The 72,089-nt window shown below is 35.7% G+C and overlaps 5 protein-coding genes across 5 annotated transcripts in view; 2 read left to right on the plus strand and 3 right to left on the minus strand.

Moving 5' to 3' along the window:
• Window positions 1-8,266: 8,266 nt before the first annotated feature.
• Window positions 8,267-19,951, minus strand: LOC144449734 (atrial natriuretic peptide receptor 1-like). Its single transcript, XM_078140311.1, has 15 exons — window positions 19,905-19,951; window positions 19,317-19,410; window positions 18,891-19,082; window positions 17,654-17,758; window positions 17,482-17,553; window positions 16,613-16,775; window positions 15,952-16,101; window positions 15,568-15,754; window positions 14,711-14,851; window positions 13,921-14,044; window positions 12,701-12,769; window positions 11,242-11,515; window positions 9,299-9,390; window positions 8,821-8,894; window positions 8,267-8,321 (listed from the first exon to the last, which is right to left on the minus strand). The coding sequence occupies exons 1-15, from the start codon at window positions 19,949-19,951 to the stop codon at window positions 8,267-8,269; spliced, it is 1,839 nt and encodes a 612-aa protein (XP_077996437.1).
• Window positions 19,952-22,025: 2,074 nt separating this feature from the next.
• On the minus strand, window positions 22,026-41,173 carry LOC144449735 (receptor-type guanylate cyclase gcy-28-like). The gene is made up of 8 exons (XM_078140312.1): window positions 40,956-41,173; window positions 28,935-29,070; window positions 27,528-27,696; window positions 25,472-25,662; window positions 25,110-25,217; window positions 23,799-23,934; window positions 22,571-22,698; window positions 22,026-22,145 (listed from the first exon to the last, which is right to left on the minus strand). Exons 1-8 carry the CDS (start codon window positions 41,171-41,173, stop codon window positions 22,026-22,028), a joined length of 1,206 nt encoding a protein of 401 aa, XP_077996438.1.
• Window positions 41,174-49,394: 8,221 nt separating this feature from the next.
• Window positions 49,395-52,816, plus strand: LOC144449470 (macrophage migration inhibitory factor-like). The gene is made up of 3 exons (XM_078140008.1): window positions 49,395-49,592; window positions 50,560-50,732; window positions 52,348-52,816. The coding sequence occupies exons 1-3, from the start codon at window positions 49,485-49,487 to the stop codon at window positions 52,415-52,417; spliced, it is 351 nt and encodes a 116-aa protein (XP_077996134.1). The 5' UTR covers window positions 49,395-49,484; the 3' UTR covers window positions 52,418-52,816.
• Window positions 52,817-56,608: 3,792 nt separating this feature from the next.
• Window positions 56,609-60,224, plus strand: LOC144449405 (macrophage migration inhibitory factor-like). The gene is made up of 3 exons (XM_078139934.1): window positions 56,609-56,827; window positions 57,763-57,935; window positions 58,805-60,224. Exons 1-3 carry the CDS (start codon window positions 56,720-56,722, stop codon window positions 58,875-58,877), a joined length of 354 nt encoding a protein of 117 aa, XP_077996060.1. The 5' UTR covers window positions 56,609-56,719; the 3' UTR covers window positions 58,878-60,224.
• Window positions 60,225-62,425: 2,201 nt separating this feature from the next.
• Window positions 62,426-72,089, minus strand: part of LOC144448874 (fructose-bisphosphate aldolase C-like) — a 16,188-nt gene continuing 6,524 nt past the window's right edge. Inside the window, exons 2-7 of the mRNA XM_078139210.1 lie at window positions 68,575-68,705; window positions 67,557-67,768; window positions 66,550-66,765; window positions 65,890-66,148; window positions 64,885-65,084; window positions 62,426-64,297 (exon numbers count right to left, since the gene is read on the minus strand). Coding sequence (XP_077995336.1) covers window positions 64,205-64,297; window positions 64,885-65,084; window positions 65,890-66,148; window positions 66,550-66,765; window positions 67,557-67,768; window positions 68,575-68,686 — 1,092 coding nt within the window. The 5' untranslated portion in view covers window positions 68,687-68,705 and the 3' untranslated portion in view covers window positions 62,426-64,204. The remainder of the gene's footprint in view (window positions 64,298-64,884; window positions 65,085-65,889; window positions 66,149-66,549; window positions 66,766-67,556; window positions 67,769-68,574; window positions 68,706-72,089) is intronic.

Genomic DNA, 72,089 nt, shown 5'->3' on the forward strand with positions numbered 1-72,089 from the left:
ATATATATATATATATATATATATATATATATATATATATATATATATATATATATATATATATATATATATATATACCAACAGTTTTAAAAAACGCACTATTTGCCGTTAGAGCAGCTTTAAAATGTATACATTTCATATGTACTAGCATTTGCTGAAACTCTGACAGCTAACACAATGTTGTCTGAAGTTGGAATGATAGATTAATTGGCATTAAAGTATGTTTGCCTAACATGATATATGTTCAAATAGAGTACAGTGTAAATGATAACTGAGTAGTCAATATGTTCTTCGAAAGCACTGAAGATCAAAATCAATGTTTGCATCTCGGTTTCTCAGCTGATCGATAGATCTTGTCGACTACCTACTTGTAGGATGTAAGATTTCAACTCTCCAATTTCTTTACACAAGTACGTACATTTATCTGAGTGTATGCATGTATGTCTGTCTGTATATATGTACGTATGTATGTATGTATGTATGTATGTATGTATGTATGTATGTATGTATGTCTGTGTGTGTGTGTGTGTATGTATGTATGTATGTATGTATGTATGTATGTATGTATGTCCTCACGTTCACCTAACCTGCCAGCCGTCGTTCGTTTCTAACATCCACCAGAAGAGAATCATTGTTTTGATATCTCTCGGGCAACACCGTCTGGATATGCTTTGATCTGATGTAAGCACGTTCTGCTACCTACCCTTAAGCATTTCTTGCAATGCATGATGGTAATGTTTTGGCTCAGATAGAAACTTTGATGTCCATATGAAAGGAAGAACGCCACCCCGTGTCAAAACATTGAAAGTGTTCTATAGCTATTGAAAAGCTGATAGTTGTATGACATATGCTAAAACATGGGCTTGGCAGTTGAGCTGACCTTTTAGGCTTCAGGCTGGTCCATTGGGCTGGGCGCTTGAATTCAATACCAGATTTAAACTGAATGCCTCCCGTAAGGGCAAAATCCTAGATTTTTGGGCATACACACATTGTTGGAATGCAAAATTCTAAACTATAGCTATTATATATGATGTACCACTTAATTGGAAAATTAATGATATGAAACTAAAAGAAATGTGAAGCTTGCATAGTTAGCATATTACCTAATTATTTTTTTAAAGCATCGATTATGCAAATTTAACTATATAGATTATAAGTTACAACATCAAACTTTAAATGGCACATGCACTTCTTTACCAGTCAGTTTAAATCTGGTATTGACTATTTCAATTTCATTTTTCAAGATCCCAGTCAAAGAACACAGCCCAATGGTCAAGCCAGGCTTTACTATATGCCCAATAATAAGAAGTACATTTTCATATCTAATACACCTGGGTTTGCATCACTACTAGCAGCAGCCATCAAGCTCCAACTTTTACCATTCCATGGTGGTTATATAGCACAATGACTGCCTTATTACAAGAACAGAACACATGAGAAGAATCCACTGTATCAAATACTTAATACGGACAACTAAAAACCAAACAAGAACACACATTTACACAAACACACAGAATATATACATATATACAGCTTTATAATTTAGACTACCTTAATGCTGGCGATGTTTGCCAATACTTTATACTTCTCTTCGTCTCTTCCCTACTGTTTCAACCACGGTTTCAATTCCAGTTATACTCCTCTCCCTCTCAAAACAATGGTTTCAACCATGGTTTCAATTCAAGTTACTCTCCTCTAGCTCTCGAAACAATGGTTTCAAGAATGGTCTCATTTCGGTTAACAGGACACTTTCCAGTCAACAGAAATGAAAGTATCTGCAAACTTGTTAACTATCAATGAAACTGTCCCCAATCTTTTTAATCATGATGAAACTGTCCTCAATCTTGTGTATTATCATAAAGACTCCAGTGAACTTGTATTCACAATGCTGCCATTCTTGAGACCCTCTTTTTAGTTGTGTACCTATTCTTCATTACTATGTGCTGTTCTTGAAGTCAGTACTAGCTCTCCTTAGACCAAACCTTTGACCACCATGCTACGAAGCAATTTGTGAAAATTTGGATGTCGGTTTCATTTTGTTCATTAACATGATAGGGAGTAACTGTACAGGGATTGCATGATAATAATGACATGCTGTGGTCCTAAAGAACTTGTTGACACCATACTACAGATCTTTGTCAGTTTAATGGATTTAGAGAGAGAGGAACACCACTCCAGGAAATAGAGACATCTTCACAAAACATGGGTTTTGGAGAGACATTTCATGCTTTTACATCACCTAGTAATTATTTGTGATTTCAGAGAAACTGATCTTGTGCATTTATAGACTATCTTTGTTATGGGCTATTGCATCATGGGAGATATAGTAGAAATACATTTTCAATGGTTGAACATTAAATATTCATGAATTCATACTAAAATGCTATTCCCCTTTACGAGGACACTTTCGGGGAAAACGTCTGTTATTTTGTTCAAGGCAAGCGTAGCATAACTATCAGTTAAGGTGACAATGTTCTCAATTCCAGTTTAACTGGATAGTGTTAATACAGAATTTTGGGGGTAAACGTCAGTTATCATAACAATAGCAGATGTTTGCCCCAAAGTGTCCTGCTACAGGGCCATACTATAACTACCATTTATCAACATCAATATTGTAATAAGGTTTGTCTATCAATGATATATGCTTAGGCAAAAAAAATGTGTGTTTCCGGATTCCGGTAACATGGCCTCAGAAAATAGAGTAGATAGGTCGGGATTTTGTTATTTTATCTTTTTAACTGTTTTAATTTTTGAAAAAAATATTGCTTCAACCCCACAATAGCTGGGGAAAGAAAACAGATGTGCATGAAGGTCGAGAAGACAAAGAATTTCTTTTATTTCTTTGTTTTAGATGTTTACAAAAAGTTTAGAGTTGGAGGCTTTAACTAGGGTCGGTCAGGTTATCGGAAACAAACATTTTTTTTTATTTGGCCTTGTGATGCTTAACATTGAAGGGTAACACATGGCCCAGTTGCTATGCCCACATGGTACATCTTTTAGTAATTATAAACTCAGGGAATACCTCTGAAATTTAACATTCAAACTATTAGTGTTTGTTTGGAATATCCAACACGAACTTGACCCCATATCATTTGTGGTAACTTGTGTCTTCAACGATGCCTTCTTCTCATTCATCACCAAGTTATACGGCATAAAGTTGTAATATATAGCTTAGAATGGCACTCTCGTTTTAAACTTTACTTTTTTGGTAAAGTTTGGGTAAATTTTCTTCTACATGAAATGGTATGATTCAAGTTGGTTATGTGGCTCATAAAAAGACAAATACGTTAACCGTGTTATTGGACAGGCACCCATAACAAAGCAATACAAACCTACTATAATTTGTAGCAATTTGCCACGTGACAAGATCATAACAAAATAGCAAAGTACGTCATTGATGGTATGACTAGCAACATACAAATGAACACTGCCTGGTGCTGTATCATAAAACGGCACAAAAAAACACTAAAATCAAAGAAAAGAAAAGAAATTTGAACAGAACAAACCGGGTGACGTTCGCCTGTTATAAAGGCCCAAATGATGAATAATTGGAGCACCATATACTTACCTCTAAATTTCCCGCCTCTATGTCATTATCGATTTGCACAGGTGAAGTGGTTTCATTTATGACGAGTCCCTACAAATCTGTAAAAATGTCGGCCGATACATCAACCTAGTAATTGGAAACAGACTGCTTTCAACCCTCTTCATCGCCATAACGGAAATAGAAAGTTCAGGCTACAAGGAGCTAGTGAAAAGACACCATCAGCTGTGGTCTGTGGTCACCTATACTCTCGCCGTTGAGGGCATAACCCCTTTCTCGCTCGCGGGTTATGCCCTCAAAGGCGAGAGTATGGGTAACCGAGACTACATCACCTGGTGCGGCAGCGAGGGTCCAAACTGCAATGGCCATAGTTCGACATTGACAACAAATACAACCGCATAAATGAAGCCAGCAGGTGACAAAAGTGGTGTTTCAAAACCAACCTTTGGTAATGTTATATGGCCCGGACAGGACATGTCTCCCTCACATAACCTTACATATTTATGGATAATTTTATAAACGATCAAACATTTCAAGGTAGTGGAACATCACGATGCTGACGACTACCAGTCTGGCCATGGAGTATTCTAATAAATCGACAACAAATTAACAAACACTCCTGAATGAATATCACAGCAAGCTAACAATAATTCAGTCCCATTTCAAACAACTGAGGTTAAATCTAGACCTAACAAAAAAAATTGTGAGGTTTCGATTACGCTCACTTTTAGAATAGGTGAGGCAGGTAGATTAAAAAAAATTTATAGTTGTTTTTTTCATATGTGAGTGTCTATTTCAGGTAGTTATGTTTTCCGTTGTTTTACATATGGTCTCTGTGTTGTTGGTTTCATCTCATCAGATGCACATCCATAACAGATTAGAAGAACAGTTTTATATTGTCTTTTTAAGCTGATGTTAGTTTACGCCTCCACTAATAAGCTTATTTCTTGCGAAACTTCACAATTTTCGCGATTTCATTATTTGTTTTCTTGAATACGTAAAACAAAGTTTGGGATCGGCGTGAAAAACTATGTAACCAGAACCAAACATTTTTTCTTTTAGGCCTTACTATTCAGCAATCAACCAATCATTACATCTCTTACTCACTTTCAGATGTATCCCCTCAGTCAGGTGCTCTACATCAGAACAATATACATACATTGCCCCATCTCCCATATATGGTTGGCTTAACTGGTCCCATACATCAATTCTATGCAAGTTACGCAATTGTTTATATGCATAGGGTATTCCCAATTATGTAGCACTTGGCACAGCATGTTGGAAGTGCAGAAACATGTATGGTTTGATAATAACCGTTACAGTTTTATGGCCTCTTTACATGTATATGAAATGCCAGGGGAACTAGCAATTCATCTGTGGATTTGATCTATTGTGTAAAGTGGCCATAAATCCGTTCTTATTAAATGACGGAATGTAATACTTGTCTCTTTGTATTTCTAACATGCTGTGCCAAGTGTTATTAATCCATTTCACTTTTTTTTTACTTTCCCTAGGCCTGTTTGTAATGTATTCCGCTCGTAAAAGCTTGCCTCTCGCTCTTTATACTTGTGTTCCATGATCCAATTGCAAGTTCCTACAAAATTGAATATCTCTTAATGAAGATCTCTTATGGCTGAATACAAAGACAACATAATGTATGGTTACCATCAATACGGTTGGCCCATCGGATTATGTTCATTCATTCATTCATTCATTCATTCATTCATTGCCAATTTAAAGTAAGTGACAAGTACATAATGACAGGAAATAAATAAACAAATTGGCAATTTGGCAAAAAAAGCTTTTCGCTAATCAAGTTTGGCGCCACCTCAGAGTTCATACTTTACGGATATTTCAGATACCTGCCTCGCAATATCCTGAGGTTCATTTTATCTCAACAGAAATCAAGGCATGATCCACAGTCGGCCCCTTTGCATCGTCATTTCAAGGCAAATTCGTTTCATCACCACTTCAAACAGTACCAAAGAAAATAATTTTCACATCTATTCAATGCAAAGCCATGGATTTAGGTTTTCTCAAACTACTGTTCAATCAATGATGGAATACCATCTGACAGCTATGATGGTTACCATAGTGACATCCATCTGTTGGTAACTTTACTAGTTCAGCGTATCATTACTTTAGTAATGATAACATTTTCAAAACCCTTTTTTACGTATGAACATTTCTAGCCCCACAAGACAGTGTTGACGGAAGGAACAATTTTGCTTGTTTCAAAGTTCTAAGTAACAACTAAAGGGTTGCATGTTGTATTCTGATCATTGGGTGACATGATATTAGAAGTGGTAAAGATTACCATTCACTGTTCACTTTGAAATATTCACTCTTGTAATCACTCGTAGTTCACTCTATCTGGCTCACCGAGATAGGAAGTGTAAGTTTCAATGCAGTCTGTAGACTTACTGTCAATGTACTCTCTGGAGGTAAACGACATTCGAAAAGTCAAGCTAACGACCATTACGTAGACAATCATACTTAGTCTACTTCTTTTGAAATATCACGTTATTTCTTGTAAAATGGGGCATGTATAATAAAAAAAACCAAAGCTTTTCAAAACGTCTTGTGAATACCAAGGTAATCCTATCTAGTCGAAATGGGGTAATATTAACTGTTCTACTATCCTCACGTTTCAAGAAGTTGGCGATACTCAAAATACCACATTTAATGAATCAATGGCATGCTAACATTACACACTTTATTGTTTCTATTTTGAATTTTCTAACATTCTATCCCTCACATTTGATTCAGACAAATTGAATAAATAAGAAATATGTGGAATATTTTGTATGACATATAAACCCTTGGAAAGGAATTCTAGTCGACCTGAGATCAGCCGTATGCTTCAATACCTATATAATAGATCTATAAAACTTTCTGTACGATAATAAAAAATCTAATCACATTACGTTACATGGATTTAGTCTTTTTGTAAATCTCCCCAGGTTTGGGAGCAAAAGAGGAAATGTGACTATAAGTTGTATTCTAGACATATCCAACCATACTATAGAAAGTCGTGATTTTGTGCTCAATATGTCATTACATGTAATGGAATGTTTTCCCTATGGAACAATTTTTTAAGTATTTGCGAGTACATTTACCGCTTGATGGAATGAACCATGGAATGTATTATGAATTTTAAAGTTAGAAATTCCAAAAGTACAACTTCCCTAGAATTGAAAGTGATGGCGATTCATTTGACACCATACATATTATATGTGCACGTCTATATTGCATGAAGAAGTTGGCAAGTTCACGGAGATTTTCTTGTTAAACAAACATTTATTCCATAAAATTTGTCAATTTGAAAGTAATAATTTACAAACACTATAGTTTCTGATGTGAATGTTCTTAACAACGGTATTGATGTGAGATCACTGGAATGTACAATTGAATACACAAAATTCTGTTCAGTTATTTTTTTAGTTGTAGCGAGTTCCAAATTTTCGCTGACGTCTCGTCATCTTCGTCAGGGATGTCCTACAATGGACGGATGCAAAATATTGTAAATGTATGTAATTTAGCTTTAATAATATTTTAGCTCATTTAGCTGAAACAATTTCTGGGTGAAAATGGAACCATTTTAACTGGTATACTCGGGGTAACTACATGTTACTAAAAAGACTGATTTATATAGTTTGAATCAATTCTGTGGCTGTATAGTACACTGAAGCCAAATATTGGTTATCCGCCAAAATAACATGGCGCCAAATTGTGAATAATTGTCTTCCCGCTACAATTGCTGAGATCCGAAATAAATACTTTCACAGTAGGCCGTCATAACACTTCTGCAGAAAGTGTATAATCCGACGTCTTTCACCACAGTGTGTTCATTTTCGTATGTCATTTTGAGTCTGTACGCGCCTTCTTTTTTTTTTTGCAAATGCTTCAAATAAAAAACATTCTCTAATGAACAGAGTGGTTTATTAGAATGTTTTGATGGCTACTAGAGGTTGATAATTAGGAAGAAAATCCGAGTAGATAATCCAAAATGTCTAAATCCTACTTATTCATCATCTCAACACAATACAAACTGTGATTTTGGTGCTGGATTGCATCTTAACTCTGACAAAACAAGGATTGCAAACATTAAATTAACGCTGAGAAGGAATATGACGTAAAGGGATAATAGAGCGAACAAAGAGAGAGATTCGAGTAGATTTAGAACTGCGCATGTAAAAATCAATTCAAATCGTTAATTATATTTCCTCCTGTGCCTTTCACTTGCAAAGTCCTTTTTCACAAAGAAAAACATGTAATAAGAAATGAAGGCTTTTCCCCAATGAATTATGCAATATAATTTGCATCAATCATAACACAATGGACAACAGTTGCAATGATCTTTTCTTGCAAGCTTATCACAAAAGCCGAATATGGTAAGCCGATTAAAAGTCATTTGTACTATATAATCAAAAGGAACTCGTAAAATAAAACTCATACAAAAATAGTTTTTTATGATAGCATATTACATAGTTAGATGATAAACAGTGATCGGAGAGTTTCTGTGGACCTTAATCTTTATAATAAGATTGATGTAAAATGAAATATCATCAATGACGTTAGTTTTGGGTAACAATTTCTCTTGTTATCACGCCTCCATTGCGAGATGGTTTCTACCTGGACTCACAGACATAATTATAAAGAGACCCTGTGTTCCCCATGTCGATTGTGATTGCGTGTTATAGATTTCATTACACTCAGTTACTAGCTGACAACGTATTCTTCAGACTCACAAAATGCGCTGTCTCTGTGTTCATCCCTAAAAAAACAAAAGAAACAGGCCAAGATTATCAAAATTTCAATCGTTTAATGTCAATGTTAATACTTACCTTATTTGTAATTGCGTGCATTAAAGTCGTATATTGCTTAAAATGAAATATCATTTTCTGTGTGGTTATAACTAAGATACAATGCTTTGTAAGATACATTATTGATGTAAAATATTTGTCTTATGTATGTATGTATGTATGTATGTATGTATGTATGTATGTATGTGTGTGTGTATGTATGTATGTATGTATGTATGTATGTGTGTATGTGTGTATGTATGTATGTATGTGTGTATGTATGTATGTATGTATGTATGTATGTATGTCTGAATGTCTGTCTGTATGTATGTATGTATGTATGTATGTATGTATGTATGTATGTATGTATGTATGTATGTATGTATGTATGTATGTATGCGTGGGTGTGTGCACGCGTGAGTGAGTGTGTGTGTGTGTGTGTGTGTTTGTGTTAAAGATTTGTCTTCTTACCGTGCATATTTCGGGAGGGGTTTCGAAAAATCATCCTTTCCTTCTAACCAAAACGTACACAGAAGTCCCTTTCCCTGAAACAAGATGTATATCATCACAGAAATACTGATACAATGAACGCCAAATGAACGAAAGTTTACAAGAAACAATTTATAGCCACTCTTCACGTAGAATAACTACAATCAACTGCAAATGATACATGTTTCATATATCGACAAAGATAGAAAAATATGTCTTTGTGGACAACATTTGACTGACGCACAACATGTCCAAAGAAGTATCCCATGTCCATTCGGAGGGATAAACATGCATTGGCTGTGCAGATCAATACAAAAGAGAGTGTGATCATTTCTAGTTGAGGATATGTGGTGATCGGAAGGCGACCTTCCCGTAGGCATGTGAGTAATACTTAAAGACTATGTTTTGCCTATATTTGGGTACGAAGATAGTGACAGCAAGGTACACACGACCTACATACCTTCACGCTTATGCATCCACGTTTGCATGTTTTATAACCTCCTATATCATCTAAAGCAGTTCGGGTCATATCACTGATATGTATACGGAGCGCTGTGAATAATGAAATTTAATTAGCCTATCTAACATTACATTTATACATTTGACTATATACTTGATGGAGTTGACTTAACTTTTTTGAATATATAAAGGAGCTTTACGTAATTAAAAGGGGGAGCCTGGGGAAATCAAGATTTGCTCTCCCCCCACCCCATTATTGAAAGCTTCCTAATCGAGAATTTGGTCTTGTCGTAATACAACGGGTAACAGATAACTAAACTGTTTGTCACTGTTGTTTATACCATCCATATCAAGTGTAAAAGTATAGTGTTACATTTGCTTTAATCATTAGCCCAGTATGTGGTGTCTCTTACTGTAATGTAATCAATGTGTAAACAACGTTACTGGTACAAAGCACAAGTTACTCGTAAATTGCCTAGAGAGTAAACATAATGTCGTAAGATGTCTTGGTTTCCCTTAGAACAATAGATAATTACAGTTGTGTCACTTGACGTTAGGGACACCACAACCTGGGCTGATGATTTAAATATATGTAACAGTATACTTTTACACTTGATATGGATGCTATGAACGATTGTGACAAGCAGTACAATCGCTTTACTTGACTGTTACCGGTTGTAAAACATTCAAGCCATTGTTGTTCACCACTAAACCTTAAAAATAATACTAGAGACAAACTTAATATTGTTGTCTCCGACGCTGCAATGAAGTACGAATGGCATGGTTTCCCTATTAGAATCAGAAATTGTCTTTTACAATAGAGTCGAGGAATCGTGACTTCAAATGGAAGTAGCTACAGAACAGTACATGGAGATCCTACGTATCCCGTTAATTTTCCATGATCAATTTTACCACATATCATGTTTTTAATATAGGCGTACGTGATGTAAGCATAGTAATGGGAAATGACTATTCATTAGGTTCATTACGTTTTCTGTTAGTTGGTGAAAGTCCTTTGAGAATACACTGAAATAACCTGAAGGTAAAGACCTCTCTATCCAACACCGCAACATAATGGCGAAGGTATACCGTGTAACTGTTTCGATTTATATCGCTATGCTCTGCTATAAATGAGTACAAAGACGGCTAGAAACAGCTAATATATTTTAATGTTTCTGTATATTCTGTATATGTAATATTTCAAATCGTAACACTTGTACATAGGTTGATGGTTGTGGATATTCGATTAGTCGAACTCTCCGAGATGTATATCCTTCGGTGTATGAGACAAGTATATGGAAAATAAAGACAGCCATTGTATGGTTATCTTTGTTTTGCTTCTTTACTTGATCGTCAACATGTGTATCATTCATCTATACCATCGAAAAGTTCATAGCGGACATCAGTGTACATTTGAGAGTGGATCAGTGATGTTTCTTTCAGCTGCCCTTTGACACAACGAGGTTGACAGATCATATGAGCTCAGTTCTGCTATAACTATGAATACTTTTCATGTCCATTGTGTTGTGCGACACACATTGTGTATCACTATCTTTTTTCTTATTTTTTGATATCAAATTAAGGTTTGTTAGGACCTAGGTGTCCACAGTTAAACGTGACGAACTGAAAAGTTACCAATGCAGTGATATGATCACAGTGTCGTATGCGTGTCGTTGTTAGGGTATCGATAATGGGATCCATTGAAGAGATCAGGAATAACAAGAACCAACGTTGCAATAAAATCTCACGAACTCATGCCTTGTGGTGGTTAGAAATAGTATGCAGAATTTCATCGCCAATATTTTTTGGATATATGATACTTCATTTTATGCTATAGTTGGCTAACAACTAACAGGCATCAAAAACAGTACTTGATGTTTACTAAATATATACGAGTAATAAACCTTATTCGATAGTTTGTGTCTTCAGAAAATTTGCATTTACCTTGTCCATTAGATTCCATCCTTGAGGCCATATTGACAGTATCACCAAAGAGACAATATCGTGGCATAGTAAGTCCAACTATCCCAGCAACGCAGCCACCAGAGTGAATACCAATACGAAGTTGTAACTGTCTTTCTGGCAAGTGTCGTATTTTAAATGTGGTGACTTCACTGAGTAAATGTAACGCCATGTTGGCTATTTCACCTGCGTGGCGTTTACCATTTCGTTGAGGCAGACCAGAAACCACCATGTACGCGTCTCCTATCGTTTCAACCTTTTGATCACAAAGTGATAATATCTTATGATAGTAACTAAGTTTTGATTTAGCATTCCAAACAATCTACATAAGAATATTTGTGACACAGTTTCGTTTACTGTTTTCAATAGTGCACGGCTGTAGACAACTGCACATTTGCACATAACCCATTTTACAAATATATACACGTGTACATCAAAGGCAAACACATTTTGTTCCAATATTTTACTACCATGTGGCATAATCCATGTAAAATATGAATACCGGTAAAGGCAACTAAAATCCTGTCAACCACTACCCATTCCCACTACCCAAGTTAACAAAAACGGGCAAAATACAAATAGAAACTTTGACAGGCGGTAGCAGTCAGTTATTTAAAGCGTTCTCAGTTATTACCTTAGAAGAAATAAACCTAAATCGGCTACTGAACGTGAATCATCCAAGGTTGTTCTTATTTACTAGTAGTCTAGTTTGTTGTAATGTAGCATCCAGAATGAGACTCACACACAAAGGAGTAATCTCTGTATTTCTGTACATCTCTGCTGTGCGCAGACAAACATAGACATATTTGCTAATAGTATGATGAAAGATCATCTGTGCAAAAGTTCAGTCTAAGTTAATGGGCTTATTGCTAATGTGTTAGCGTTTACAGTAGACACGATCTCATTACAACTAGATTCAGACTATTTTTTTCAAAAAGGAGTGAATTCCAGGGTCGATCCATGTCTTTCCTAAAAGAATTAATAACAAGATTCTACGTTATGTTCTGTGCAATATCATAAGTAGTTAGAATAGATTAGGAATCCGATTAGCCAATTTGTAAGAAGTCGATTAAATTCGTTCAAGTCTCTAGGCCTTTTTTCATTCTTAACGTGAAAGATTTTTTTTTTTTAAAAGTGTAAAAAAAAACAACTAAAAACGTTCGAAGAATATAACCCTTAAACCACAATCTCCCAAAGGACTGATGTCAGTCTAAAAGCTTATGTACTATTTGCATGAATCCTACCAGCACGTCCTTACCATTTCAATCACACCTGTATTATTTTAGAAAGATGATATGAGAGTTATGTGGTCTAATTTATGTATGAACGAATATTAAATGGATCGAGCATCTTCAGTTTCTATAAATTGCCTACCTAAAGAATGTTCTAAAGCTAAATAAGAGCATTTCTTCAGATTGTGGTATATAATAGTTTTTTTTACCTTATATACATCGAAGTTCATTATTGTACCATCGAACATGCTATACAGATCATTTAGAAAGTCAACGACCTGAAATCAAAACAACGTAAAGAAGATTGAGATTACGATGAAGATTACGATTAGGAAAGACTACTCCCCGAGGGCCACTGTGTTTGATAATCAAAGTACCGCGATTAACTCAAAATTTCCCAAATGAAAGCTTGTTCCCGATCCTTTGAAATAATTATAGTAAATTTGGTTGTTGAATGCCTTGTTGCCAAGAAAATCAGCAATATGTTTTTTTCCCCGTAATATTACTAAGGCTAGACTTGTTGCGATGGAAACGTTTCTTTTTGAAAATGTTTTGTTAGGTACAAAAACTTACTCATAATATCGCACTCCGTTAACAGTACTGCATCAATTGTTGTGTGAACGTATTTGTATCTGTATACAAGCTAAATCAATTTGATTTTTGGGTCCGCACCCTAAAATCAGCTCCCTTAACAGCAATCACGATTTCAACCTGTTTCTGTACTGCTTATGGATAATATCGGCCACTGATTAACATGTACCATTGATATTTTAACAATTTTCAGTGAATATATTGTGTCTGATCGAAAAATTATACTCTAGTACAGTTTTAGCATGGTGACAGATTCAAAACCTAGTCTTCCTTAGAGATTTAAACTTGCCACTGCACTATCTTCAGATAATATTAACATACAGTGTCTTTTATAAGTAATTGACTAATTTTTAGTGAATATATCTTTTGTTAATTTTAATTTTGATTTTAATTTTTATTTAAAATGTCCAAGTAGCAGTTAATGCAGGTTTAGCACAAATTTTGACGAATAATGTCGCGAACATTCTCGAATAAATATCAATGCATAGTGTTCCCTCATTTCTCTTCTTGATTTTAACTGGGATTGGGTTTGCGGTGTCACACAGTAGCAGAACAAATATAAAACGTCAAAGTCTGAACAAGATCTCAGAGACTGAGACTACGAGTAATTAGTATACCACCCAATCCATACACATAAATCTATCCTCAGGATTATACAGCAAATCCCGAAAAGCAAGGCTTGCATACATAATTATCTTATTTTATCTTATCTTAAGATAAGACACACGAAGACAGGGATTTTCAATTACAGTAAGATGATCATACATGTAACTATGACTCAAGATAAGATAGGATAAGATAACTAAAAACAGAGATTAGATCACCGAAGGCATTGTACCTGCAAAGGTCCACTCTCTGAACAGAGTTGAGTAAAGCCTACTATATCTGAGAAGAATATTGTAACATGATCGTATGTTTCCGGATCAACTCGCTGTCCACTTTTTAGTCTGTCTGCAACGCTCCTAAAACAAACATATAGCATATATTAATATTATTTTAATTCACTGGGTACCTTGTATTTCACGATGCAACGACTAGAACATTATAGAGTTGTGGAGTATTCAAGTGATCAACGGTGACTGAAACTTGCTAGGTTCAGTTACAGTACTGATCACCTGCACATACTTCACAGAGGTTTACATTTCATAAATAGGTTTGGTATTCATGAAATGTTAACAACATAAACTACTGTGAACCTGAATGCATATCTTGAAATTCTTCATATCAGCAAATTAATTGTACCTGTGTTATGGTATAGAATAAAGAAGTGGGTAGGAGGACCAGGATATGCCGACTTGAAGGGATGGGAGGGATGGTATCTGGGTTGATTAGTAAAGTTAAGAGAACGAATGACCAGATGCCATTAATTTAATTGAATGTCTTTATTCCACAATGTTTCGAGCACTAGGCATAGAATAAACGCAACCAACGCATAACTTAGCTATCGACATGACACATGGAACAAATTAGCCGCACCAAGCTACCAAGCACATATCACACAAACATAGATGAGTCAAAACCAAGAAAATAACAATAACTGAACAAACTCTTAATGAGATTTCATTTCAATTATTTTATATATTGTGGTAAAAAAAGTGAAAACTTTGCTAGTCTTCACAGCAACTTACTTCGGCAACATGCTGTATAAAAGTCTATCAGTTTTCTTCTTTTCCTCCAGTAACTGTTTCGTTCTTTCTCCTACAATTTCTTCTAAGTTGTTTGCATACTTCTCCATCATTTTTAACATGTTATCCATTATGTTTATACTCCTGAAATCAATGTGTAAATTGAGACATTAGCGTTAGCTATTCTTGAAACAATTGGTGAAGTATTAGCTATCCTGTCCACTAAATACAACACTTAAACTATCAATATGCTCAAACAACCAATGACATGACTCAGTATCAAAATAAAGAGAAATAAATTAAAGTAACAGGTATTTCTATTTATGATATTTAGACCACCCTCTGTACCAAGAGCTCCAAATCAAAGTTGATATGATGGTTTATATTATCATTGTTTTAAATGTGTTTTCATTTTCCTTATATCTGAGAAGCAATAGTTCTTGTAAACATGACGTACGCTATCCACATTTGATCATTTCTATTCTCTCGATAAGGTCACTGTTTCTAAACTGTTTTACAAAAATAAAGATAACAAAAGCGATAAAGATAAAATAATAACCAAATAGCGCAACTTATTTAGCATATCTGAGACATATAGAGATTCATATGACCAATGAACGAACGGATGGATGAAAGATTTATATGTCAACATTATGCTTTAACAAGACCATCAAATTTTCAGTATGTTGCTGTGAGCAGTTCATGTAGAATTAATCCATAATACATGTTTCATGAAAAAGGATATCTTGACGTGTATTTTTTTAAAAAGGTACGCGTATCCCAATTGCAAGTATTATTTTTCATACATACTGTAATTTTTTATCACGGTGGCCCATAAAACTTTAGATACACTGACTTACTTTTTATTGGTTATTATAACTAATCTCCTCCTAATGTCTGGAAAGGTTGGCCGCGTGCTTGGATCTTCATCCCAACACCGTTCCATTAAACTGGATACCCTAGCCTGCTCGGTGTGCCCTGACCATTCACTCTGTATTGTTGGTCGGAATGGTTTAGAACCACCCTTTCGAACCAAGTCAGTTATTTCTGCAATTATAAGACAAAGCAACAAAATTACTACTAGCTTCTCAGTTTCGGTTTCCTTTCATCAATTTACTCTAAGACATCCCAAAGTACAAAACATGTATACAAATTATGGTGTTTTTTTGGTACGTGTGGACACATCTTTCTCAGAGTTCTTCCGATTGGACAAAGGGTGAAAAACAAACGTAATCTTTTATTACCTTTCGGCGACATTTGATCTGTATTGAATGCACCGTTTCTTGTGAGTATTTCTTTGATAATGATAGCAAAACTGTAAACGTCTCCTTTCTGAGTTCCAATCAAAGGTGACTCTGAGGATCGCAATAACTCTGGCGCCGTCCATAACATACCTTCAGTTAAAAGAACATTGTGTTTTCGCTATCTTTTATTTTAAAGGAAACGACTGATGGTTGATTAACAAAAAGTATAAGAATATTGACAACCAGAATAAAACTAAAGTAGGTGATAAATCCAAATGAAAAAAACATGATTTGGTATGAACTTGATCTTTTATAACGTTCATGAAAAATAAATTAGACCTCTCCATTGGCAAGAATCTATCTTCCACAGCATGGTTAACACATTAAAGTACAGTAAGCCTAAAGATCGATAGATCAAATTCAATTCCTACCCACAGAGTCAGTCGGAATTGTGTGCAGTTTTGACACGTCTATCACGATGGATGTATGGAATAAACTAGACGCATGTTTCAAATCCAACGATGTGGTTTTAAATGTACTTACATTAAAGTCAGAGACAACCAGAAGTTTTGAAAGTCAAGCTCACTTAATAACTACATACATTGAACTCCATGACATGATAAGAGATACATTGACATGACGTCGGAAATTTTACACTTACGTGAAAAATGTGCATATTCTCCTCTGTCCTTCTGATCGTTTTGTTTGAAACGATTCAATCCATAATCGGTAATTTTTAATACCCATCGACTGTCAATTACACAGTTTGAAGATTTGAGCAGACCATGACACGTTAATGCCGATCTATGCAGATATTCCATGCCCTGTACATGACGAGATTAACATATCACAGTTAACTTTGCACTTAAATATACCACTGGATCTTTAGTATTGAAATTATGTGTACAACAAATGCAATAGCCATATGTGGATGTTCTTTTTTCGCTTTTTCTTTTTTAAACTTATTTTTATTGTAGGTTCATGAAAGGAAATGAATACATTTACAAAAAAAGCTCTCTGTTCATAAAGAACCAAATGTCACAGGTTGTCATTCCACCTACTGAAATACCTCATAGAGAAATATAATGGTTGGAATGGCTATGGATATTCTTGACAATACATACATACATACATACATACATACATACATACATACATACATACATACATACATACATACATGCATACATACATACATACATACGTGCATACATACATGCATACGCACACGCGCGCGCGCGCGCAAACACATACATACATACATACATACATACATACATACATACATACATACATACATACATACATACATACACACACACACATACACACCCACTCACTCAGTTACTCACTCACTCACTCACTCACTCACTCACTCACTCACTCACTCACTCACTCACTCACTCACTCAGACATAACACACACACACACACACACACACACACACACACACACCCTCACTCATTCACTCACTCACTCACTCACTCACTCACTCACTCACACTCAAATCGCAAACAGCAGGCTACCCACCTTAATAATATCGAAAAGCAGTGACGTCTTAAACAACCAATCAAGTTTGATATCATCATTTTCCAAAATGTCCTGAAAATCAAATACAACAATGTAAATTACACGATGAATATTTGCATAAAAATTTCATAGACACAGACGACAGAAAACATATTCAGCAAAGGACGTTTACCTGTAGACTACCCTTGGAACAGTATTGTGACAAAATGCAAATATTTGGTGGATCTGGACAAAATCCGATGAATGGATTAATGTTTGAGTGACTCATCTCACGCATCTGAGAAACAGAAAGAAAGGATAATTTTTTTAATAAATCTATTGATGTATAAGAAAAAATCCATTTTTTAAATGTTTGTGCTTGCGTTATTTTAATTATTTAGGAATGTAATGAATATTACTTCTTATATACCTTATACATTTTATATAACTATAGGCGTTATTAAGCTATGTGCATTAGTCACTACAGGTGGAAGTCAACCCCATCCCCATTGATAAGATGTTGACTATTGATTCATACCATCTATCGTATTAGATTATTTTTTCAAGGAAACGAAATGTTTGCAAAACAAGAGACACGCTGTGATTATGCTTAACGCGTAACTCTTTGAATTTGAGACAAACGAACCGTAGTATTATTTGAACGACGGCATGTTTTCAAACAGTACTGAACACCTTGAAATTAGGAGGGTATGACGTCACTTTCCCCCACATTATTTGCGGTAAAATGGCAGAGTTCACTTCAACTCAACATTACCTATCTCGCCCAACTCCAAAGCTAACAACTTTAATACGTTCTATTGTATTTGACAAACACCACATACATATTGAATAAAGTCTCCTATAGTTCCAAATGAATGCTAGAAAGGCATAAAAATACGTTTGGATGGACTTCTTCTGTAACGTTAAAAATGTCTCCAATATTTTTTGACAATTTGAAGGTGTATTCATTTCCAAGACAACTTCAAACTTTTCCATGATTTAGTATCGAAAATTATTACAACTGTATGATTAATAATTGTTTTGTTGTACCTTTGATACACACAGAGAGAGTCAATTTCATGGTTTCATTTTCTGAAGATTGATCTAGGGGTTTACGACAAGGCTCGACTCCCATGTTATCCAATCTCTCTGGCTCGTTAACCGTGGACCTCGTTGTTGAAGTATTTTTGTACATTCATTATGATCCCTTTTAAGAGGGCAAATTACAGAAACCCTTGCGCAATTGTTCAGTTTGTCCACCCATATTGTCTGTTTATTGCTTGTGAACTAACGAAAAAATAGTTTATAGTGCTCGTGAACCTCGGCAAAATAACGAACAACAGAGTCATAAATCGGAACTAATTTCAAAACTACCCTTTTAGCACTGTACTATCAAACTCATAAATGTATAGTCGTCAGAAGGTACTTACCATTTTCATTTCAAGTAAATCAGTACGTGTCATGGTCACTGTGTCTATCGGTAGGTGTTTGATTGCCACGATACTTTCCCTGTACGCTCCGACTTTGGTAAATATCTGTTCTTGATCGAGACTAAGATTCTGACTGGAAGATCGAAATCCAGCATGTGAACTACGAATGCTTCTTATGCTTAAACCACTTGCCTGGAATAAGGAAAACGATGCTAAACACTCGTAAATCCATATCGGGGTGAATGTGGAATTAACATACATACATACATACATACATACATACATACATACATACATACATACATACATACATACACTTCATTGCATACCTATCGTAAATCAAAAAAATACTATATGAATGGCACACTAAAAAAGTTACTGTAAAAGGGTAGAATTGGCACTGCTTTCGAATCAATAGAAACATACAAAGCTATCCATTTTACGAGTCTTGTCGAATACAATGTCGATGTAATTAACTTTCCACATCATACTGGCAAGTTCCTCTTCCAGTTTCTTTCTCCTGTACAGAACAATAGATATAACAAGTTCGAACACAAATTATTGTATATTTTATGGACAACTATCCCTCAATAACGCACATTTTTTCCCAAAAAGTAATTCTAATAATAATAATATTGATACTATAGTAAAATGTAAAGACGGCCTAAAAGTCGTGTTTGAACCCTATGGCATCAAACTCTCAAAGTATGACCTTTGCTAGGTCTAGAATACTCACAATCACATTAGTGCCGGCAATGCAATAGTGCCACTTAGATGGTGACCAAATTAATTACCCTAGTTTCGTTTTCCATATACTTCTACACAGAAACAGGAGTGGATTGTTCTATTCGGACTTTTACACACATAACGATGTACAATAACGTAATTCAAATCACCCCTTTGGTAACAATGTTATCTTAATGGCCATGTATGTATATATGTTATCGTGGTTAACAATTACAGGTTGTGAATGCCAAGACTAAAATCTGTGGAAAGACAATTTGTGACTTTTACTTTACATTACATGTAAGTACAAATCCTGACGTGGATAAGTCTGCCATAACTTTAGGTAAAACTGGTTTAAAAGAAAGTCACAAATTGCTTTATATAACGTATTGAGAATGACGTTACATCATTAAAACAAGGGACCTATCTTTTCGTTATTTTCTAGCCTGTGGCTGTTAAATATGAATGTAATTTAATTGGTCGGATTACGGCATATCAAAACCTGCCTCGATAATATCCTGCATGCTAATAGATAATATCTTCCAGACGCAATGTATAGCTGTCGGAGGACATATTTCTTTGTACCAAAAATAATGACAAAAACTCATTTGACATATTGCGAAATCTCAAATAAAACAACTCCTTTGCTTTGTGTCTGCAAAGTGTCCCTTGGGTTGTTTTGAGCCATGGGTATTAAGTCACACAGTAACTTTTAACTCACTAATTTAAAGAGAGAAATGACATTCTTTAAGACGTGAGTTCATTTTGAATGTTTCATCCTAATTGGTTACTTTATGTAATATGTTATTGCTAACAAATACATACCTATACCACAGAATCAGAACAGTCGCTATACAAATGCACAGGACAATAGCAACAATACTTATGATAATAACCAGGTTCTTTTCTGTCGAAAGATGGAAAAACAAGATATAGCAAATATAATTATGCTACTGTAACAATTCTTTCAACTATAATGCCTAAAAAGACAATTTATAGTTATATCATAACTATAATGAATCATAGTTCATTATCACGTAGCAGTATATATAACTCTTGTAGAACTTGTAGGAATTATATGTGTGTGTATATATATACATACATATATATATGTGTGTGTGTGTGTGTGTGTGTGTGTGTGTGTGTGTGCATATATGCATGTGCGTGCGTACGCGCGAATGCGGTTTGCCTCTTTATGACCGCGCTATATATATAAATGTATATTATGACCGAGCTATATATATATAATGTATACATTGTTGTAACGACTATGAAATTACATTAACATCAACAGCAAAAGTACATCATTGAACCTTCCATCTCAAGACTAAAAGCATTAACGTCAATAAATACCAACTTTTTCAAACTTTTTGTTGAAAATACACTGATTTAAAGGGAATCGTTGTACTGATCTCAACTGACACTTCTCTATCGTAAAGAAACAGCGAACCGACCCAGTTCGTTACGTCTTTACGTCAAATGGTGTGGTGAATGTTCAGCTAACTATACACTACATTCAAAGTTACTCTTGTACCGGATCACACCAGCACTCAGGGATAGCTCAACAGACATAGTTTTATGGTATACCTGTTACCTCACCGAACGAGATGGCTCCTATTTTCATTCTAAATCCTTTCTGCTCTAGGCCTTTATTGTCCAACCTTTTACTAAACGTATCTACATATCTATTATTAAACAATGACGTCATAGTATCTTCTATGTGATTGGATGTAAGTAAACGATGACGTCATCAGTGATAATTAACTTAAAATTGGACTGTCAGCAAAATTCTAACTTATTGTCTACACTACGACCATATTATGCTCTCATTAATATATTCTGTGACAATGTAATGCGATTATTTTTACGCTCATTGATAACAATATGTCAATGCCTAGTTTTCTCGTCAATCAACCGATTATAGCCAGGATTAAAACTATTTGTCCAGTAACTCAATTTTATAAATTAATTTGATTTATTTTGTAGACAAGGGACGAAATTGCCGAAAGAAAAAAAATACTGACCCGTGACATATGTATTTGTTCTGATTTAAAGAATGTTATCAGGGTTATATATTGGTGGGTGTGATTCAGAGTTCCATCACGAAATACAAAGGGAATGCCCTGGGCAATTTTCCATATTTCAGGTTTCATTGACAAGCTTTTACAGATGTGTGATATGTTTGATTCAGTCAAATAAAAGGGGATTGTAAGGAAGTATTCAGAATACAGACGCCGTCTATGCCATTCGGAAGTGTTGGGCACAACTTATTTCACAGCCTTGGGAAATAGGAACGGGTATTAACGACTGTTTAGGCCTGCCAAATTCAACCAGACAGTTTGTGTAGAAATCATTCTAACACTTTTGTGGACGAACTATTTAAGATGAGCTATTTATTAAAGTAACTTCTCACATCTCACCTGAATTGTCTGGAGGACATAATTCATTTAAAAAACCACATGGTGGTGTGTCTGCTGGTGGATTTTGTTGACCTCCTCCCCACAAGGGATCGTGATATGTTATCACTTCCTGAAATCGACATTACATAGGTAAATTATATTTCTGAAAAATGCCATCTCCCTACTTGGAGTTGTACAAGGCATATGAATCTGCAAAATTGACTGTAATTTTAGGCGATACGGATGCTGTATTTGTATCGCTGTTGTACCACGCAAAATTACAGCTCGTAACCCCGGCTCGCAACAAACAGTATGAAATGTACAAATTATTTTGCAGAGACTTGATTCGGTTACTCTCAAACAAAATATAGTCATACTAGTATCAAGAATGTAACATATTACAAAGATTAGTTTAATAACGTGGGTTTTTATATAGCGCTCTATTTCCCACTCTGTGTTCAAAGCGCTTTACAAATATTACCCCCTGGCACGGATCTATAGCGGCACAGCGGCCCTTTATACTTCCTGAACTCCTTGGGGAGCATCCAACCCTACCCTATTTTCGTAAGCATCCACCGCCACTTCCATAATGATTTCAAAATAACCGCTCGGTCTTAAATCGTTGACCCAGTACGTTGGCTCACGTTCAGCGTAAGGATCCATAACTACTTCACCAGACATACCTGTGATGACATTGAAAATCTCTTAGTACATCAGGTGCAGTCAACGAAGCTGTTCTTGCAAAAAGCTGTTCGTACTCAATTTTTCAGTGGGTGTTTTCGATCGGTAGCGAGAGGGGAGCAAACAACGAAGAAATGTGATGGGGAAGTCTTGATACAGAGGGAGGAGAAAACATGGAATTATGGGTGGACGGACGCACACTGTGTACGTCAAAATGAAATGTTGGTATAGTGGATAGCACAAAATTCTTCCTGGTTGGAGTAGGTAAATCCTTCTCAATATTAGGTGGGGAGTGGGCTGTCGGGCAAGTTGAAATCCAGTGGTAGGGAGGGGGGCAGATATCCTTAATTTTAATTTTAAGTCTGTAAATACGCATTAAGTGAAGTGAGTAAAGTGATTAATTAACAGATACGGATTCGAAAACTCAATATACAACAAACACAGGGTAACTGTCTTTACTTTTGTCTTAGAATGCAATTTCTTTATATATAAAAAATCTCCTTAAAAACCATATATCCAGTGCAGTTGATAAATTATATTACATAATACACTTTTAATATTACGACTCAGCGTCACGAATCATTTTGGGAGATTGATTGATTGGTTCATTCTCAAATGACGTCTCATTTTTATGATGCTATGAATAACACAGGCAGCTGTATAGTTGCTGGATGCACCATTTTGATTTACCATTTATAGATTATTTCACTAAAATATCATAAGACCGTTTTATCAGAGAACTGAATGTACTACTGGTGGGTGTGTAAGTAGAACTGTCAGCGGGAATAATCACTCAAACTCCCTCTTTGCCTAGCGCCTGTAAGCCATATCGCTCACACACAATTGTTGCCACGGTACTTTTATCCCAGACGAGAAACATTACGAATTATCACAGTTTGAAATTTGGGTAAATGACCACGTATGTGTATGCGCATGTCCATTGTAATTTAGCATCTTAAGGCATGCGTTGTTGTATTTCCTGTAGTTACGATGTAAAGTTTATAAGGTGCACTGAGACTTTTTTGCTTGTCAAGAAACCAGATTTATAATCTACTGATGCAAAACGAGAACTCTGAAATAATTGAAGCCATTTGTATCTTACCTTGAAATGTCTGACCCTTCATGTTTTCAAACATTAATGAGCCATTACGTTGGTCTCCTCCCATTTCCAACGTCTTGTTGACCGCCAATGCATACAAGTATAACGCATCGTAAAGAAATGGAGAGTACAGACTTCCCTAAAAAGCAAGTCGACAGTTCATTATATAGTCAAGGTACAGGCGTAGACAACAAATCAAATCTGTTCGGCTAAGCCTTGCTGCTGTTCGTGCGAAAAAAGCTGTTCGTATACGTTTTTTCATTGGATATTGTTATTATAATTTTCAGTGTGGAGGAAAAACAGTCAGTATTTCAGTGGGTAAAACTTATATTTCAGCAGACTGTCTGGACAGGGGAAATGGATAAAGGTACCGGCAATGCTGAATGAGGAGTGAGGGCAATTGGGAATATTGAAATGTGGGGAAAGGGAAACAAATTGAGACGGACACAGATATTTTTGGTGGTGGGCAGTGGGTATGCACATGCGGATCACAGCGGGAGGGCAGTTGTGATATGTTGCAATGGGAAGGTACATACTAACCACTTTCACGTTCCCCTTTATTCACCAATAAACCCCCAAACTGTGTCAACATAGTCGATTAACATTTGTTTCGCTTTTTCAAAAGAATTAAGAAATTTGATTCATTAGCTGCACCTGGTTAAGGTTAAGAAAATAAACGATGGTACTACATATTATAGTACATTATATCATACCATGATGCGGTGGTCACCATGCAATCGCTCCACAAGAGGGCCCAAAATCAGTAACACATTCTATAGTCGCATGTTTGCTTTTGAAGGGAACATCTTACAAAAATGAGCTGCATATTGTATGTTTACAGGGAGTGTAATTTTCATTTACGAAGATAGTGCTAAGCCATTACGGGGGGGGGGGGCTTGTACCTTTGTTGCCTTGCCTTAGGGGAAAACCGATTTAGGAACGCATTTAGGATCTTTGAATATTTGTTTAAATTGATATCCTAAAGTCTTTAGCTAGTTTTGTCAGCATAAACTGATAAGAAAGTAGTTGTTGACAAACAATGCGAAATGCATTACTTTTGCGAAAGCAGTTATAAAGTTATGAAACCTATATTGGCGATCACAAGTAAATAATATTTTGATAAGTCCATATACAGACAAATCCTTGATGATGGTTACAGTATTTTTATCACTTCGCACAGAGATGTTTTTTCGTACAAACCATACGACAATGTACTTTATAGTCGTATATAGTATATAGTATATAGTGTATAGTGTATAGTATATGGAAAGTTAAAAATCTAGATATATTAAAAAGTAATGACAGATTTCTCACCACGCCATCGTCTGGAATTGTAAAATTGTATGGGTTGTATCTTGACATTGCAAGTACATCGGCACGAAAGTCGTCTGCTTCTTCTCCCCTTAAAGTGGCATAACTAACCTGAACAAAGAAAACAAAAGAAAACAGCACACCTATGAAAACAGCCTTAGACCAGGGTATAGTTTCTATAGTGGTCCGATATAAAACGTATAGCATTGTATTCCAAGAACTTCGCACTCACATACCATTTGATTCCAAGGAATGACTACCACTATCACATTGTCACGAGTGCAAACTATACACAATTTTCAGCACAACCCCAATTTCAGCAATTGTTTAAAAGTGGCATCTTAAAATAAGATCAAGGAACTCACAATTAAGACTTTCTCGTATGCTTCCCTGGCATCTTCATCGCGCTCATCTCCAGCTAACCATGGTTGCATTTCGCTAGATTCCTGTATCATTCTGGGAATGATAAAAACGTATTCTTCGTTTGTCATCTCAAGGTCATGGGCCTTCAACATGAAACGACGTTCATCTGACTTTCTTGGGCAAAATATGATAACTGAGAATAAAAAGAAGTGTGTCAGTGTACAGGCACACCAGTAAAGTCTCAGAAAGTAAATACTTGCGTTAGGATTCAATAAAGAGCGATGATGTATTGCACTATCGAATTAAGATAAATGTCAGTGACATGGCTGCAATTAAAGGTCTAAATAGCGTGTCCCAATACTTTCACGCCGTCGAAACAATATCCATAAATTGTGTTCGATAGAACAAATTGTTTCTACATGTGACAACGCATCAAGTACAGACGTCTCCCAAATGGCTCTGATCAGGATAATAGCTACTCACTTAGATATTTGTCAAGTTTGACGATTATGTTTGCATGACTCAATCATATTCCAGAGCTTATATTTTTTTGTAAACTTTCTTAAAGACAAACTATCGCGTTATAATGTATGGAGGCATTCCTTTAACAGATTTTAACCAGCAGTGGCGAAAGCTATGTAGTACATACAACCAAAGATCGTCAGATATAGGAAACCAAAGGTAACATATATAACGTAAAGGTAACGTAATATATGGAAAGAGATACATCAACAAAACAAAATTCTTCACTCAAAAAGTTCGAACATTAAAATTTATATATGGCAGTAAAAGAGCCCCCCCCCCCCCAATTCTGTTGTTACAGTACTAACAAGTGGCCCTCCCTCAGTGTCCTTTTTTTCTATGAAAACATAACTCTACCCTTTTCAAATGTTTTAAACACAGGGTTTAACATTGCCTCCCTTTGACGTAGTGGTTAGAGCTCAGGACTAGCTGTCAATTGGTCATGGGTTCGAATCCTACTAGAGACGACATATGTCTGTGAACGACCTAAAACCCAGGATGAGTGTTCTACAGACTCGGTGGGTTGTTTGTATCACTCAGCCCTGTTTCACTCACAAGACGGGTGCGAATTTGGAATTTCGGGACGCAAGCAGTCAAGACATGTGCAATTACTCATAGATCCCGCAGTTGCTGTGTGTTGGACCTGGATGACTCCGGGATAGCCTGGGAACTGAATGGTAAAGCCCTCACAGTTTCACAGTGGCATAAAATGAGCCCTGTCACGTAGTCCCAAACCTTCAATGGACTTCTGTAGAAAGTGTTATTGTGTTTATGTGCACATTCGGCTGCTTAAAAAAGGGTATCACTTGGAGCAATTCCCAACACATTGAAAAATTAATTAAACAACAAACAAACAGTGGTTTAAATGTCTGCTGTCAGACAGAATTAATGGTAGACACTTGATCCCAGCACTGTCGCCACGTTGATAGTGACAGTTGCTTCCTACCTACTACTGCCAGAACAGTGAATGTTGTCTAAATGCATTAATCAATACATGTGTTTGGAACTAATTGACTGAAGGCCGGCACTCCCAAAGACTAGATGGGCATACATAGGTTAAAATCCACATTCCACCACACTATCCCCTATATTTTACCGCACTTTTCCCTTTTTAGTCCTGTAAGGCCCACTGCTCTCCTGACACCACCACAACTAACAATTCATTCACTGCATGATTGTCAGCAGCGATTTGACTGATATGTTCAACGGCGGTAGCGATGGGATGTGGCGGCAGCGGGCTTTGGAACCAGTAGCAGCGGGATGCCAAAATCTCTCTCAAAGTTAGATAATACAATGATACAAAGTAAAATATGACCTTTTTGTAATTCCATTTTCGACAATATGACCCTTTCCGAGAACTGATTTATAAAAATTGAACCCCCCCTCCCAGCTAATTCCCCCGGGGTAGCCATTGTAATTACTGAAAGTTCCCTAGGACAAAGTAACTGACAAAAAAACATAAAGAGAATGTAAAAGTGTACGTAATAAGTATGTCCACAAACAACTAACACGATAGTTATCTGTGGCATGTCTTACTTCTTCCAAGTCGCTTGACCTTTGTCCAAATAAGTACTATTTCTTCGTCAGAAATATCATCAGGATATGTCTGGAAATCAGCAACAATGATTTCGTTGTCTCGGAAAATATCATAAGCAGCCTGTGTAGGCGATGTACAAGTTACAGCATTGCCTGCTCTTATTATAACCTGTAGTAAAAAAACCAAAGAAGGATGAAAACTAAACAATGTGACAGACATGAAAACGAAATAATGACAGACAGACAGACAGACAGACAGACAGACAGACAGACAATTTGAATATATAGCCAAAACAAATTATGTTATCACAACGTTAGTGACGTGTGATAAAATCGTTCCATTTAGTTTCACCGCAGCTGTTGATATAAATCTATCCGCTATCTACACATAACGTTTGTATTTCTTGCATCTTGAAATGTTTTCAAGCAAATATTAAGTTTCTTTCATAGAATGAAAAATTAATGACAAACAATAAGGTATCGATTATTAATAACATCCAATAAAAAAGAATAGCTGTTGTGTTTTTTACATGTAAATGGTCACAACGTACCGCTCTGTTCCACCCAAAGAACCGGAAAAGGTCCAAAAATATCGGTCCAATCTTTGTGAAAGATCCCAGCGTACGTCCAAGTGTTGTATATATAGATTTGTCAGCAAGTTCGTTTGATGTTGCTACCCACGTTATGTGTGGTAGATTCCACTCTGACGTCAAAAGACCAAGCGGTAATGTACCTTCCACCGAGAAAAAAAACACGGTCAAGTAATATATAAATGAAAGAAAATGTACAGGAAAATACCAAGATACTTGCAATTTGTATTGTATTTGCGATAGTTTGGATTGTTCAGATTCCTCTGGCTTCCGGTGGAGAGTCTGGGGAATGTAACATCAGTGACTTGATCTTAAGATGCCGGTTTCTATGGATGGACTGAAAATGGGTTTTAATTTTCATTTTCATCAACTCTGTATATATTTCATGGAAATCATAATATAAGTTTATTGGAAATAGTTTTTGTTAGAAGATTAACCAAAACACCAAAATATACTGAGTTGCAAAAAGTGTCTTTTTAGGGAGTTTCAGTAATTACAGGGGGGGGGGGGGCCTTAGGAAATCAAACACTTTTTATTTAAATCGCGACCCTCCCCTGATCCCCTTTTCTAAAACGTGACACTCCCTCAATTTCCTTTCTCGAAAACATGATCCTCACTCTGTTAACATTTTTTTCATAGGTTAATGTGCTGCCAGGTGTGAAAAGGCAACGAATGGCTTGTAGAGGAAGTTAAAAAAAACAGGAACATTTAAGCCACAAATCAGAGAGAACTATGGGTAAAACATTTCACAGCTTGGTAGGTCACAACCGCTTTCCACTCAGGACACACAGACGGAAGTGAGCAGCGCCCACCTTACCAACATATACAACGTTGTGGAATTCTTACCACTAGAACAAGGTGGTCCAAGCATGACGTCGATATTTTCTTTATAATAGAGTTCAACACCTTCACGAAGCGCTTCTCTTTCTGAACAACCTTCCCGCCAAATAACGCTGAAATGAAATAAATGACATCTCTGATTGCCATGATATTTCATTCAAGGCATGTAATTATAAGTATAAACTGTCTTTACGAGTACCGCCTAATCGCGCACGCACGCACGCACACACACACACACACACACACACACACACACACACACACACACACACACGCACGCACACGCACACACGCACACACACACACACACACACACACACACACACACACATTTGTGAGCTGCGCCGTATGGTGTTATACTTTGGTACATAAAACCTGTTATTAATTGAGAAAAAATTCAGTTGAGCTTGCTATGAAAAAGCCTTTATTGAATTGACATTTTGATTTTGTAAGCCATACTACACAACCGATCTTGTTCGCACGGGTGACTGTGGTGAGTCAATCCACCCATATTGAAAGAGCTATTACTTATTGAATAATAATAGCATAATGATTCATAACAGTTTCAATGCGTCAAGAACTAATTAAAGATTAACCTGCACCTAAATCATTCTATATAGCAAAATTCCCCTGTGAATAATGGCACACAAAATCACGTTTATGTTTTTGATATAACTTGAAGTCAACATTTACAGATCATTATACAATGTCCAAGCAATCATGGGGCAATGTTGTTTTAAAAAGAAAATCTTGTGGATGTGTGAACAATTATTGCTCTACATTGTCACGCCTTTGTACTATTGGGATTGTCGTATCAGCGCATGATAGTGAATGAACACATGCCACAAGATGTCGTCGTGGTACCGTACTGACACAACTGCCTTCATTAGCTCTAAGTTACCGTAAATTATAGCAAGATGTCGACATTTTTACTCATGGATATTTTGCTGAGATGAGCAAGTGCACTTGCCGAGTAGAAAAAAAAATATTCCTTATATCTCTAATGCACGGACAAAAGTAAAGGAGCCAATAAACATTGTGTAAGGTTTTCATGATTATTGTAAAATGCTATTTTGCATGGTATAACCTCAGACTACCAAAATCTCTTTCGTGTATTGCAATCGTATGGTGGCTGAATGTGTAACATTTGTTCTTGCGCTACAATCTCAAATGGCGAGTCATTTAAGACTGTACATGTGAAAGTATGCTTTGTGGGTGTGATGAAGTAGAGGGAACGTGACTAGTAAGGAGAATTCTAATACAACGGTCATGGATGTTCCTTATAGTGCGTACATCAACGTATGCAGCAATAACAGTATCGTGTAGTTATTATCAGATCAGTTGTTGATGTGAACTACCATCATTTTTATTATGGTTATTAATCATAATGGCTTTGTTTGATCATTTCATTTTTGTTGCAATGTTTGTGCCACTAAAATAACAGCATGTTGATGCGTTGAGTGTGAAATCGTGATTTTGTGATAAGTCACTATACTTAACATTTCGCAAATGACACCAAACCCATTTTTTCCACGCTTGGATACATTCAGTAGCATACGATCATGGTAAAATGGGAACTGTTTTCGATTGTTATATGCACGTTTTTAGCCAAATGAGTTACATTTATCTGAGCCCATTAGATTTACAAGACACAAAATACAAGAAAACTTTAGTATCTCTCGCAAGAGAAATTATGGTGACGCGGTTTCCAACATTAAATATTAAAATAAACATTACAGGAAAGTAAATATAAAAGAATACATACTAATAATATTTTAGAAGCAGCTAAAAATCCAGAATACACAATTAAATACACACAATACAGAAAACATAAATGCCATTAAAATCTGCCGAAAATGAATTTGGTATTCAAAATTCAGTTCAGATATTGATTTGTGTTTTACACATAACAGAATATCTAGATATAGATAGATGTTTAATACTTTTAGAGAGCCTCAAAAGTCAAATAATTTTAAATGGAAAACTTAAAAAAATAACAAACAATACTGTCGTGAAAGACATTTACCAATAAGGCGTTGTAGTCACCACTTTCAGAATGTGTATAGACTTAAACTGTATAAATATAGGAAGCTACCTTCAAGTTGTATCAGTTTCCATTACCGAATAAAACCTTTCAGGTAAACTTGCAAAGGTGACAGAGAGGGAAGTTATTTTTGAAAAATTAAACAGACGACGATTAAAAAGGATTACTAAAAGACATGCTTCGCATTTCATTGTAAACATTATTCTGGGAACGTGATTGCACATATAAAGTAATGTCGGCTCTTATATCGCACTGATAGATCTTCTATTTGGAGTTTGCCTTTCGTAATTAGAGCTCTATGGGGATTGTTACGCATTCAAGTGACCCGACCCACATCACTTCAAATGACAATTTGATCAGCATGTTAGTCAACCTGTGAACACTTGAGGAATTGAACACGCAATGTCAACAAAAGGTCTGTTCGATTTATAATGGTGTCCAAATTAGACTAAGAAGGAAAATCGTGGTTTCTTTTTTTTTCATTATTTCAGAACTTTTTATTACAAACCTGTATATTAAAAAGCTACAATCTTTGTTTTGAGATACTATTCCTTTACTGTAACATTGATTTTACCTAAAAGGCTTACGTTTCTCCCTTTACTGCATCATTTTAGCAAAATAGATTGAACATACAATGTAACGAAGACTAATGTTTTGGAATACGTTACGATAAACATACATTTTTGAACAAGGTAATTCCCAAAAGACTGTCACCTTTTTCCACATATCGTTGCCACATTGCCATTCTTATCTATCAACTGGTGAAGTTGTCTCTTTTTCAGATTGCGTGTACATAAATGTTCTACAGCTTTGTATTGAATTGATTGATTATAGTAATTGTAATAGGCAAACTAAATTTAATGGTATCTGTTAGACTTTGTCACGGTATGTTTCAAATGGCACGAGATTGAATTACATTTGCTTCTTTGTAAACAGATATTCATATAAACAATAATAAGTGACAAGTGATAAACCATCATGTCGCCGAGAAAGAGTACGCCTATCTCGCTTAGAATCTGGATTCAACCGAATATGACGTCATCGTAACTTACTTGGATGTCCATATTACTACGATTTTGGCCTTGACGATTCCATGTTAACATTTGTCATGGCCCTTGAAATGTAAGCTTCAACCATGAGCAGTTCTGTACAAGAAGAATTGTAACAAAGTGTGAGAAACCGAAAGCATACAAGACAGTCCATTAAATTCTATTATCAATGCCAAAGCCCTGCAGCCATGTCAATAGCAATGACGGATCCTATACAAAGTTGCTGAAAACGACTACACAGGTTCTCAGCATTCAGCTCTCAGTCATTGACGTCATATCCGAAGGCCATCAGGATCTATTAGTAGTTCTTTCTTTCGAAACTTGAGGTTTATAGCATGAATTTATATAAAGCCTAAATGATCTGTGTTTTAACTGTACGAGTCAGTGGAGTAAAGTCTGTATTTCAAAGTTCGCCAACTGTTTTTGAAAAACCTTCTAATCCTCCTAGGATTAAATTTACCCCAGTGAACATTTTATTAACAAATAAAGAAATTATATTTAGTCCATAAACCGTTGTAATATCAATATTTGTATATATACATTGCTATTCTCTGAAAGTACGGTAACTCTGGTGCAGTTTTAGTTTTCTCGATGTTAATCTGAAATTTATGATGGATATATCAACTAACAAATCGAATTTAAATGGACAAGTCACATGTAGTTCTATATACATGCTACCCCATTCCTTGTTGCCATGCATACTGCTATTCTAGTATGTCTTTGTCAGTACCTTTCCATGCCTTTAAACCAACAAGTTTTGAGACGGAAAACTAAAACAATCGATACATTTATGCAAAACATAGACTGTTGAAACACGTGCAAAATGGTCAAAACAAAATTCACTATGTATATGTTATCTTATTATAGCAATTATTCAATCGACAGTATTAGTATATTTTTATGAGAAAGTTTAAGTATACACACCAGTAAAATGTCTCATTTGCTAATTTTGTAATTTCATACAGAACCGTTCATTTTCCAAATAAGGGAATCATGTGTATGTGTTTTTGTGTGAAAGAGACATGAGGACGACATGAGTGGGTGTGCTATAGAGTGAGAACGTATAAGAGATTGCAGTTATTGAATGTAACATATTACAAAACATTGATTTTGACGTTGTCTTTATCATAGGAACTACATGAAGATATGTTTCATAACTCACTTTAAGTGCTCTTTGCCTGATGACGTCAGGGTCTGCTGACCTTTACTAAAGATGACCGCAACCCATTAGAAAGAGACTTCCAAGAACAATCAAGAGTGACGGATTCATACCTTGATTTTGAGAGTATATGTATTGTGTATTATTCAGACATGATGAAGTAAATATTAAACCAGATGGCATATACAGCTCGCGAAATAACACCAGTGCATTTCCTTAGTCGTGGCAATATGGTATGAGACAAGGTTCATGCAAAGAGACATACAATGTAATTAGTGTCGGCAACGTGTCAAAGCATAAACCCGCACGATCCCATATCCAAATACAACAAAGAAAGTAAGCTGTGCAGGAACAAAAGTTTACATCTGGTTATATACAAACTGATTCAGAAAATGTAAATGAAGAGTCGGTCTGGGCTCAACGAGTTGTGGAATAACGAAGTTGCAATAAATTGATGGTGTATGGTATTTCCTGTTCTTGAAATGAAAATGGCTGTCATCAGAATCTCGCAACATCAAAATTTAGTTAGAGAATTAAGTATGGGGAAAATAAGTGTTTTTTAAAAAAGAAAAAACAATAGCTTGAACGGACACAAGCTGATTGAGTTTATAGGTGTTTTAGACATAGTTTGAACTTCATATTTAAAGGTACTCGTAGCATTATTGCACCTACTGAAAACACGCCTAACCCCACGTGCAAGTAACCGAACTCAAACCTGATGTTAAGATGTAACTTATAAACAATTCGCTGACGTAAGTTAGTATACATATCAAAACAATTTCAGGAAATTCCTATGCAATCAACTGTTCTAACAATGTCAAAAGACAGTCGTAATGTTGTAGAAGGCATGCATCGTCAACGACATAATACTTGAATGTCGTTTTAATTATTTTATTTAAGTATTTTCACTTGAGTAAAAAGCTTACAAACTGAGCTTGTGCCACTTTAAGATACATGCTTTCTAATACACGTAGTTGACTTACAAGTACTGTCTGATATTCTAGGAGACATTGTATATTCACGAATCCAATTTATCGCTAAAACATTTTCTTCCATTGACATGTTGAAAAGTAACTCAACGCGACATATACTTTAACTGCGAGCTCAGACTGTCGTCAATTTTCTTACCAAAATGAATATAAATCCCCTTTTTAATATGATTATTATGAGAAATATGGATTATCTTGTTTGAGTCTTTGCGAAAGTGACATCATTTGAGATTTAATTGAGGTAGTCATCTAAGTATATGTAGAGTAACTTGGCATCCAATGAAAGTGCCATTGGAAACATTCGATGTGAAAACAGCGCTAAGAGGTTATCACGTTTGCAATTAAGGTAAGTATATATTGTCAGTCTTTTTTGCCATTTCAAGTAGTAGCATTCCATTCCAGAGTTTGCCCAATCACTTATTATACTAATTGCACTTCCTAAGGGTTTTTATAGGCAAGGTTAATATTTGAATGGAGACTCGTGACAAAGGAAGCACTATAGTAAACAATACCTCGCAACAATTTAACTTTCAAATGTACTATCTTTATAGTAGATGGCATAATCTCTCCAGGTCTGATACAATTTTAAGTCTCACATTCCAGAGAATTCTCCTTTAACGCTGTACTAGTTGAAACTGAGATATTTTTTTTCATCAAGTATTCAAATATATATTTACTAATTGATAAGTTACTTATGAAAAGACATTGTATCTGTTACTTAATGGTCAATATTATCCGTAGGTGATTAAGTGACAAACTTGAATCTTAAGCGAAAGCGTTGTTTTGTACCTGTCGTCATGTTGCAACTGTTGTAATGTTCTTTCGATTAGACAACCACAATCTATTCATTGAAAAGTGTTAAAATGGAAATAATCAGGCATTGTATATGTTAATCAGTGGTAGATCGTATCCATTAGTATTGCAATAACAAGTTTAAATCGTGATCACCGTTGAGGGCATTGATTTTTGGGTGTGGACCCAAAAATCAATTTGACTTGATTTAGTATGTATAAAGCTACACAAAATACGTTCACTCATTGTTGTTTCAATACTGTTCAGGGTTTATAAGAAAGTTATTGTATCAAATTAACAAAACCTTTTCACAAAATATGTTTAGTTGCAGCGAGTATAGTATCTGTTTGATTCTCACACATTACGTTAACTGTTTCTTCAATGGGACACATCTAGCAAATAATTGAAATTACACTCGGAGCTTTGTTTAGCCTCCTTTCGGAGATGGTTTCCTGATCGAGTAGACATTATGGTGCCAGATGAGACAACAGGGTGTTAACTTTATGGAAAAAGAAACGTGATTGGTGATTTAAAAATAAAAACAATACGGTGTAGCGCGCAAATCTCTAATACTAAAATGATAGTTTTGTGTCAGGTTGTCTCTAAATGAAAGTAATAGCCTGCAAATATATAAGCGGAGGAGTTCGATTCGCTTGACTGTTTTATGTGACACTTATGGAAACCATCACTGTTCATGCTGCTAGCTACGCAATGAATTGATTTGATTATAGCAATGTTTCTCGAGATTTTAACTATTTAAGCGAATTTGGTGCCAAGGCGCATTCTACCATGAAGCATTATTTTATTTTAAGGTTAATTTCAGCTTTTCATATTTACAATTGCTTTGGCCATAAGGGGTATGATGTCTAGGAAGGTTATGAATGCATGGAAAATGATAACTGCCACACGAAGCATCCATGTCACAACATACCTGTATACCGAAGTGCTGTATGCATGCCCATATATTAAAGTACAAAATTCGTTATCCAGTCTTAGTTAAATTTCTTAGTTGCTATTTCCAGAAGCCAAAAATACAACATTAGCGAAATCGATAAAATACAGATAACTAATTTGTGCCTAGGTTGTTTAGAATCTTTACAGTGCTCGGTTAGAATTGCTTATCAGCCTTTCAGAAGGAAATTCTGCAAGTGCATTAATTAGAAAACATAATATGATCATTTGCATTTTGCTTCTACCGATGGAGTAATACACCATAAGAGTTCATCTTATGAACTGTTATTAGAACATGATACTCAGAGTGACCACAACCTTTCTTCAAAGAAAACACAATTCTCTTGACGACAGGATAAAGGTCGCAATTTCATCGGCAACGTTTTGCGTTGAAAGGGGTTAGGACTAGAGCTGTAAGTTGTTGTTTGGTGCCTATGCCGTTATAATAGTTGTTGATGACTTGCAAACAATGCTGTCTTGGAAAACATGTATAAGTTGACTTTAGCATCTCTGGATAGTCACGAATAAGCAATGAAAAGACACTATGTTCGTATACAGGGAGTGATAATAGTGTGTTAAGAGGAAAGGAGGGTATGATTAAAATAGTGCGTGTTTAATGGCAGAGGAAAAATGAAGCAAATCAAGTACCATAAAATCACAGCAGCAAAAGCCTTGTAAAACCGACATGGTGAAAAGACCCGACGTGTTGTTTACTAACCAAAGTAATTACTTTCCTAGTTGTAGACATGCTTGACATTTCGAGGAGTTTTCGAGTGTTACCACTGCTCGTGAAATAATTTATGCCTGTTTTGGTACAGCTAACGGTAATTTCAAAAAATGGGTTGCTGTCTTTGAGGAATTCTAAAAGTTTAACTTTGTGGGTGGTTTTCTAGCTTCATTTCCGATTATAGTTTAGTCTTAACCAGCATAGGAGAAACATTGAAATATACAGATTGGTGTTGATATATATATTTTAGTAACATTATAGATTAGAGCAACGTTTGGCATTAAGGTATCTCTAGTCTTTGCTTGCCAGGGAAACAAAAGTGATGTTTAATACATTATTAGACTTTCTCATAGTATTTTTTCATATTGAATAAATGCTTATCATACCTCATATCCTTGTATGAAAAACACTTAGGCCTAATAAAAACAATTGTGTGTTTCCGGTTACGCTAATGAGAGTATATAGAAGAGCATGTATTGATTATTTCCATCTGCCTGACCAGCAGCACTATGTTATACCATGCCTGAGACAGCGGAGGCAGGGAAAGGGGGGGGGGGTTAAACATCATTTACAATGATGAATAGACGAGACTACAAGGTATAACCTTCTCCTTTCTTTCTACCCTTCGTTCTGATTATAAAAAGGTTAATTATAGTTCCTTTAATGGAGAAATTGTGCCCACTATATCCATTTAGAATTAATTTATATCCATGTCAGACTCTCCAATTTACAATGTCAGGGAAAGTTTAATTACATGTCACTTTGGCCCAAAATACCGACAGTGTTACCTCAATACAGAAATATCAATTCATTTCCTTGAACTACTACAAAATAATGTCAACTTCCATGTTGACATCGGACACGTATGCCTCCTCTTTATTCAATTACATCAGGTAATCAATCTCTACTCAAAACCACTCATATAGCGCTAGCCTAGTAGAATGTCGACATTAGTTGCAAATTGCTTCAAGGTAAAAGAGTAATTCTAGATATTCAAATAACAGAAGAAAGGTATGTTGTTCTATTCCTTAGGATACAAAGATACAAGACGGTGTGTGTCCTGTCTGCAAGAGTTAAGTACTAATATAGTAGAATCTCGTTATCCAGGATGTGATCATTATTAACGTCTTTGGGATGTACGTCAGTCAGTCTTTGCTTTTAGTTAAAACAAATGTATACAAAGGTCGTGCCGAAGGCCTCATCCATTTATATGTATACAAGGTTATGGTTAATTTATTCAACATGTATGTTTTCCTTTTCCTCCGCATTTTGACCTTCCGTAAAATGGAAGGTTTTATTTTAGGGTTGGATAATGTGTATATGTCTGTGTGTGCCTATCTATCTATCTATCTATCTATCTATTTATCTATCTATCTATCTATCTATCTATCTATCTATCTATCTATCTATCTATCTGTCTATCTGTCTGTCTGTCTGTCTGTCTGTCTGTCTGTCTGTCTGTCTGTCTCTGTCTGTCTGTCTGTCTGTCTGTCTGTCTGTCTGTTTGTCTGTCTGTCTGATGTCTATCTATCTATCTATCTATCTATCTATCTATCTATCTATCTATCTATCTATCTAGCTATCTATCTAGCTATCTACCTATCTATCTATCTTCCCATCAACAGCAGTAAATTGCAACCACTTACAGAGGAGTCATAATTGTTTACATCGCCCTTGCTGTATGGTACTCATTGGCAGAGTAAGGCGGTACATGATCAAAAACCAGTCTAGGCAAACTATACGTATATAAAAGACATCTTTAATAATTCGCAATCACACCAAGTTGACGTACACTTGTGGAACCCCTATTTATAATGTAAAATATCCGATATTTTAAAATGTATTCAATTCTGTCAGATTGCCTATTTGATATCTAATTGCAAATAACAGAGTTGTATTCTAAAGTTGGACGAACAAGGGAAATGGGAACATCAAACAGAGTGCCGTAATATTATCGATTGAATGAAAATTGCGTTCGTACAGGTGGATTTGCCTACAACAGTATCAATGAGGAGATTCAAGGAAATTTTTGAGTTATTGAGTTATTCCCAAGTCTTTATGAATTAGCCTTTCCAGCTGGTGATCTCCAATATTATACTAACAAATAATTGAATTGTTTTCTACAACATAGTTGTGAGACAAATTAAATTTATCAATTGGGGTCTGAGTCTCTATCTGAATTAAATTACCACATTTACAATAGCGCTATTCAAAAGTGTATATGCTAGCTAAAACTTTTTTCGAAGCTATCAACATCCAATGAACAGTGTAAATTCACAACTGTACAAATATGGATGAGTAAAAACGTCAGAGAACAATGACAATCATGGCACTACCCTTCCAGTTTAATCTTGCTTTAGTAACTTCTAAAGTATTAATGAATAGCTGTGTTTTCGTGCATTATTTGGATAATCATTAAAGCAGTTTTCCCATATCTTATCTAATATGTGTGTCTTGTGTTACTCCTTCACGGACCTCAGTGGTATTTACCTGTATGGCACTTAACTTATTACTGCAATGTATACCTTTGGGATCACTCAGAAATGTGCATTTCACGCTCGTAGTTAGGAAGAATTATTTGTTGTGAGTATTTGCCATTGTTTAATCCGATTCCTAAAACCTTCACCGATCTACGAACAGGGGATTTCTCTTAAAGGTAAAATCAATGTAAATAACGACAACGTGATAATCACACAATCTATTAAGTCTTGCATTATGTTTTTACTGTGATTATACTTATAAATCAAACTCTAGCGGATAGACAAATTAATCGGAATGTTTATTTACTTATTTGAAATGTACAACAGAAGCTGAAAACACTGAGCATTGCGCTTTTAAATGCATCAGTAAATTTCATCAATGCTTGCAATTGCCCACAAATGAATATCTATGCATTGAAGTTGAAGCGCCACGCGTCATTAATGCTTGTGGAAATTGCCTTGCTATTTTGAAATTTAAATCCCATCCTTATCAGGTCAAACACAAACTAATGATCTCTTGTGGACATAGCAGTTTTATAAAACATGTCTTTTAATTAGCTTTGGACTTTCGTTCGTTGATTTTGGCGATGTCCTCTGAACATACTGAAGAATCTATCTTGTACATCTCGAGACGGAGAAAAAACTAAACTATATTGTAATGTTTTGTGTTGTGGGATTGACTAAACTATATAAATATGAAACAAAGCTCACGTCTCTGAAATAGCGAGTAGCATAGTTTGACAAAATGGTTTGGACTGATAGCCATCTGACAGGCGATTTTAGTTTCCACAAATCCAGAACAGTGAAGGTTTACTATAAATTAAGACAAGCGTCGGTCGTTCGCCGACCTCTTTCCGAACTGTCAGTGTTTTTCTTCACTTGAGCAGCTAGGCTAATTGCTTGTTATTGTACGTCGATTTCATAATTAACATACTGGGCATTCTGTTCATGTGGATGTAATTGAAATATTACTCATTTTTATATTTAAAAAATTGTGCTTCAAAGACGTCAACCTCTAATGTAATAATCATTAAATTGCATTGTATTGCCTAGCTTTACAGTTCATCAGACAATTGAAAGATATAATTTCCATTAGCGATGGTTATTTACAGAAACATCTTCCTTAGCCGTGGGTATCAATAACCTGCACAAATTCACAATCACGTACACGGGCATAAATAATGACTGATAGCATGTATAGCAGGGTACATTGAGACACTGACTGTAAAGCGTTGCAAAAGACACTGTAGTTGAGAACGCAATATTTACATCAAATTGGAACTAACGTAACGCTTGAACGATTTGTAAAGCAGCATTTCAAGCAGACGTTTATCTGTTTGTGTAAAATGCTACATTCTCACGAACTTCCATTAAACTTGTTGATGGCTTATTCACTGCACTTACAATTACATTTACTTTAAAACAGGTATACAGAGTGATCAAATATATACCCATGCTTCTATAAAATTAACCTTACAGAATAAAGCATTCCATAGCTGAATGCATATGAAAACTGTAAACATATACATTGATTGATGTTTATCGCAAATTACCATTACGAAAGTTGGAAGAAGAAGACAATTATGGAGATCGTCATAATAATCAAATTTGTAGCTTTCGTTGCATCATCACCACCATCACCATCACCATCATCATCATCATCATCATCATCATCATACACAATTTGATGAACTGTATAATAGTGTCGGTAAAGCATTTACTTTTTTCAATCAACGTTAACCTTTGAAATATCTTTTTGAATTTCTGTAAAAAATTGAATAACATAATATGTGTGTACTGTTCTTACCTGATAGTGTGGCCGGGAAGGAGATGATCACGTTCAATGGCTTCTAGCGCTCTCAAAACGGCACCATAGTTGAATTTTATACCGAAATAAGAGGAATCTATGGTTGATAGCCATCCTATCTTTAGGACCTTGCCCTCTGTTCCTTCAGCTAGCACAACCATAAGAGATACCATCAGATGAAAGTATGTAATGCGTTGACCGTTGTTTTGACGCGCCATCTTCCTATTTTAGCGTATAGCTGAATAAATATTATCTTTCGAGAACTACCATACATCTATCTTTCGAGAACTACCATTAATGAGTTTATCGCTGAACACTCAGGGATGCATGTGGATTCCAAACAGTCATTTGGACAGCACTTCGTTACACCAAAATGTATGCGGAAAAATTCAACTGTCTCATTGACAACATTGACAGGTGGTCTCCACCAATCACGACCTGTTTTAATATTCATGCTATTCTAAAAAAAAACATCTTAGGCATGGTGACATTTTGGTAAAAACAAGCTCTTGACGTTTTGTAAGGCATTTGGGGGCGTGACTTATATAACCACCAAATAACCCTTGTTCGTAAGCATATGATGCTCGATTATGAGTAGTTACGACAGTCGTTACAAGATTGACACACATGCCATACGACGTTACACAGTAGAGGCGGATCTACTACTTCACCAACACGTCAAATTCTTTCAACATCAATCTCACAAGATGAGCATCTCAGAATCATGCGTGGATTACCAACAGTTTAGTCTTGTGAGTAAATCGCTGACAAATCTTGTATCTGTGAATAAAATTGGGAGGATTCTTAGTTCTTTCTGCTTGGATTCAGGAATTAGTCAGCTGAGATCACAAACTTTGAAAATCTGAAAATTCTTAGACGTTGATTTCAATTAAGAATAGCCTTGACCATGGAAACAGATGTAATTACTAAAGCTTGGGGGTATTAGTTATTGGAAACAGCTGACAGCTGGAACCTTGTATAATAATAACCTGTGATGTCATTGTCAACGATCTGCCATTAGATAATACATGTATCTATATCAAGTTAAACCCCGAGGATAAGATTCTCACTATATACAATATTGCCCTATGAATTATCAGACAAATTCAACCAATGGAATACAGATGATGTTACTGTTTTGAGTGATTGATTTTTATTGAAAATTTATCCTTCTGAACTTCGTATCCAGTATCATGGTGTTTTGAAAAAAATACAGACAGACTTATAAACGCTTTTCTAATGTTAATATCTGACCGACTCATTCAATGGGGTTGTACAAAGTTTTCTCTTACGAGCTGTTAGCACACACGTTGAAAAGGAAACACACAACAGTAAAGAAAAAATGTTATAAAATTTACGAATGTGGTGGTAAATCAAAGAGAATATCGAAAGCTGTGATTACCCGATTGACAAAATCATGTGCTATTACATACTGACCACATGCTATTAAAATGCTGAATCACGTGATATTACGATACTAGTACTGATCACGTGATATTACAATAGCAAAATGTATTTAAAACTCCATATGTTAGTTGTTGGTATCTGGTAATATATATCATAAACAAATATAAATTACAGAACCTCATACTTTGTTGGGGATTCCAACGCAACTCCTGTATTATGGATCAATCCTTCCCAAAGTCACGAGGTTGTCAAAAACAGACTCGGTTTTACAGAATCGATATGCAAGTATCCCCATAGCCAGAGTGATTGTCAAATCCTTGCAAAGCTAGAATTTAGTTATGTAGATTTGGCCTACTTAGTCATTGTTCACATTTCATTAAAGTTGAAATGGGTCAATCTGCCTTAGATATTCCGAAACCATCAGTGTCTTTGATTGTATATAATTATACAATTCAATGTCATAGGTTGAAGTCACTGTAAAGTGTACATGACAATAACGTGTACCTTTGCATCATCATCATTTTTTTGTGACGAAGGCAGTGTAAGAAATTGAGCATCTCTAGATCTTTACTGCATTGTATTTTCACTGCCAACGTCACATCTACACACGTCATTTTTCTCTTCACTATAACTCATCTGAAATTGATTGAAAAATAGATGTACTGTCGTTGGCATATTCTGTACATCCTACCGACATTTGACCCTCCACTCAACACAACGCACGCACGGCTACTGGACGTAAAATGCCACTCTTGATTGATTTACAGGGAGAATTAACTTCACATTTTTACTAACCTTAGCTTATTGCACGATTCTAATATAAAACGCTGTTACATGTAATGGTTACTCGATCAAAATATCAAGATTGTACATTCTGATGGCTATTGAGAATTTCATCGATTCCATCAGATTACAAGCACGATATCAAGGGAAATAACGTTTCTAAAAATAAGCATAAGATGAATTTCTGACTGTCTTTAGTAATTGTAAGTTAGCGATGGTGATTTCTTTCTGACTTTCTGACGAAATAAACAGAGAGGTAGGGTGTGAGTTATGTCGTGAATCTATTATTTCTATGTGTCTCACTGGGGTAACTATACATATATATATATTGTGTGTGTGTGTGTGTGTGTGTGTGTGTGTGTGTGTGTATATATATATATATATATATATATATATATATATATATATATATATATATATATATATATATATACACACACACACGTGAGCGCTTATGAGCGCTTATGAGAAATATATAAGAAATGCGTAGGTGTCTCTGGCAGTTAAATTATTTTATCATCAAGTTGTCAAAATCTTTCAAACACGTCCATGGGTATTATATTTGGATGTTATATTTTCAGTCCATCAGTTTTAATGTGTTTAATGGTCTGTATCCAATAGCAACAGACAGTGTAAGCTGAAAATCACTGACGACTTGTACATCTTTCTATACTCAAATCAACACAATCTCTTTTGTATGACGTGATGTGTCGATTAACACATCTTGGCATAATTGCTTAGGCCAAATAATAAAAAACAGTGTGTTTCCGGATAACCCGACCGACCCCAGTTTAAGCCTCCCGACCTTAACAATATGTTTGCATGCAAAAGTTAAAATGTTCCGTGTACACCTTAATTACCTCATTTGTGTTAATTTTTTTAATCGTTTTCAGAGAAACCAGGTTTTTTGTTAGACAATAACTGTACAGTCTGCATAACGTGTTCGTCTACTTAGAACTTATAATTGTTTTCATTTACTTCTTATACCCTCTCGGAATTATTAAGACCGACAAGTTATCTTATCTTGGGTCGAAGTATTTTTTTTTTTAAATCAAAAAATAAAATAAAATAAAATTCCGATCTACTTACCCTATTTTCTGAAGTCATGTTATCGGAAACAAACATTTTTTTATATTTTGCCTTTAATAGCGACACAAAGGCAGTTTTATCTTACCTTTATACATCTTAGCATTGACTAGTTATCTGAAAACTCTAGTTATCCGAAAACTCGGCGATAAAGCAATATTTTAAGCATAGTGCTGTTCTTATTTTGAATATTTTCAGCATGTTAATTGTTTTTATTCTAAATATCTCAGGGTCCATGCATTTTTAGCTGACTGGGGCGATATTTTTGCTGGGGGATCATTTTTTAAAACCACCACTTGAAGTTGGGGGGGGGGGTCATTTTGGAAAACACCACTTGAAGTGGGGAGTCACTTTGGAAAACGACAGGATAAGTGCCATTGTCGTGCCGTGAAATGACTCCTGAACATCTGTAATTTGAAAACAAATTTTTACTACGGGAGTGGGATGCCCTCTCCTGCCCCCCCCCTCCCCCTTCTGTATTTTCCACATATGTATTAAAACTTAAGATGAGCAAGACTTGTAGTAAAAGGATAAACTGCATAGAGACGATGTATGTTGTATAACTGGAACAGACTTTATTTATCAAAGCCCTGAGATACCCTGACGTAATTACACGTTCCATAGATTCTAGATTTAAACATACAAAGAAAACAAAAATACCAAAGTAGATATGTATTCTCTTAATTCATACGGTGCTATAGTCACATCAGTATAGCAAGACCTATAAAATGATATGTTAGAAATGTGCATGTGTGTGTGTGTGTGTGTGTGTGTGTGTGTGTGTGTGAAGGGGGGGGGGTCATTTCACTTTGGCTTTGGTCATTGGCGCGAGGATGTGGGGGTCAGTTTGAGAAAACCCATGTTCAAATCCAATTCATCGCTCGCCCAACACCCCCATCCCCCCACACCGGTCATTTAAAAATGCCCGGCCCCTTAAAATGAAGGACCTTGATTCGTCCTTCCCCAAAGAATCTCAAATATACGTCATACGTTCATGCTAAGGCTTATATTAGTTTCATTTATACTGTCTCTGAGTCACATCTAATGTTTCCACCTTTTCATCATATATTGTCAAAGATTCGCTATAATGATAGGGGATATCACCCAGTTTGACAAGGGCTCTTCAAAAGCTACACTTTTTTGCTTATTATCATTGCACGTGTTCGTTTGAAAGGTTTTCTGCAAGGTTATAAATCGCTTTACACATTGATTGAGAGATCTAACTTATACACTAAAGCTACCTTTTTATGAATAAGCTTTGTTCAACACGAAGTTCAATAATGAGAACAGAAGCCAAATTCGCACTCACGAACAAGCATGCAGGCAAGGCACTGAATCGAAAAAAAGTGACTACTTCTCTGAATTCGCCGGCGTTTCTTTTCTAATGTTGGAAATATCATTCCCCAGAAACTACCGTCACACTTCATATGATATAGCGTGAAATGTAAAATAAAAATTTCCGCTCGATCTGTATGCTATACAATATTCATATTCATATTATATTTTAATCAGTACACGTGTTAAATTTTCTAAATTTGTTCTTCCATATAATCCCTATGGTTAGTTCCTTTGCTACGGATTAGCTCTATTAGATTGATCCACAAATTAAACACTAAAACTCATTTTTCGTATTAATGACTTTTCTTGGTCCAAAGTATTCATTCACATGCGACAAATATAAGCATTTGTTAATTTAGCCATTTTTGAATTTATGACTTCGCTTGAGGTACAGAGTAAGACGTTCCGGACTCGAACGCTGATCATGATTAATGTATGCATTACAACCAGAACAAATAAATCCTGAATCGCCACTTCACACCAAACTGAACACCGACCGTAGGGCATTTAGCTCGTAAATACATTATTCATACTATTAAGCTTATGGACACTATTAAAGAATAATCAATTTCTGACATGTATGCTATATATACGTTGTAGGGTTTTCGGAGACCTAGTGGTTAAGCCATTTGCCTCTTATCGCTGCTGTCGGGGTTAGAACCAATTTTGAGTTTTTGGGATTAAATTTACTACGCTGTAAGAAGAGTGTCGTTCAATTTGACTATATCTACGGAACAATGCAGGTTTCCCCGGGTATTCCGGTATCCTCCTGTACTAAAGCTGACCCCCTGCTCCTGTTATTGGGCAAGGCCGGTGGTTGGTATATCAATAAATAAAATTAATAATTATATATGCATACTGATCGATTTGGTCGCACGTGAGTGCTGTTGTCCTCGTTTTGTTAAAGTTTGGCCTTGACTCCCACGACCCCAATTTTACACTCATGAAGAAGAACCGTGTATGTTTTAGTCGATTAAAAAAATGTTTTTGGGAAATAAAATCGATGATAGTATAAGCTTACATATCAGAAAAACGTAAAGTTTTGTTCATCTTCGTTTTACATTGAATTTAAAACAGGAATTTGTTCTGAAAACAAAATGTGTACCTTAGTTCTTTTTATTTTCAGATGAAAGATATACATCTGTATCTGACACTTTTTTATTCAATAAATTTACTATCATGCTGAACGAAATTTTGTTATGCCGCCAATGACACCGTGACAGTTGCTTAACTCGACGTATTAACTTTTGTCAAATCCTACATGATAGCAATTACCGTTATTATGCACTGTGTTCTTATCGTTATCACATCACCAACGTCTCTGAATAACTTGAATAACATCGAAGATATTCTTTGCCAGAAATCACGTGCGTTCACAAAGAGGGGAGGACCTCTTGGAATCTAAGACTGCACGACTCTAGATCAACATCATTTCCCCTAAATTGGGATTAGCTTCATTTAGATCACAAGCTATCCTCTCAAACATAATTCCTGCGATGGGATATTGCTATGTACAAACTTTAAGCTAAAGTCATGTTCCTCCGAGTAAGATGATATGTGACACTGTTAAATAGAAATCTCAAACAAACAGATATGTTAAGAAAAAACTCCATCACGTCAGATGCGACTTATTACAAATTACATACCACTGTAGGTTCTCAGATCTGCCAAGCAACGAGAAACTGGCGCTAGAGAAAATGGGACATTGTATACGTTCCTATGTGCCGAACAGTAAGTGTAGCCATTGCGAAGAGATAAAAAAGTACCCAGAAGTGTTCAACAAACATCCGCAATAAGCCATGTATTAAAGTGATACAATCCCTGATTCAGTTTCTTGATCCCGATGTCAAATATTACCAATACACTTATGATCAATATTCTCTTTTAAAAAGCTATGTTTCAGTACCAGGTCATTGCATTTGTGTTATTTGTGTTAAAGATTAAATGAGATCTTATGTTATGGGCCAACTTTTTCTATAGCTCTGCCATCCGTTTCCCACAGCTAGATATGTAATCTTGCAAATATGTCGATAGGAGTAGATGTGTTCTTTTCTTTTTTATTAGAACAATCATATCTTACACTTTATACATACAGTCAGCCAACTAGCCTGACGGACGGCCAGCCAGCCAGCCAGCCAGCCAGCCAGCCAGCCAGCCAGCCAGACAGACAGACAGACAGACAGACAGACAGACAGACAGACAGACAGACAGACAGACAGACAGACAGACAAACACAGTGTGACATATATAACTACATATGAAAGGATTTATTATTTTGATTTTTCCATCAAATACGATACTGAGGAAATCTCGACATGAACAGATATAACACCAAGTTTCAGGGCGAGTCGTTAATGATGTAAATAGTATTAGGTTATGAACGATATATCCCTATTTCCCAGTATTCAATTAAATGACTACTTATGAAATAAGATTGTTTCTTATTATTTCACGGTTTATGGTTACGCGTTCAGATCCGCGCTTTTACGTCGTAAAATATCTAAGTTGAGGTGATATTTTGGAGATATACTTAGCATTAATTCTGAGGTAGGAATCAATGGATAATACAATTCAGTAACAACAAAACGAGAGAGGGTAAAGGCTATCTAAAGCTCTCCAAAACGTTTTGATGAGCTTTTACACTGTGCACACTGTGCACATAGTATCGTCACTTAGGAAAATATGAAACAAACTATCTCTATTGTAGTGATGAATATTTGGCAGTAATTGATATCACATCAAAAGAATCTCTGTTACAAAATACATCTCGTTTTCGAGGTTATGTTCTGCTTGGCAACATATAAAGGAATGGTCGTATAATAAGGTTCTTTCTTACATGTATTTTACTCTAAGGAGAGAGAGAGAAGTAAACCCGTGAGTGTTCAACTATCTCTGTTGTATTAACAGCGATACAATGAATCACAAATGTAGTACTTGAAATATCACTCCTTTCGAATGCATGGCTTTTGCCACAGTCCTTGCATAGATGTACGTATCTTGTATCATGTCCACCAAGTTCAATATCCTGTTAAATGTTCCTAGACTGTATGTATGTATGTATGTATGTATGTATGTATGTATGTATGTATGTATGTATGTATGTATGTATGTATGTGTATGTGTGTGTGTACGTACGTACGTACGTACGTACGTACGTACGTATGTATGTATGTATGTATGTATGTATGTATGTATGTATGTATGTATGCATGCATGCATGCATGCATGCATGCATGCATGTATGTATGTATGTATGTATGTATGTATGTATGTATGTATGCATGCATGCATGTATGTATGTATGAACTTGTGGGTAATATTATGCTTATGTACTGCTGATATGATGTGACAAAAAATTTTACTGTCGTCATCCAATGTAGCCCCAAAAGTAAATATTACTGATAGATCAAAATAAGAAATAACAGTAGTGGTAACAGTAACAACAAGTCTACATATTACACGCCCCTATGTGTATATACGTACATTTCCTTTTGATTTTTTTCTGATTGAACACTCAGGTAGGTACATAAGCTTATAAGAGATATATATGACCATATAGGGGAGATTGGTTTATTCAAGTATAAAGCATTGACACTTTGAAATATACATAAAGTCTCATTGTGATATTGGTTTGTATATGCATGTGCCTGTGTGAGTAACCACTATAACAGTACTATAGTATGCAATATGCTCGCGATCGAGCTCGAGTATAGTACGGGTTCTATGATTGTTGTGTGCCAAAATAAATTTTGTGATAGCACCCTCAACGAGACAGTTGCGTGAGGTTCTGTAAAGTTCAACTAAGGTCATTAGTCGTCAGCTGTTACTGGTTGTCAAATGTTTCAGCTTGTGCAAGATCGCAAGAGTGTGTGTTTCTTATATTAGCTAAAATAATCGATAAAGTCCCGTGGTAAAATGCCGACCCTTACAGTATTCACCAATGTCCCTAAAGACAAAATCCCAGAGGATTTTCTGACGACCACAACTGACCTACTGTTCAAAATTCTAGGGAAGCCAAAACAGGTGAGTGGGTGAAAAGAATTGTCTGGTCTGGGCAAAACTATCTGCATAATGCATATTTCTATTTTCGTCTGGTCCTGATTACAGACGGAGTAAGTCATCGAAACGCGTGCACCGTCTGCAAGCAGGACTAATTTTCGTCGTGTTCAGAATATTTCAAATTGCTGCAGTAGTGTAGTTAGCGGTTTTGTTTTTCTTTGCAAACCCCGTAAGAAAACAAACAGTAAAACGAGCAATAGTGAGTCACAAAATAAAATATAAAAAAGAATTACATTGTAAATAAATACAAAACTACAATTACTGCAGCCAGTTTAAACTATGTTGTCATAACTTTGTAATTACTGTGTTTAGGTTCTGACATGACATGACATGGTTTATACCATTCAGGATTCTCGCAAACCAGAGCTGTTAAGTGTTATTTCTTCCGCTATACTTCGAAATAAAACCAGTACAGTGGCTAGTGGGCGCGGCTCGTTAAGAACGTTGCCGTAAAACAGGCCGTGGTTTGCGACGATGGGTTTATACACTTCGCCAAACACCTCGTTAGAGAAATGAATATCTTTTATTGCAATACTTCACATGGATGTCAAGACAACAGGTTCTAATATCGTATGACTGGAGATGACATTCAAGTTTAAAGTTTAGTTGCCTTTGTTTCATTTCAATGACGCTCGTAATTATGCATGACCTATATATATCTTAGGAAGCTGATCTCCTATGCGTGACTTATTGTGATTGTAACGATCACCGAGCAGGGACTATCTCCCCCTGCCTCTGACTTTGGAGTGAGGCCGAACTCGAGGCTTTGATAAATAAAAGTCTATGTTCCGGTTATACAAGTTACAACATACATCGTCTCTACACAGTTTATCCTTTTAATGGCTGATCTAAAGTTTTGATACTGTGGTCAAAAAGTGTGACACAATGAATGTGTGGTACCTTAATTTTACTTTTCGTTATCCGCTTCCAGTACAACTGTGTCCATATTATCCCGGATCAAATTATGTCATTTGGTGGGACAACTGAAGCATGTGCCAGTGTTACTCTTGCTTGTATTGGCAAACTAGGACTTGAGGACAACAAGGGGCACACTAAGGCAGTTATGGAGCATTTACAGAGTACCTTAGGAATAAAACCAGCAAGGTAATATGAAAAATTCTACTCTCAGAGTAGTCAAAACATTTCTTGAATACAAATCTCAAATTTTCACTGACACCTCATCAACAGGGGTGTACTACAATGGGCTACTAGTATTTGTCACATCTCGGATAGTCTAGTTCCTGACGACCGTTTTCTGATTTTAAACTACATTATCTTCACACATTACATCTAGTCAATATCATTACAGAATTCTGTGCTCCCCCTACAGCGTTCATATAAACTTGGTGATGTTATTGTGTCCCCAAGTGATTTTGTACTGGAGGTGGAGTTCGGTTTTTATGTTTTTACGGTTCACAGCTGTACCAAGTGAATATTAATGAGTGATGACTGCAGCCTGCTAATTTGTAATGGATTACTACTAAGATGTGCCATTTGCTCTTTGCCCACCATGACATTTAACGCCTAGAGTAACAACATTGACTAGACATTTGTAGGAAGTAGTCTGGTTCCTAGAATATGGTATCATTACAATTTACACCTACACTCACAGTATAGTCAAAGTCGTTACACTAGAAGTTGAGATGCACGAGATGCAATTCAAAATTCATCCACAGCCACCCACACAGTCATTACCATCATGTCTTTGTTAATCAATCACAAAATTCTAATCAATAATGCAGTCCCTCACAAACTTAGGGTTTATTGGGGCAGTTATGTAATGACCAAATATGGTATATTTGTCAGCTCAGGATGCTTACATTTAGGTCACTGTAACAGTTTGGGTTCACTGATTGGATGAACAACTTTTTGGACTGATTGTGGCACTTTGACCAGGCGTGGTTTAGTTAGAGACCACATTGGCATCCAGACTATGTGGGACGATAATGTAGTGTAAAATTGAAACATGGTTGTCAAGCACTAGACTACATCTCAAAAGATACACATGAAATAAACTTGAGAGAAACATCTGGGATCTTCATGCGTGCATCCCAGGGTGGGATTCCTTCGATCAATACATATTGCTTCCTTCAACCTGCGTCTATAAAATGTTGAGAGTGTGTGAGTAGACTTTTCACAATTGCTAAAGCATGAAACCAGAGTCCATGAACAAGGTGAATGAACCTTGCAACAAGGTGATACAAGTATTTTGTCATTTTATACAATTTACACTAACACCTGTCTATATTGATGTGATTACAATGACAAGTTGTTTACATAACACAGGGTCACCAGGTAGATTTGTCATTTTTCCACATGCAAACCATGTTAAAGCTCAGTGTACTATAGACAAATTCAAGACAAAAGTGCATGTTGTATCCAGAAGATGAGTAGGGAATTTTCAGGTAAAAAATTGATCCATAAGTAGAGAATGTTTTCATGGGAAAAGTGGGTAGCTCACGCTCATATACCTTTCCATGAGGTAACACCCCCACCCACCCCCACCCCGGGATTTGCAGTACAGAAAAAAAGATTGAAGGTGCAAAATGTCCAACAAATATAACTCTTAACCTTGACATACTTTGCAAATCTTGGAGTTTGTTCTGTGTCCCTAATAGCATGGGTTAAAACAGTTTTATATTTTATATATTTTATTACATGTTTTTTTTTTAAATTAAAGGTAAGTTTTAACAATGTATCTTTTATTTCTTTTTTGTAGGATGTATATTACTTTTGTTGATGTGGCTGCACAGAATGCCGGCCATAACATGACTACCTTTGCCACGTAGGGTTCTGCAACTTCAGTTTCAACACTCCATGGAATATGCAAATACTGTAGTATAATGTTCATTCATGTATGATGATGTAGATTAGGCAATGCTACAACCTTGTGTGAAACATTCATGTGGTTGTACCAACATTGTAGATGACAGTATCCAGCTACATGTTTTACAAGGTTGTGAAATTATTATTATTATTATTATTATTATTAGACTTTATTTAAACTCGATAGACTGTTGAGCCAAAGGCTCTTCTCACACAGTGTCGAGATAAAAATATACAATATATACATTAAAAATACTAAACCATTAAAACAAATACAAGGGTGAGTAAAATGGCAAAATCCTCATTACAACCCTGTACAAAGTTGTGAAATCCTCATTACAACCCTGTACAAGGTTGTGAAATCCTCATTACAACCCTGTACAAGGTTGTGAAATCCTCATTACAACCCTGTACAAGGTTGTGAAATCCTCATTACAACCCTGTACAAAGTTGTGAAATCCTCATTACAACCCTGTACAAAGTTGTGAAATCCTCATTACAACCCTGTACAAAGTAGTGAAATCCTCATTACAATCCTGTACAAGGTTGTGAAATCCTCATTACAACCCTGTACAAAGTTGTGAAATCCTCATTACAACCCTGTACAAGGTTGTGAAATCCTCATTACAACCCTGTACAAGGTTGTGAAATCCTCATTACAACCCTGTACAAAGTTGTGAAATCCTCATTACAACCCTGTACAAGGTTGTGAAATCCTCATTACAACCCTGTACAAAGTTGTGAAATCCTCATTACAACCCTGTACAAGGTTGTGAAATCCTCATTACAACCCTGTACAAGGTTGTGAAATCCTCATTACAACCCTGTACAAAGTTGTGAAATCCTCATTACAACCCTGTACAAGGTTGTGAAATCCTCATTACAACCCTGTACAAAGTTGTGAAATCCTCATTACAACCCTGTACAAAGTTGTGAAATCCTCATTACAACCCTGTACAAGGTTGTGAAATCCTAATTACAACAGTTGTACTTCATCAATTTTCAGTAAATTACAGATATTAAAATCAAGTGAATAATCAGTACTGTTAAACAGCTAATGATATCAGATAGTCGACAGCAAATTTTTTTTTTTTTGGGGGGGGAGAAGAATTTGTTGAAATAAAATTTCAGTTACAGAACATGATAAATGCCTTTCCATTTGACATTTGCTTGTGTGTCACTGTATTTGTCGGTGTATGTGTGTGTGTGTGTGTGTGTGTGTGTGCATGCATGTGAAATATTATAATATTCACTTTGATACAATAATATTTTTTATGTACTCTGGACATATTTCAATCTATTTCTTTACCTACCGTACAATGTTTTATTAAAAATTTTGATTTCACAAGTTTCTACTTGTATGTTATAAAGTTATAAAAACACATCTGCCATCCTCCAAAGTTAAGCTCAAAAACACCCCCAAGATAACAAAATTATTACAAATTCGTAGGTACCCCTACCCTCCATGATAGGTTGGGAATCCAAAATTGTCCATAACTTTATAGATCTTCAACAATGTACCATATCTTAAGGAACATCACTGAGATAATCAGAATGATGTCATAGGAATAATTTGCTTTCAAGACAGCTGCTCTGACACGCGTGTCACTATCATATCAACTCTGAACGCGTGAACGTCTGACCATGAACGCCGTGTGTTGCGTCGTGCTGTGACTGGATTTATTTTCTCTTCTACTCGGTTCTAGGGACAATCTGTACATTGATCGGCCCATGTAAAAAGTACAGTTATGAATAAAGGTATTACTTGAAATGGTTTCTCTATAGTGGTCTGAGGTATACGGCATGCTTCACGACTCGGTGGCGTGATGCGTAAGGAGATAGAGTCGGACATGGCATGGCAGCAGGTTGTTTTAATACAGTAACTAGTCCTGCTTGCATACGGGTCGTCCCTCCGGTGTTGAGCGAAACGCGTGCAGGATTAGTTCATATATGTGCAGCTTTATATGCATTTACGGGCATTACGTCTTTAGGGACCGGACAGAATTTACGGCAGGGGGGGGGGCCTGGGGAGAAATTATCTCTGACTTGTTTTTTTTCCTGGCCCCCCCATCCACTGTGACCAAAATTTCACAGCCCCCCCTTTCAAAAGTATAAAAATTTCATGGCCCCCCCCCCAAAAAAAAAGGAAAAAAAAGAAAAAAAGTGCGCAATATCCTGCCCCCTACAATAACTAAAAAGAGTACAAATTTTTTTGTTACTGTAGCACAACTGTAATATTTCTTTTGGTACTACTATTATGTTACTATTTCAGCCCAAACAACTTTAATAGTAGTTGTAGAGGAAGTTTTTTAGAAAACAAAACAAAATAAAACATTTTGACCATACATGTAATCATACACATGTGGTATAATCTTGTTTATTTCCCAACTAGACACCATAAGTAGTCATCACTTAATACCTAGGCGTTTGATGTGGTGGTTTTAACTGTCATTCACTGATACATACACAGAAACACAGACACAGAGTAAACACACATTCACATGCGTGATTTGTGAAAAACTGTAGTGGGGACATTTGTGGGGAGTATCTAAGGACATCACATCACCTACATAGTGTATTCAAATATCTATTTATACTCATAACACAATAACTATCTAATGTCAGACATTTGTGATGTCATGAAGTGCTAGCAAACTAAGGATTTTATGCACACTGAGGTCTGACAAATATAGCTTTCACTTTCCTACACCAAATGCATTACCAATACACATGTAAATGTAAGACATTTGTGACTTCATGAAAGTGCAAAGAAATTCAGAATGTTGTGGAATACTTAGATGTAATCAATATGCTTTCAGTTCCAAAACCATACATATTTAAACCTATAGTGTCAGGCATTTGTGACTTCATGATGAAGACAGCAAATTCAGAATTGTATTCAATACACTGTACAGTGATCATATACGGCCAGAAGGCAACTACCAAAGTTAGTGCAAAGTCACTGATGAAAAAACACTTAACACCACGCAGACATCTAAATGCTTTACAATATTTAGTACAGATAGATGCATTTGATGATGCTGAGGAGGGAAATAGTTTAATTTCACTGGTTTTAGATAGAAAGAAAGACAAGTCTTGCCTCACATCTTCAGACTCTAGTGAGTCTGAGAGTGAAACTCAAGAATAGTGTCAAGGAAAGAAATAAAACACCTATCTAAATCAGGTCCTATATATATATATATATATATATATATATATATATATATATATATATATATATATATATATATATATATATATATATATATATATATATATATATATATATATATATATATATATATATATATATATATATATATATATACCTCGGTGAGTATCAATCTGCTAAGACAGTGCTCTATACCGCAGTGGCAGAGCGTAATAGTTTTGGTAGTACTGGAACTCTTTCTTGGGTGTAACTCGGAGTTTCACGCATATTGCGATCATCAGACACTCTGAGCATATATATATATATCCTTGATGGTAATTACACACTGAACCTGTTTCCACAGTACTAAAATGTATGTATGTATGTATACATATGTGTGTGTGTAAGTGTGTGTGTGTGTGTGTGTGTGTGTGTGTGTGTGTGTGTGTGTGTGTGTGTGTGTGTGTGTGTGTGTGTGTGTATCCTATTCGGGATAAACATTTTGTTTGTTATCCCTATCGGTATAAACGGATACAATTTTATTTAAGATAATTTAAAATTCTCTTCCAACGCGTATACTGAAAAAAAAATGAGGTCTCTGAGAGCATGTACATGTAGGCATAGACCCTCCACCAGTGGAGGGTCTATGATGTAAGTCAAACCTATAGGACCATGAACGTACATACATAAAATTCGTGATTGAAATAAAATTTGACAATGCATGGTGACAGCCAACACCTTGACATTCATTCTAAATAAATCTAACTGCTATGTCAAGAGGGATGCGTGTGACTAATGACGTCCAAATAATCGCAAACCTGCTATGTTGTCGGAACCCACTTCCATGCATTCAATTATCCACCAAACACTTTCAGCTATTGTATTGTCGCCCATAATCAGTCAAAAAAAATAACACCATTCTGTAACATTATATATAGTCCGTGTTCGAGGCTAGGTGCGTGACACTCCGACCCTGACTCCGACCTTGCATTATCCCTGTGATATCCAGTGCCATTGTGAACGATCGTGCATATAAAACTGGTGCATACCACTTTGTACATACGTACAACCACCCAATTACATTGTAAAGACAATCAGCACAGTTGACTTCAACATGCCCACCCTCCAGATATTTACAAGTCTGTCGAAAGATAAAATTCCAGATGACTTGTATGTTAACTGCTGCAAGATAATTGCAGAGTTGCTTGATAAACCCGAAAAGGTGAGTCTCCTATATCAATTTACTAAAAGCAACCCGTGCGTTTAGCTGCGTAATGGGTAAACATACAATGTTTGTTATGGGGAAACTTGTGTTTGCAGTTTCACAAGCTGAGATTTGTGTTATAGGGTGAATCACAGACAAAGACTTAATACTTGTTTGTTGGTTAATAATATGCCATATCTAAAAGTGATCTAAACAAATATTGTCAAAAACATTGACCCAGATGTAAAATTGTCATGAACGCGTAGCGCGTAGCCTTGGTTGAGACATGACGCTGTTTATGCATGTCGCCAGAGATCAAATTTTTAATCGAGATACTAGTAGCGCATTTTGTTTAATAACATTTAGAGGTTTTCGTTTTCCATACGTATTAAACATAAGAAAATGACTACATTTTTTTGCGTTACTACATCTACCCAAGTTCAAAGTTCAATACATTTGATTCGTTCGTTGAGCACAGTTATATGAGTTAATATTCTGCTCGATGCTCCTGTCTTAACAAAGTAAACTATTTTCAAGATGGGTTGTACATCCATAGTACAATGGATATCCATCCTTCAAGCTTCTTTTAACGTTTGTGATATAATGTACATTTTTTGACCAAAAATATTCATTTATAACGTAATAGTAGATCAAATGACTTTCAAATGACATTACATGTCCATGTTACACCTCCATGGTTCAGGTTGAGCCTCGAGCTGATCATAGCGCCACCTAGAGGTCAGTTGTAACTATGGACTTTGTCTTCATCATGAGGATTGTCGATCCCGAGATTGAAAGTGTAATGTTAAAAAAGTTGAAAAGCTTGTGCATTAACAAAGCCTTCGTTACTCAGTATAAATGTATGAATTTCCTCATAATATGAATGTAGCACTCACATAGTTGTAGTCAATGTGATAATTTTGTGGTGTTTTTCTTATGTCAATTGAATCCAGAATATCATGATCCATGTGGATGTTGATCAACACATGTCTTATGCCGGTACTTGTGATCCATGTGCCTTTATGGTATTATCCAGTATTGGCAGACTGGGACGAGATAAAAATAAAGAGTGCTCTGAGAGAATCATGCGATACATAACTGACGCTCTAGGAATACCTGGAGATAGGTAATTATGTTTGAGGCGCATTTTGTTTAATATGTTTAATATTAATATTGCCAAGAAATACATAAGTGAAAATTATTGAAAATCCCATAGTCTCGGTTACCCAGACTCTTGCCGCAGGGGGCTCTGCCTACAAGACCACCCCAAATGAGTGTCTGGGTAACCGAGACTAGAAATCCCATCAACTCAAATTATACATATACAATGATTCTTTAGTAGTCACTTGTGACTTGCAGTAGTATTGTCAAAATGTTCAAAATTACCATTACTTTTCCCATTTTTTCCTAGCTATTACTTGCACTGGTATAATTATGTTATTCTCCAATATTTTTCCTCAAAGTATTTGTGACCTAAGGGTTAATTGTCACTACTCGTCTAGCAACTCGTAGTGACAAAGCCCCTTAGGTTTCTCATATTTTCCTTGCTTGAATGAAGACAAATATTGGGGTATAACATCTAAATGTCATACTCACAAGCCAGAGAGAGTATTAATTTTTCCACTGATGCAACAAAAAATAATACTTACGCGGTGCTGTAAAAGAGGCTGTGGTTTACGATAATGAAGCTATGTATAAAATAAGAACTTGTGTGTTTACATAGGTGACATACAACACTATACATAAGATGAAGAGATTGGCAGTATACATCTCTACTCATAAATTACCACTATTAAGTTCAATGGTGTGAGTGTGTGTGTGCATCAAGCTACAAATCCAGCATCGAGAATTAACTGTGTGCTCAACAAAGACAAACTAACAATCAATAAGCCATTGCGTGATCCTAGAATCCTATAGTGAACATTTAAGTAAGTCTTTCTTGTAAACCTAGATGATGTTTTTGAATTCCCAAATCTATTCTTCTTTTTTCTACAGGATGTATCTGCAATTCCGAAATATGGATGCTGAAAATGTTGGGTACAATTACACGACCAAGGCATTCATGTAGGAATGGTTCCAACAACATTAGCAAGGCATTCATATAGGAATTGCACACTATCAAGGCATTTATGTAAAGAATGATAATACACCATGAAGGAATTCATCAGTGTAGTAATAGGAGTGGTTTTAATTATGATATCAGGGCATTTATGTAGGGGTGGTTTTGTATCAGGGCATTCATGTAGGGGGTGGTTTTATCTATAATATCAGGGCATTCACATAGTGGTTGGTTTAATTTAACTACAATATCTGGGACAATATCAGGGCATTCATGTAGGGATGGGTTTAACTATAATACTAAGGCATTCATGTAGGAACAGTGTATTGCACAGACACGACTACTTTGTTCTTAAACATCATTCAATGTGATTGATGGTCAAGGTAGTGAGTTTAGAGTCACCAAGTTGCTGGTTTCAGCCATGCTGCCACCATCTGTTCCTGATATGTCAATAGTCCTTGGGCAAGATTTGAACCATGATTGTATCCCAGGCAATCCAGCTGTATAATTGGGGACCTGGTAGGATAGAGGTTGCAATGTGAAGGATTTAATCCTAAGTGCTTATAGAGGCTGCAGTGGACTGTATGCTCCCCAGGGACTCGAGTTATAGGGCTGTTGTCCTGATATAGGTCTATGCCAGGGTAATAGTTTTTTTCAGTGCTATGATCACAACATCTTTTATACAAAGCACTTTAAAGATATATACTATTATTACAGTAATTCAGTATAGTTACGCAAAAAAAAGAAGAATTGTTTGTGGTCAGCATGCGCATCACTTAAAATACCCCCACATCAAACTTTTTTGTGTGTGTGTTTGTCCAGCCCATGCAGTCTGCATTGAAACACAAAAATAACCCTACCTACATTAATTGCTACTTCAGTGGAGACAACTGTAGAGTCAATCATTAACAAACAAACGACATCTGCCCCTACATACACAATTGCTCTAAAGTACTTAACATAAAAAGAACTTTAACTGTCATAAGTAGTAGATTGAGCAACAGATTTGTTGAGAATTAAAAGAATAATTTGCATCGTCACACCACCTCAGACAACATACCCTGACCAGAAACAATTCTTTTTATTTTTTGGCCTTATGGTAATTTCTTTATTGTAAAAATAACCTGCAAGTACTTCAAGATGCACACCAATTACAAAGTACTGGATTTATAGACAAGAAATTGTAGAAATCAACTTTACATAACCTATGCATTTGCTAGAGGCTGCTTGAAGTACCACTAGTACGACTGAGTAATCTGTTTTTTAAATCATATATTTGTACAAACTTCAGCTGCAACTTTTTTATTGGCAAGTCAAAATATTCTGCTAGCATAATGTGGGGATGTATGGAGAACTTCAGCACATCAGTAAATACATATATATATATATATATATATATATATATATATATATATATATATATATATATATATATATATATATATATATATATATATATATATATATATATATATATATATATATATATATATATATATATATATATAGGAAGTCAGTGGTAAGATTTATCCGTAGTACAGTGCTCGATACGTCTGCACGCAGAGCGGAATATATGTTGAGGGTAGAAGAAAATCAAGTCGGGTTTTTCGTCTCTACAAGCCTGTTTCGTGAGTAAATCACTCATTGATGTACATCAACATCTCCTGACGAGTGATTTACTCACGAAACAGGCTTGTAGAGACGAAAAACCCAACTTGATTTTCTTCTACCCTCAACATATATATATATATATATATATATATATATATATATATATATATATATATATATATATATATATATATATATATATATATATATATATATACATACATGTATATATAATTTGGTGCATCAGTGCAGCAAGGACATAGCAGATACAATTGCATAGCAGATATGACCTTCCCTTACTGAACTGACGCAACCATATACATGCTGTAATGTATTTGTCCAATTGAAAATAAAGATCAAGTTGCTTCACAAACACAATGTGGTACATGTTAACATTATAATTTTAAATTTTTCTTTTATATTTCATCTAGTGTTTTTACTGATTTTAGGGTTGAATCATGTAGAACTTGCATACTGTCCTATGCATTGGGATAGTATTGGGTTTGGGAAATTGATAAAATGGCTGGGGAACATGGGGTAGATTTCACCTACTTTCGTCACGAATATACACAAAGCAAATGCACATTTCACATTAGAAACACATCCTCTATCATATTCTCAGAGAATTTCAGTGTGTAAGATAGCTTTTCGTAGGTTCTTTAACAAACACTTACCTATAAACACAACATAATCATGGAACTGCATTCTTTCCCAAGAATTTTACTCCTTCCAACTGGGAAATAAATAGTACAAAAGGAAGTGCATCTGATGGTCATAATAATGTGTGGTAACACAACTGTCCATCAACATAAGAAGGAAATATGAGATCCCAAAAGTGCAATCATCCTTCAGATCTAAAAGGGCCATCAATAAGTTTATATATTCCCAATAGGGAACTTGTAAACCCACCATGTTGAATGTTGCATCATGGGAAATGTGATAATAAAATACTAATCAATCAGTATTGTAAACAATATTGTCACATTGTTTATAACCATGAATGATCAATTCATAGTTACCCTGACCATTGTGGGAGGTTTATTTCATCGGTAGCGACAGATAACATATTACGATAACCACAGATAATCCCATAGTCCTTTGCGTCTGAACATGATCAGTTTGGATTGCAAATTCCCTATTCCTTCTCCTTATATTGCATGGTAGGTATAAACCTGCAGGAGCTGTAATTGGGGTAGTATTTGTTTCAATCAGACAAACCAACACTATATTGACAGAAAATTGTTAAAATACCAATAATTAGACATTGTACATATCAGTTTGAGGTCTGTTTTATCTATCAGTAGTACATGTACGTAGTGTACCTGGCCCGTTAAGTTGAAATTATGATTCATTATTATGAACCAAGAATCAATAGGCCTTTCCAAAATTTGACATGGTGGTGCTCTACTTCCTGTCTATGTGTACCTTGGGAGTATACATGGTATACATGGTATAGGTTACTTGGTTAATCATAGAACACTGCTGCTTTCCTCGATATCTGAACAGTACAAAAAACATCCCTGATCTGCACTTCTACAGAATACCATGAGACAAAACTCTTTAAGAAAACAACACAATGAGATGACACCCCCAATTTGAGTGAGGGCGCTGTATTCTCAATTTCCTGTTTGCAGTCTGCAATGGCCTATTGTTTGATTGGATATATTGCTACAAACTGTGTGTACAGCTACACAAGAATGTTTACCTACAGGTGATTCAATACTGTTCAGAGTGTACTAAATTACAACTAAGTCATTACATCTAATTAAAACATTTTTGAAAAAAAACATTCCAGTTGCTGCTAGTACAACTTTAACCTCTATCACTCACGTTTTCTCTTTGTGATGTGATTATATATTTTAATGAACAAGAATCCATATGCACATGAATAAAACAATGTGAATCTCAACATTCCAAACAAATCAGACATACTCGTTTTGTCAGAGGGAGAAAGTATTTTTTTTATTGTGTTGATCAACGAATGCAACATTCCTTCCTTATCTGCTTTCCAACACTAGATCTTCACCTAAAAGACTTATTTGTTGAAATAAAAGCGAAGTAGATCACAACTTACAGTGTACCACTTTTCTCTGACAACTATTACATTATCTCCCCTCGCAAATCGAGCTGGTCTAGTTTCCTATACGTGTTATGATCACTACAATCTTCTCCCGTGTATAGTCAAAGTGATTACTTTCAGCATAAGAATCTGTGTTTACCCCCAGCAGTGTTGATGTAAACGTGATGACTGTATAGCATCCCCACATTATTTACTTTCAGACTGAAATTGGAGTTAGGTAAACATTACATTCTAAATTCCAGTGATAATCAAAGCAGTTGTACTAACTGACTATTAATGGACAACTGTCTGAATGAAGTAACCAATTACAACTGCATGTCAGTGTGCGATAGATTACTACTGACATGCACTGTTCAGCCTTTCCCCAAGGAGGCAGTTTTAGCCAGATTATCAGTGAAATTCATCACTTTGACTATATGTAGAGAAGATAGTGATCACAGAGAACAGGTATTGGATCTAGACTTAAACCAAACAAACATCCTCATTGGTATTGATGGGATGAACCATGATGCACTGGGGGAGGGTAAGGTCGTCAACACAAATAATTTTCCATCTAGATCATAATTGTTGGATTTTTTAAATTCACATTTTCTATATTACATGTTGGTTTTATTGTTGTAAATAAGAAGGGCTGGTGTAGAATGAATACAAGGTATGAATCCCAAGATGTTATATTTTAAAAGTTACCAAATCACAGAAACTAGTATTATGATGTGTTAGCTAAAAGACTCCATTAGGTAAAATTGAGTTGTTAATTCAAATGATGGATTGTTTTCGAGTTCAAATTCTATCAATAGAATTCATCTTGTCATTCCATGTGTATTTTGTTAACAGACTTGATGTACACAGTCGCTCACCATATTGCTGTGTATCTTGACTTTGAACTTGTACTTGTAGCTAGAAAACAGCCATACTGGTCAAAACGTGCACCATACACAATATTGATGATATTGGTAAACTGCACCATCCAATTTGTGACATCAGCATGTTTGTCTGTATGCAAGTACTAACACAGCATGGCATACCAACAGTGGTTTACTTGCTAAATAAATGCCGAGTCATCAAAGACCACTCAAACACATGAAGAGCTATAGCCACCACATCATCATACTACCAACACAGATATATACCCAACTAATTTTTTAATAACACGAATATTACACAACGCATGCAGCTAACACCGAATTTGTTTTTTGAGCTGTTACATCTGATGTTGGTTATACATAAATATATCCACTTTTCTCCCCAATTTCAATAAAAATTCAACCCCGAAGTGATTCCTCCCTTATTTTACTGTTAAAACTTTATACAGTTTCCTCTTTATTTAAATTCATGTATTTTTTTTTTATCAGTCTCTTCACTTCCTTTTCTGAACTGCTACTCTCTTTAATAATTGCCAACATAATTTCTTTTAAAGAGTGCAAATGTCTATTTCACAACATCACACACAAACTAGTAATTGTTCACATTTTATATTTAAGATGATCAACCGTGCCCAGGATAGTGTGTTATTAGTTCAAATTATCAGCAGCAAGCCAAATATGGGCAACTGTACACAATGTATTATCTACAAAATTCTTGACGTATCACTATCATACGTTGATGATCTTATTGCTGACAATGAAGCATGCACTTGGATTGATTTTTAATAAGCGTGGTTGGCAACATAGAGGGATTCTCCAGCACTCAGACTGCTCACTCCACCTTCGTACTTGCCGAGAGAAGCGGTACCATTAGCCTGAAGAAAGGACATCATAACAATCTGGTTAGATGGATGGATGGATGTGTGACAGTGTGTGTGTGTGCCTGTATATATATGTATATACATGTATGCATATATGTGTATGTATGTAATTGTATGTATGTATGTATGTATGTATGTATGTATGTATGTATGTATGTATGTATGTATGTGTGTGTGTGTGTGTGTGTGTGTGTGTGTGTGCATGTATGATGTACATACATACATACGTATGCATGCATGCATGCATGTATGTATGTATATATGCATGCATGTACATATATGTATGAATGTATGTATGTACATCGGGTGCATGCATATATGTATGTGTATATGGACGTATGTACGTACATCATATAGCACATGTAGTTGTCGGTCTTGGACTACTGTTTGACGACATATGTTGCTGTTTGATTATACATGATAACCTTGCAGATATACACAACTTTTAAATACAAAGTAGCATGGTATCTCAAAAGCCCAGAAAATCTACATTACAGATATCCTGAAGAGCAACAGATCTATATATATAAATTTCCATCTTATTCATTGATATGGGCTGTACTACAACTTGTAATACTTGCCTTGGCTCTCTTCAACAGCTCAGCTTGACCAGCTTTGATACAATCAGTCTTGCCTCCCCATGCCTTCAGTACACTGGCTTGAAGAGCACGGCCATAGGAGAAAGTGAGTGCCCATGGTTTCTTGCCTGGCCACTTGTTGATGGCATCCAGATTGATGGAGGCATCCTCCTCAGACTGGCCACCAGACAAGAAGGTGATACCTATATATCAGAAAACAACACTGAATGAAGTCTGACTTCTTGAAGTTTTTTCTATGTTTAGTAGCATCCCAGATGTTTTCTATGCAACATTTTTTTGTGAGGACACTTTCTTGTAATTAACAAAACATATTCATGTCTATCTGAAGGAAATAAGCACTTAGGGTTCACGAATATTCAATGTTCATCTAATCCATATTCATGGATGCTAAGATCCATGAGGCAATGGTATACCACTCAAAGAACAAAAGAGATGAAAAAAGAGTTTCAATTTGATATTTCTTGCCAACCGAGCAAAATTTATGGGATACAAAATCATAAAATGACTCCAGAACCCAAAGTTTATGACAATAGCTTTATTTCCTGGTGTGGTGTTCCCCTTAAATGTTATTACAATTATTGTCTTTATAGTTTGCTCGCCTCTATGTTTCACCAAGTACATTATTTTATCAAAAAGTTTAGTAGTCTGTTGATCTGTTTTAATACGACAATCTGTCATTTTGTTGACTTTAAATCAGGCAAAAAAAAAAAAACCTGTGATATTTCATGAGATATGTACAGACATCGCTGGGGAAAGAAAACGTGCATGAATGCCACGAAGACAAAGAATTTCTTATCTTTTTGTTATAAATGCTAAAGAAAATGTTTAGGGTTGGAGGCTTAAACTAGGGTCGGTCAGGCTATCAGATACACACTCAATTTATTTTCAATTGGCCTTAGAAGTTTGATTTTTACAACTAGTCTTGGCTGTGTAATTGTATCAGAGAGTGAGACATGCTTTGAGATTACCGAAGGAAGAAACGCTAACCTGGAACGGCAGCAGGTACAGTACGTTGCAGGGCTGTCACTGTGGCATATGCAATGTCCTGTGGTGAGTATTTGGTAGTGCAGCTGTGTCCCTGTGTTACCATGTTGGGTTTAAGTAAAGTGCCTTCCAAGAAAATGTGGTGGTCGCTCAGTGCCTTGTAGACAGCAGCCAAAACCTTCTCAGTCTCATACTGGCATCTACGTAAATCATGTTCGCCATCAGGCAAGATCTCGGGTTCAACAATGGGCACAAGGCCGTTCTGTAACAAACAAACAATAAATCATAATATCAACGACACTTAAATATTTAACAAATACACTCAGTATATAGTTTGATAAGCTGACAGGTTTGACTGCAAACTGTTAGTCTTGTTCACTTTATAACAGACAGCACTGATTATGTTTATAAAGTGAGTATACACTGTAGCATTGATGTAGTAGGTGACGGTGGACCAGTGGGCCCTCTAAGCAAATTTGATGTGCCATTGACACACACAATCCCTAGTGACACACCAAAATTTGGTGTTCCCCTATCTCTTACTATGTGGTGACTCAAAGGAAATGCCAGTTTTTATCATTTTGACTCACAACAACAAAATTTGGCTATCATTTGAGGACACACTGATCAGTACATACAAAGTGAAGGAGACAAATGCCTTACCTGTTGGCAAATGGAAGCATAACGTGCCAGAACATTAGCGTTCTCAATTATTGCCAGGTTTGATGGTGTGTATTGTTGGATCTTGAGGACACAGCGCCACTTGGCGAACTGAGCGCCATCTTTCTTGTACTGTGCACAGCGCTCTGCAAGTCCATCCAGACCCTGAGTTGTACATTCATTGGTGGTACCAGCCAATGGTACAACACCCTTGTCAACCTGTAGTGAGAATACCAGGACAGTCATTTAGTTCAATAGTGGACAGATTGAAATTTTACTCATTTCTGATTAACCGTTCCAAAGTAACTACATTTTAATTGTCTCATTTATTCTTGGAACCATAAACAAGATATTTTCCATCCGTTGATTAGAAATTTACTCTTCATAATAACTTGTACAAACTATAAGAGGTTCATTGACAGAAGTAAAAGAACTTTCCAGGAGCTTTTTGACAGTTTGAAACATTTTTAGAAGATTTTAAGGCCGGCCAACTGATGTCATTTTCTAGTTCTAGGGAGTTTTCTTTTAACAGATCTAATCAACAAACAGCAATTTGACTCACCACATCAGAACATTTGGTGAAAGCATTGGTGAACTACCAGTACTAGTATTTCTTGGTGCAAAATATAGTTAAATTTATGAACATAGATTATTTTGGCAACAGAAATTTTTTGACACTTTATGGCTAAATGTTTCAGAATATTTCATTTTTTGAAAAGGTGTTTCACTGATTAAATTAAATATTTTCCAGGACTTTCAGGATTGATTTAAAATTCCCAAACTTTCAAGGACTTCTGACCAGCCAAGTATGAATGAACACTTACGATACACATTAGGATTTTCCATACATTAATGTCTGGAATCAAACTTTCAAGAACGTTTGAACAGCCAAGCATGAACCCTTATGGTACACATCAGTGTGATAAGGTTGTATTTGCTATAAAAAGTGTATAGCAGATAACACCTTAATATCGCACTGACCCTGACGTGACAATTAGGATTTTCCATACCTTAATGCCTGGAATCATTCCCTTCTTCTTCAAGACTTCAGTAAATAAGACACCATTGTCGTCTTTCTGGTAGAAGGTTTCGTGGTACATAATAACACCACTGATGTTTTCAGTCACAGCATTGTCAGCAGAGAATAACAACTGACGGTAAAGGCGACGATTCTCTTCAACATTTTCACAGTTGATGGCAGAGAAACGTTTGCCCATTGTACCTAAAATCAAAACAAAAATATACAGTTATTCTTGATGCATGAATCTAACAGTTTCACATCCTGATCATTGCCCATTCAACTTAGATTTGATTTTAAAAATTCAAAAGATTCCAAACTTTGAAAAAAAATCTGAAAGGAAAGAAAGCCTTTATCACACAAAAAGCCACTTTCTCCAAAACCTAAAAAATGCAAACTCCAAGCAAAAAGGTCAGAAAACACAAAGGTTTGTGGCGATACCTCATTTTGCCCTGAACCTTTACACTTTTAGAGTTTTCCTCAATCTCTTCTTGGGAAACAGTAATTATGAATAAAACAGGCAGATCTTACTGTCATATGATACAGCAGTCATCCCTAACATGCCCATTTGACATGCTAATGATAGACAACAATTTCTTGTGACACCAAAATTTGGTCTTCCCCTATCTTTTACTATGTGTTGCCTATTTGACATGCCACTCAGGTGAGGCAATTTCTCGTGACACACCATAAATTTAGTATGTGGCGACTCGGAAGAACAACTATTTTTCTCATCATTTTGACCCTCAACAAAGATGTTTTTCTTTCATCAAAGGACAGACTGATGTGGGGACTCATGATAAGAAACCAATTTTTTAAAAATAATATTTTGATTGAAAACTTCATAAAACAATGTTTTATTTTCATATTATATTAAAGGGCACGCTGATGTGATGACTTAGCAATAAATCATTTTGATCAAAAACAAAAATATTAATTTATTAGAAGGTATATTACTGTATATTAATAAATTGTAACCAGAGAGGTGAGACATGACTGTGTCAGCTTACCTGTGCTCTCATCTGCAGCAAGGATGCCTTTTCCTGGGGCAACAATGGCATTGGCAATGTCTGCCAACTCCTTCTGTTGTTCTCTGGTCAAGTATTGTGGACAACAAGACATCTTGACTGTTTATGTAGGTCTGTAAGATACAACAGTAAGTAAGTTAGATTCTTAGAAAAAGATGTGCATGTGGTGGTGGTGGTGGTGGTGGTGATGGTGATGGGGGGGGGGGGGTGTTCCACACATAAATTATATGTATTTGTGTAGTTCTTCAGTTCAAAATCACAGTGTAACAAATATAATTATGGTTGGTGTTATATGGGAATTGAATGGACAACACAGGTATGAGAAAACTGACAGCTACATGTATATTATCAACTTAAATAGTACATTTTACTTCATCTGTGATGCATCAAACTGGTCACTGAACTCGAAGTGAAACTGCATATTGTATATCATATATGTACAAATGTATAGCCTACAGGATGTCTACTCTGACTGAATAGACAAAAAAATTATATGTTCATTTTTATTGTCATTTGGAAAACTATAACTATCAGTTATTTCCACATTCCATGATCAATAAGCATTTGAAAATTAGACCAAGAATGATTTTATTTTCACTTTTTAAAACAATATTCTGTGCTTTTCTACATGCTAAAACATCAAATAGTCATATTACGTAATGTGAAAGTTTGATTTGAGAAGGACAACATTATCATGTCAAAAGAACATGACAGATTGATTTACAGTCACGTATTTGACAGTTCCTGATAGAGGTCAATGCCCTTCAATCAACCATGATATATTTTACATGTATCGGGCAACAGACATCATTCCGACCCAACTGACATTTTATTGAGCAACAAATTGTGAAAATAATTTTTCATGTACATGTATTACTATTTCGGCAAAAGACATGATTGTTCTACAACTGATATTGTACATACAATGTAAAGGAATTATGAAAATAATTTCATATGCATCATCCAACAGACACTTCAACATACCAAGAAATTTGACATTTCAAACAACTGAATTGTGAAAATAATTTTACATGTACCAGGCACAGCCAACATTCCACAACTGACATTTTAAGCAAATGGCATTATGAAGATAATTTACAATTACATCAATCTTGTTAGAAATGATGAGTACGCTTATGAGTGAATATCAAATTTTCCAGTCCTCAGTTATTCCAAAGGAACTCTACACCATTCTCAGTAATAGTTTCAACTTTGTTACATCTGGAGCACTGTGTTGTCCCTTCTGAAGAATTTAAAGTTGACTGACTTTAGCATGTAACTTTATAAAAATAGACTTCAAATAACTCATAAATTGATAATTGATATATGTGGGATGAAGCTCAGTCCTGTGGGGAGATGTTGGTGGTAGCCTGGGGTCCTAGCAGAGACCACGTGGATTAGTACATGTAGTAATAATACTTGCACATATACATGTATATGGTCTCGGTATTTGACCTACAGTATGGGGAAGCACAATGTCTTACAATTCGCTGCCCATTTAGTATTTCACATTCAACAAATACAAGTAGCAATTTGTGTTTTATTTTGGATATTTATGAAATAGTTGAACCTTCTTTGGCAAAATGTCAGCTACTAAGACATAATCCAGAGGCCAGAATACATTCCTTACATGAACAGCAATCTTGTCATTTCAGATGATGGTAATGATACCCTGAAACAGTCGGACAGTGTAAAACATGGCCTGAAAGATTATCTGCAGCAATGTGGAAAAAATCCTCATGTGAGCTATTTCTTGAGATTCCTCATAACATGTACATTTCCAACAATCAAGACATCTTGATTTATTGTGTTATTATAGAACCATAATCTTAACCACTATCTGGCGAATCCCGATTACGCCATCATGAAATATTGATCTACGAGTGTCTGGGCTGCAGCCAGCCAGCCAGTCAGACAGATAACATTACATGTGTGACAGTGAAGCTGCACTACATTGTGTAGTGTTAGGTCCAATTAATTTGACATGTGTTGCTGTACTTTTATTAAAAAGTTTACTGGACCCTCAAATTACATATGTACTACCCTTACTTTAAAAGAGGTGTGTTGAGATTTACGACGCAATTTCTAAACGTACTACACATGTGGGAAACACTTTGACTATTCCTATGAAATCAAAGTTTATGTCTAGAATTTATGAAGTACCGATAGAACAACAAGAACCTACATGTATGATAGTTGTATGAACATCATACAAAACATGTAACACTTTGTAATGCATAGGCCATCAGTAGCCTCCAGACCTGTAAATCTCTATTGAAATTCAATTACCGGTATATGAATGGCTAAAACATGTCATCTTCAAATTTCAATTTCATGTTAACAAAGCACTTCACGTATGAAATGGAATATTTTTTACAAATAAATTATATTCTTAAATTACTACAACTGCAATTTTTGGTAGTTATTACAACAGCATATATTCATTTCATTTAGCAATAAACGACATACAACCCACGCATGACCTTTCTACCATGAACTCCACAAGAGAATATTAAACACATCACATACTAATAGCATAAAATTATCTGAGATGATATTGATGAAGATGGAATATTTATTGCCAAAAGATTGTTTTTTCTTCAAAATATCACCATCTGTTTGTTAAACAAGTACTGAATAACAATTTTTTTAAAGACTTTAAATCACAACTATTAGAACGCAGCCAGTATTTGAAAATTTAAAAATTAAATAATTACAGAGTTACAGAATTTGAAATAATGCCCCCTCTACCACCATTGTTGTATGTATTTTGCACATTTCATGTTGGAGCACACACAAAAGGGAAAATTGCTCACACTTATGGCCACTCACATGGCTTTATAAAATAATACAAAAGAGCAAAATCTCCTTCAAAGGATAATGAAAGATAACATCTCTGTCAAATAATCAACACATTAACTTATATTCAAACACAACTTGTCGTCTTTGCAATTTTTCAAAGACTACATGATGGCATAAAACACGCATGTGTTCCTTTGAAATCATAGTCACTTTCACTTGGCTAGTTATCTGCTATCTGAGGAAGCAATCTGTATTCTCAATGTCTTGGGAGGCCAGAAAGGAAAGGTAAATTTTGTGTCTATAAGATACGCTAGGAGGCTCACTATTCCAGATAATTTATAACTATTACCATACTTTTATTTGTTCCTGTTATCAAAAGATTCCCATAAAGAATAATTTTTACAGATTACCACACACTCACAAACATAATTTCTCACCTCTTTATGTTATTTTAAAGTCTGAAGTATGTCTATAGAATTTAAATGTTGCATCTCTCTGGTATGTTACACTGAATGTTACATGTAGCCTCATGCAAGACAATCTGTAGGTGGAATTCCAGTGTACAGAATTCTAATTTATATTGAAACAGATCAGGTGACTCCCCAATCGGTCAAAAGCTGAATCTACATTTCAACAGGTACATGTAAACTAAACTACAAATCATATAAAATGTCCAGATATCTTTATTCTTTACA

The sequence above is a fragment of the Glandiceps talaboti genome, chromosome 18, assembly GCF_964340395.1.
Source record: "Glandiceps talaboti chromosome 18, keGlaTala1.1, whole genome shotgun sequence".
In the NCBI taxonomy this organism is placed as follows: domain Eukaryota; kingdom Metazoa; phylum Hemichordata; class Enteropneusta; family Spengelidae; genus Glandiceps; species Glandiceps talaboti.

Bases quoted from the DNA above. Each gene is read 5' to 3' on its own strand.
- LOC144449735 (XM_078140312.1), bottom strand. From the start codon at position 41,173: ATGGCGCGTCAAAACAACGGTCAACGCATTACATACTTTCATCTGATG. The intron at 25,218-25,471 runs GTGAGTTCCTTG...TTCTTTGTTCAG, and splicing joins CATACGAGAAAGTCTTAATT to GTTAGTTATGCCACTTTAAG. The intron at 22,146-22,570 runs GTAGGGTTGGAT...TGTCGATTTCAG, and splicing joins TGGATGCTTACGAAAATAGG to GAAGTGATAACATATCACGA.
- LOC144449734 (XM_078140311.1), bottom strand. From the start codon at position 19,951: ATGGCAGACTTATCCACGTCAGGATTTGTACTTACATGTAATGTAAA. The intron at 17,554-17,653 runs GTAAACGTCCTT...TTTGATTTTCAG, and splicing joins GTTCCAAGGGTAGTCTACAG to GACATTTTGGAAAATGATGA. The intron at 8,895-9,298 runs GTATGTAGGTCG...ATCTTGTTTCAG, and splicing joins GTGGATGCATAAGCGTGAAG to GGAAAGGGACTTCTGTGTAC.
- LOC144449405 (XM_078139934.1), top strand. From the start codon at position 56,720: ATGCCCACCCTCCAGATATTTACAAGTCTGTCGAAAGATAAAATTCCA. The intron at 56,828-57,762 runs GTGAGTCTCCTA...AATTGAATCCAG, and splicing joins TGCTTGATAAACCCGAAAAG to AATATCATGATCCATGTGGA. The intron at 57,936-58,804 runs GTAATTATGTTT...TTTTTTCTACAG, and splicing joins CTAGGAATACCTGGAGATAG to GATGTATCTGCAATTCCGAA.
- LOC144449470 (XM_078140008.1), top strand. From the start codon at position 49,485: ATGCCGACCCTTACAGTATTCACCAATGTCCCTAAAGACAAAATCCCA. The intron at 49,593-50,559 runs GTGAGTGGGTGA...ATCCGCTTCCAG, and splicing joins TTCTAGGGAAGCCAAAACAG to TACAACTGTGTCCATATTAT. The intron at 50,733-52,347 runs GTAATATGAAAA...TCTTTTTTGTAG, and splicing joins TTAGGAATAAAACCAGCAAG to GATGTATATTACTTTTGTTG.